We start from the raw sequence: 72,089 nt of genomic DNA on the forward strand, positions 1-72,089 counted from the left end.
TTCCAGAACAAGGGGCCACTCCTCCTTTCTTCTTGTACCTCATTTGATGTGTAGATTATGTTTTGGGTATTCCAGGTTTCTAGGTTAATATCTACTTATTAGTGAGTGCATACCATGATTCACCTTTTGAGTCTGGGTTACCTCACTTAGTATGATGTTCTCTAGCTCCATCCATTTGCCTAAGAATTTCATGAATTCATTGTTTCTAATGGCTGAATAGTACTCCATTGTGTAGATATACCACATTTTTTTGCATCCACTCTTCTGTTGAGGGATACCTGGGTTCGTTACAACATCTGGCAATTATAAATAAGGCTGATATGAACATAGTAGAGCATGTATCCTTATTACATGGTGGGGAATCCTCTGGGTATATGCCCAGGAGTGGTATAGCAGGATCTTCTGGAACTGAGGTGCCCAGTTTTCGGAGGAACCGCCAGACTGATTTCCAGAGTGGTTGTACCAATATGCAACCCCACCAGCAGTGGAGGAGTGTTCCTCTTTCTCCACACCCTCTCCAACACCTGCTGTCTCCTGAATTTTTAATCTTAGCCATTCTGACTGGTGTAAGGTGAAATCTCAGGGTTGTTTTGATTTGCATTTCCCTAATGACTAATGAAGTTGAGCATTTTTTAAGATGCTTCTCCGCCATTTGAAGTTCTTCAGGTGAGAATTGTTTGTTTAACTCTGTACCCCATTTTTAATAGGGTTGTTTGGTTTTCTGGAGTCTAACTTCTTGAGTTCTTTATATATATTGGATATTAGCCCTCTATCTGATGTAGGATTGGTGAAGATCTTTTCCCAATTTGTTGGTTGCCGATTTGTCCTCTTGATGGTGTCCTTTGCCTTACAGAAACTTTGTAATTTTATGAGGTCCCATTTGTCAATTCTTGATCTTAGAGCATATGCTATTGGAGTTCTGTTCAGAAACTTTCTCCCTGTACCGATGTCAAGGGTCTTCCCCAGTTTCTTTTCTATTAGCTTCAGAGTGTCTGACTTTATGTGGAGGTTCTTGATCCATTTGGATTTGAGCTTAGTACAAGGAGACAAGGATGGGTCAATTCGCATTCTTCTGCATGCTGACCTCCAGTTGAACCAGCACCATTTGTTGAAAAGGCTATCTTTTTTCCATTGGATGTTTTCAGATTCTTTGTTGAGGATCAAGTGGCCATAGGTGTGTGGGTTCATTTCTGGATCTTCAATCCTGTTCCACTGATCCTCCTGCCTGTCACTGTACCAATACCATGCAGTTTTTAACGCTATTACTCTGTAGTATTGCTTGAGGTCAGGGATACTGAGTCCCCCAGAATTTCTTTTGTTGCTGAGAATAGTTTTAGCTATCCTGGGTTTTTTGTTATTCCAGATGAATTTGATAATTGCTCTTTCTAACTCTGTGAAGAATTGAGTTGGGATTCTGATGGGTATTGCATTGAATCTGTATATTGCTTTTGGCAAAATGGCCATTTTAACTATATTGATTCTACCGATCCGTGAGCATGAGAGGTTTTCCCATTTTTTGAGGTCTTCTTTCATTTCCTTCTTCAGAGTCTTGAAGTTCTTGTCATACAGATCTTTCACATGTTTGGTAAGAGTCACCCCAAGATACTTTATACTGTTTGTGGCTATTGTAAAGGGGGTCATTTCCCTAATTTCTTTCTCAGCCTGCTTATCCTTTGAGTATAGGAAGGCCACTGATTTGCTTGAGTTGATTTTATAACCTGCCACTTTGCTGAAGTTGTTTATCAGCTGTAGGAGTTCTCTAGTGGAGTTTTTTGGGTCACTTAGCTAGACTATCATGTCATCTGCAAATAATGATAGTTTGACTTCTTCCTTTCCAATTTGTATCCCTTTGATCTCCTTATGTTGTCAAATTGCCCGAGCTAGTACCTCAAGTACAATATTGAAAAGATAAGGAGAAAGGGGGCAGTCCTGTCTAGTCCCTGATTTTAGAGGGATTGCTTCAAGTTTCTCTCCATTTAGTTTGATGCTACAGGCTTGCTGTATATTGCTTTAACGATGTTTAGGTATGGGCCTTGAATTCCTGTTCTTTCCAAGACTTTAAGCATGAAAGGATGCTGAATTTTGTCAAATGCTTTTTCAGCATCCAATGAAATGAACATGTGTTTTTTTTTTCTTTGAGTTTGTTTATGTAGTGGATTGCATTGATGGATTTCCGTATATTGAACCAACCCTGCATTCCCGGGATAAAGCCTACTTGATCGTGGTGGATGATCGTTTTGATGTGTTCTTGGATTCGGTTGGCAAGAATTTTATTGAGTATTTTTGCATCGATGTTCATGAGGGAAATTGGTCTGAAGTTCTCTTTCTTTGTTGGATCTTTGTGTGGTTTTGGTATCAGTGTAATTGTGGCTTCATAGAAGGAATTAGGTAGTGTTCCTTTTGTTTCTATTTTGTGGAATAGTTTGAAGAGTATTGGTGTTAACTCTTCTTTGAAGGTCTGATAGAATTCTGCACTGAAACCATCTGGTCCTGTGCTTTTTTTGGTTGGAAGATTTTCTATGACTCCTTCTATTTCTTTAGGCATTATGGGACTGTTTAGATGATCTATTTGGTCCTGATTTATTTTTGGTATTAGGTATCTGTCAAGGAAATTGTCCATTTCCTCCAGATTCTCCAGTTGTGTTGTGTACGGGCTCTTGTAGTAGGATCTGATGATTTTTTGGATTTCCTCAGTTTCCGTTGTTATATCTCCCTTTTCATTTCTAAGTTTGTTAATTTGGATACTTTCTCTGTGCCCTTTGGTCAGTCTGGCTAAGGGTTTATCTATCTTGTTGATTTTCTCAAAGAACCAGCTCCTGGTTTTGTTGATTCTTTTTATGGTTCTCTTTGTTTCTACTTGATTGATTTTGGCCCTGAGTTTGATGATTTCCTGCCTTCTACTCCTCCTGGGTGAAATAGCTTCTTTTTGTTCCAGGGTTTTCAGGTGTGTCATTAAGCTGGTAATGTATGCTCTCTCCATTTTCTTTTTGGAGGCACTCAGGGCTGTGAGTTTTCCTCTTAGCACTGCTTTCATCGTGTCCCATAGATTTGGGTATGTTTTGTCTTCATTTTCATTGTGTTCTAAAAAGTCTTTAATTTCTTTCTTTATTTCTTCCTTGACCAAGGTATCATTGAGTAGAATATTGTTCAGTTTCCATGTGTATGTGGGTTTTCTGTTGTTTTTGTTGCCATTGAAGACCATTTTTACTCCATAGTGACCTGATAAGAGGGTTGGGATTAGTTCGATCTTCTTATATTTGTTGAGGTCTGTCTTGTGACCAATTATATGGTCGATGGTAACATGAGGTGCTGAGAAAAAGGTATATTCTTTTGCTTTAGGACAGAATGTTCTATATATATATCTGTTAAATCTAATTGGTCCAAAGCTTCAATTAGTTTCATTGTGTCCCTGTTTAGTTTCTGTTTTCCTGATCGGTCCATTGAGGAAAGTGCAGTGTTGAAGTTGCCCACAATTATTGTGTTAGGTGCAATGTGTGCTTTGAGCTTTAATAAATTTTCTTTTACGAAAGAAGGTGCCCTTGCATTTGGAGCATAGATGTTCAGGATTGAGAGTTCTTCTTGTTGTATTTTTCCTTTGACCAGCAAGAAGTTTCCCTCAGAGTCTCTTTTGATGACTTTGGGTTGAAAGTCAATTTTATCTGACATTAAAATGGCTACTCCAGCTTGTTTCCTGAGACCATTTGCGTTTAAATTGTCTTCCAGCCTTTTACTCTAAGGTAGTGTTTGTCTTTGACCCTGAGGTGTGTTTCCTGTAAGCAGCAAAATGTAGGGTCCTGTTTACGTATCCAGTCAGTTAGTCTATGTCTTTTTATTGGGGCATTGAGTCCACTGATGTTAACAGATATTAAGGAATAATGATTGTTACTTCCTGTCATTTTTGACGTTATTTTTTAAATTTGATTGGTTAACTTCTTTTGGGTTTGATGAAAGGTTACTATCTTGCTTTTTCTAGAGTGAAGTTTCCCTCCTTGTATTGGTGTTTTCCTCCTATTATCCTTTGTAGGGCTGGGTTTCTGGATAGATATTGGGTAAACTTGTTTTTGTCATGGAATATCTTAGTTTCTCCAACTACGGTGGTTGAGAGTTTTGCTGGATATAGTAGTTTTGGCTGGCATTTGTGTTCTCTTAGAGTCTGCATGAGATCTGCCCAGGATCTTCTAGCCTTCATAGTCTCAGGTGAAAAGTCTGCTGTGATTCTGATAGGTCTTCCTTTATATGTTACTTGGCCTTTTTCTCTTACTGCCTTTAATATTCTTTCTTTGTTTAGTATATTTGGTGTTTTGATTATTATGTGACGGGAAGTATTTCTATTCAGGTCCAGTCTGTTTGGAGTTCTGTAGGCTTCTTGTATATTCATGGACATCTCTCTCTTTAGGTTAGGGAAGTTTTCTTCCATAATTTTATTGAAGATATTTGTTGGCCCTTTTAGTTGTAAATCTTCACTCTCATCTATGCCTATAATCCTTAGGTTTGGTCTTCTCATTGTGTCCTGGATTTCCTGGATATTTTGGGTTATAAACTTTTTGCATTTTGCATTTTCTTTAACTGTTGAGTCCATGGTTTCTATGGAATCTTCAGCATCTGAGATTCTTTCTTCTATCTCTTGTATTCTGTTGTTGATATTTGCATCTATGTCCCCTATTTTCTTCCCAAGGCTTTCTATCTCCAAAGTTGTCTCCCTTTGAGTTTTCTTAGTTGTCTCTACTTCTGATTTTAGATCCTGGATGGTTTTTGCTTAGCTCCTTCACTTGCTCGTTTGTGCTTTCCTGTAATTCTTTTTTTTTTTTTTAATATTTTTATTTTCTATATTTTTTGTTTACATTCCAAATGATTTCCCCTTTCCTGGATCCCCCCTCCCCATATGTCCCATAAACCTTCTTCTCTCCATCCCTTCTCCAATCACCTCCCTCCTTTTTCTCTGTCCTTATATTCCCTTCCCATTCTTTGTTAAGATCTGTACCCCATTTTTAATAGAGTTATTTGGTTCCCTGGGGTCTAACTTCTTGAGTTCTTTGTAGATATTGGATATTAGCCCTCTATCAGATATGGGGGTGGTGAATATCCTTTCCCAATTTGATGGTTGCCGTTTTGTCCTTTTAACAGATCAATATTTTCCAGGATCAGGACCCTCTCCATACTTCTTCATGGGAGTCATTTGTTATGCAATTTGTGCCTTGGGTATTCAGAGCTTCTGGGCTAATTGATATCCACTTATCAGAGATTGCATTCCATGTGTATTCTTTTGTGATTGGGTTACCTCACTTAGGATGATATTTTCCAGATCAAACCATTTGTCTAAAATTTTGTGAATTCATTGTTTCTAATTGCTGAGTAGTATTCCATTGTGTAAATATACCACATTTTCTGTATCCATTCCTCCTTTGAGGGGCATCTGGGTTCTTTCCAACTTCTGGCTATTATAAATAAGGCTGCTATGAACATAATGGAGCATGTGTCTTTATTGCATGCCGGGGAATCCTTTGGGTATATGCCCAGGAGAGGTATAGCAGGGTCCTCTGGAAGTCTCATGTCCAGTTTTTTGAGGAACCTCCAGACTGATTTCCACAGTGGTTGTACCATCTTACAGCCCCACCAGCAGTGGAGGAGTGTTCCTCTTTCTCCACATCCCTGCCAACACCTGCTGTCTCCTGAGTTTTTGACCTTAGCCATTCTGACTGGTGTAAGGTAAAATCTCAGGGTTGTTTTGATCTGCATTTCCCTAATGACTAATGATGTTGAGCACCTCTTAAGGTGCCTCTCCGCCATCCGAATTTCTTCAGGTGAAAATTCTTTGTTAAGATCTGTACCCCATTTTTAATAGAGTTATTTGGTTCCCTGGGGTCTAACTTCTTGAGTTCTTTGTAGATATTGGATATTAGCCCTCTATCAGATGTGGGGTTGGTGAATATCCTTTCCCAATTTGATGGTTGCCGTTTTGTCCTTTTAACAGTGTCCTTTGCCTTACAGAAACTTTGTAATTTTATGAGGTCCCATTTGTCAATTCTTGATCTTAAAGCGTAAGCTATTGGTGATCTGCTCAGGAACTTTTCCCCTGTGCCCATGTCCTCAAGGGTCTTCCCCTGTTTCTTTTCTATTAGTTTCAGTGTGTCTGGTTTTACATGGAGGTCCTTGATCCACTTGGAGTGAAGTTTAGTACATGGAGATAAGAATGGATCAATTCGCATTCTTCTGCATGCTGACCTCCAATTGAACCAGCACCATTTGTTGAAAAGGCCATCTTTTTTCCACTGGATGTTAATTTTTATTCTCCTCTATATCTTCATCTCATTTTGCTGTTGCTTATCCCACATTATCCAGAAGGCAGGAAATCATCAAATTCAGGGCCGAAATCAATCAAGTAGAAACAAAGAGAACCATACAAAAAATCAACAAAACCAGGAGCTGGTTCTTTGAGAAAATCAACAAGATAGATAAACCCTTAGCCAGACTGACCAAAGGGCACAGAGAAAGTATCCAAATTAACAAACTTAGAAATGAAAAGGGAGATATAACAATGGAAACTGAGGAAATCCAAAAAATCATCAGATCCTACTACAAGAGCCTGTACTCAACACAACTGGAGAATCTGGAGGAAATGGACAATTTCCTTGACAGATACCAGGTACCAAAATTAAATCAGGACCAACTAGACCATCTAAACAGTCCCATAATGCCTAAAGAAATAGAAGGAGTCATAGAAAGTCTTCCAACCAAAAAAAGCACAGGACCAGATGGTTTCAGTGCAGAATTCTACCAGACCTTCAAAGAAGAGTTAACACCAATACTCTTCAAACTATTCCACAAAATAGAAACAGAAGGAACACTACCCAATTCCTTCTATGAAGCCACAATTACGCTGATACCAAAGCCACAAAAAGATCCAACAAAGAAAGAGAACTTCAGACCAATTTCCCTTATGAACATCGATGCAAAAATACTCAATAAAATTCTTGCCAACCGAATCCAAGAACACATCAAAACGATCTTTCCTGTAATTCTTTAAGAGATTTTTGTGTTTCCTCTTTCATGACCTCAGCCTGTTGACCAAAGTTCTCCTGTATTTCTTTAAGTGTTTTTTTGTGTTTCCTCATTATTGGCTTTTGTATTCTCCTCGATTTCTTTCAATGATTTTTGTGTTTCCCTTGCAAGGGCTTCTAACTTTTGATCCATTTTCTCCTGAATTTCTTTAAGTATGGCCTTCATGTGTTCCTGTACCAGCATCATGACCAGTGATTTTAAATCCAAATCTTGTTTTACTGGTGTGATGGGGTATCCAGGACATGCTGGTAAAGGAGAATTAGGTTCAGATGTTGCCATATTGATTTGATTTCTGTTAGTGACGTTCCTGCGTTTGCCTTTTGCCATCTAGTTCTCACTGGTGTTAGTTGGTCTTGTCAATGCTGGACTCACCAATGCAAGCTGCCCCTTCCAAGGCAGCCTCTGGTTCACAGCTTACCTCCTGCACTGCCTGGAGACAGGGTGCTGTTGTCCAGGCTGTTCAGATCCTGAAGCAGACACCTGAAGGCTCTCACTGGGGCCCGCTGGATTCACTGGAGCACACCGACTTCTCCCTGCTGGTTGCCCGGAAGCCCCTCTTGCCTCTTGCAGGACCTGGAGATGTGGTGTTGCCGCCCAGGCTGATCTGGATCCGGAAGCAGAGAGATCTGAGTGCTCCTGCCAGAGGCCTTAGGACTAGAACCTAAGTTCTGTGCCACAGGAGCAAGCTGTGCTGTGAGCTCCCAGACTGCCTCTGGGTGCACACCAGGTCTCCTGCACTTCCTGGAGACCAAGTGCTGTGGCCCAGGCTGTTCAGATCCCAAAGCAGGCACCTGAAGGCTCCTGCTGGGGCCTGCTGGATTCACAGGAGCACACTGACTTCTTCCTGCTGGCCGCCTGGAAGCCCCTCTTGCCTCTTGCAGGACCTTGAGATGTGGTGTTGCTGCCCAGGCTGATCTGGATCTGGAAGCCGAGATATCTGAGTGCTCCCACCAGAGGCCTCAGGACTGGAACCTAAGCTCCATGCCACAGGAGCGAGCTGTGCTGTGAGCTCCCAGACTGCCTCTTGGTGCACACCCGGTCTCCCGCACTTCCTGGAGACCTAGTGCTGTGGCCCAGGCTGTTCAGATCCCAAAGCAGGCACCTGAAGGTTCCTGCTGGGGCCTGCTGTATTCACAGGAGCACACCGACCCCATTTGTCAATTCTTGATCTTAGAGCATAAACTCTTGGTGTTCTATTCAGGAAATTTTCCCCTATGCCCGTGTCCTCCAGGTTTTTCCCCACTTTCTCTTCTATAAGATTCAGTGTATCTGGTTTTATGTGGCAGTTCTTTATCCACTTGGATTCAAACTTTGTCCAGGCAGATAAGAATCGATCAATTTACATCCTTCTACATGTTGACTGCCAGTTCACCCAGCACCATTTGTTGAAAAGGCTATTTTTCCCCACTGGATGGATTTAGCTCCCTTGTAAAAGATCAAGTGACCATAGGCATGTTGGTTCATTTCTGGGTCTTCAATTCTATTCCATTTATCTGCCTGCCTGTCTCTGTACCAATACCATACAGTTTTTATTAGTATTGCTCTGTAGTAGAGCTTGAGGTTAGGGATGGTGATTCTACCAGAAGTTCTTTTATTGTTGAGAATAGTTTTTGCTATCATGGGTTTTATGTTATTCCAGATAAATTTGGAGATTGTTCTTTTTGACTTTATGAAGAATTGAGTTGGAATTTTGATGGGGATTGCATTGAATCTGTAGATTGATTTTGGCAAGATGGCTATTTTTACTATATTAACCTTACCAATCCATGAGCATGGGAGATCTTTCCATCTTCTGAGATCTTTTCAACTTCTTTCTTCAGAGACTTGAAGTTCTTGTCATACAGATCTTTCACTTGCTTGGTTAGGGTCACACCAAGGCATTTTATATTACTTGTGGCTATTGTGAAGGGTGTCATTTCCCTAATTTCTTTCTCAGCCTCCTTATCCTTAAGGAAGCAAGATGGAGTTTCCTTATGGCTCAAGAATCATTACTGGAAGAGTCCCATGATGTTCCACAATGCAATGCTCAGGTTCTTTGTGTCATGAACAAGGAGATAAGATTGACACATCAATCAAGGGGAAAAGTGGAGTTCCTTTTGTTGATACACAAAAAACAAAACAAAAAACAAAACAAAACAAAAAACCCAAAACCAGTTCTGATATCTATCTATCTATCTATCTATCTATCTATCTATCTATCTATCTATCTATCTATTCTATGAGGCTACAGTCATGCCTATACCCAGACCACACAGCAATGACTCAGCAAATAAATGAGATAGAATTTCTGACCAATTTTTCATATGACTATTGATACAAAATATTACAGAAAATACTGGGAATCAAAATCTAAGAACACATCAAAAACATCATCTATGATGATCCAGTAGGCTTCATCCCAGGGATGCAGGGATGGTTCAACATAGGAAAATAATAGCAGTATAATCAATCAAAGAAACCAAAAGAAAGAAAAAGTCCACATGGTCATCTCATCAGATGCTTAAAAAGTCTTTGACAAAATCCAGCACCCCTTCACTATAAAAGTGCTATAGATAGCATGTATAAAACACACATATATATGTACATGTAAATATATGTATATATACACACACACACACATATATATATATATATATATTTACCATATGTATACCATATATACAATATACAGCAAGCTGATAAAATCAAATTAAATGAAGAGAAATGTAAAGCAATTCCACTAAAATCAGGGACAAGTCAGTACATTATCTCCCTATATATTCAACATAGTATTTGATGTTCTTTTTTTAATTTATTTTATGTATATGAGCACGCCATTACTCTGTTTAGACACACCAGAAGAGGGCATCAGATCCCATTACAGATAGTTGTGAGCCACCATGTGGTTGCTGGGAATTGAACTCAGGACCTCTGGAAGAGTGGTTGGTGCTCTTAATCACTGAGTCATCTCTCTAGCCCAAATTCGATGTTCTATAGAGAAAACTAATTCCCAGTATCCCAGACCTCAAGCAGTACTACAGAGCAATAGTGTTAAAAACTGCATGGTATTGTACAGTGACAGCAGGTAGATCAGTGGAATAGAGTTGAAGACCCAGAAATGAACACATACACCTATGGTAACTTGATCTTTGACAAAGGAGCAAAAAAAAAGATTCAGTGGAAAAAAGATAGCCATTGCAACAAATGGTGCTGGTTCAACTGTCGACTAGCATGCAGAAGAATACAAATTGGTCCATTCTTGTATTAAGCTCAAGTCCAAGTGGATCAAGAACCTCCACAAAAAAAACCAGACACACTAAAAGTAATAGAAAAGAAACTGGGGAAGAATTTCCCCTTCAGCACATGGGTACCGGGGAAAATTTCCTGAATAGAACACTAATAGCTTAAGGTCTAAGATCAAGAATTGACAAATGGGACCTCATAAAATTACAGTTTCTGTAAGGCAAAGGACACTATGAAAAGGACAAAACAGCAACCAACAAATTGGAAAAAGATTAACCCTACATCCGACAGAGGGCTAATATCCATTATATACAAAGAACTCAAGAAGTTAGACTCCAAAGAACCAAATAACCCTTTTGAAAAATGGGGTACAGAGTTAAACAAATTATTTTCATCTGAGGAATAGTGAATGACTGAGAAGTACCTAAAGAAATGTTCAGTATCCTTAGTCATCAGGGACATGCAAATCAAAACAACCCTGAGATTTCACCTCAGACCAGTCAGAATGGCTAAGATCAAAAACTCAGGAGACAGCAGGTGCTGGCGAGAATGTGGAGAAAGAGGAACACTCCTCCACTGCTGGTGGGATTACAAGCTGGTACAACCATTCTGGAAATCAGTCTGGTGGTTACTCAGAAAACTGGGCATGATATTATAGGAGGACCCTGTTAGACCATTCCTGGGCATATACTCAGAGGATTCCCCAGCATGTAATAAGGACACATGATCCACTATGTTCATAGCAGCCATATTTATAATAGCCAGAAGCTGGAAAGAGCCCAGATGTCCCTCAACAAATGAATGGATACAGAAAATGTGGTGTATTTACACAATGGAATACTACTCATCCTATTAAAAACAATGAATGCATGAAGTTCTTAGGCAAATGGGTGGAACTGAAAAATATCATCCTGAGTGAGGTAATCAAATCACAAAAGAACACACATGGTATGCACTCACTGATAAGTGGATATTAGCCCAGAAGCTTGGAATACCCAAGACACAATTCACATATCAAATGATGCCCAAGAAGAACGAAGAACGAAGAACGAAGTATGGATACTCTGGTCCTTCTTAGAAGGGGGAACAAAATACCCATAGGAGGAGATACAGAGACAAAGTGTGGAGCAGAGTCTGAGGGAAACACCATCCAGAGACTACCTCACCTAGTGATCCATCCCATATACAGTTCAAAATCTCAGACACTATTATTGATGCCCACAAGTACTTGCTGACTTGAGCTGGATATAGCTGTCACCTGGAAGGCTCTGCTAATGCATGACACATACAGAGGGGGGCACTCTCAGCCAGCCATTTAACTGAACACAGGGTCCCCAATGGAGGAGTTAGAGAAAGAACCCAAGGAGCTGAAGGGGTTTGCAGCACCATAGGAGGAACAAGGATATGAGCCACCCAGTACTCCCAGAGCTCCCAGGGACAAAACCATCAACCAGATAGTACACATGGAGTTACCCATGGCTCCAGATGCATAGGCAGCAGAGGATGGCCTAATTGGACATCAAGGGGAGGAGAGGCCTCTGATCCTGGAAATGCTTGATGCAGCAGTGTAGGGGAATACCGGGACAGGCAAGCGGGAGGGGATTGATTGGGGAACAGGGGGAGGGGAGATGGCTTATGGGACTTTGGGGGGGGGGAGGAAAGGGGAAATCATTTGAAATGTAAATAAATAAAATATCTAATTAAAAATATAAATATTTCATAAAAATTAAAATAATTCTAAAAATAAAAAGAAGAAAACTAATTCCAATTGATGGGAGAAAGAAGTTGGAAAAGAAGTCACAGTATATTTATTCACAGACAGATTGATAGTATAAATAAAAGACCCTCCATATTTTTCCAGAGCACTGCAATAGCTGATAAACACCCTCGTCAAAGTGCCTGGAAAGAAAGTTAACTCAAATAATTCAAAAGCTCCCCTTTACACAAATGATAAATGGGATAAGAAAGAAATTAGGGGACTAGAGAGATGGCTCAGCGTTTAAGAGCACTGACTGCTCTTCCAAAGGTCCTGAGTTCAAATCCCAGCAACCACATGGTGGCTCTCAACCATCAGTAATGAGATCTGACTCCCTCTTCTGGTGTGTCTGAAGTCAGCTACTGTACTTACATATAACAATAAATAAATCTTTAAAAAAACTTAAAAAAAAGAAAGAAATTAGGGAAACAACACCCTACAAAAGAGCAAAAATAATATGAAATTTATTGGTTTAAATATACCGGAACATTATCATTCAAGTATTTTGTATGAAAAGGACTTCAAGTTTCTGAGGAAATAAATAGATGAAACCATTAGAAGATGCAAAGTTACTGGGCAGTGGTGGTGCACACCTTTAATCCCAGCACTTGGGAGACAGAGGCAGGCAGATTTCTGAATTCGAGGCCAGCCTGGTCTACAGAGTGAGTTCCTGGACAGCCAGGACTACACAGAGAAACCCTGTTTCAAAAAACAAACAAACAAAAAACCAAAACCAAAAACAACACACAAACACACACACACACACACACACACACACACGGAAGAAGATGCAAATTTCTCTCATGCTCCTGCATCCAGAGGATTCATTTAGTACAAAATGTCATCTTACCAAAAGCAATCTACTGATTCAAAGCAATTCCCATTAATTAATTAATTCCAACATAATTCTTCCAGACCTTGAAGGAGCTATTCTCCCCGCCATCTGGAAAAAACAAAACAAAACAAAACAAAACAAAGAACAGGATAGCTAAAAAAATCCTCTACGATAAACGAAATTTTAGAAGTATCACCATCCCTGATCTCAAATTGTATTATGTAGCAATAATATAATAGAAACTGCATGGTGTTGGCCAGAAAACAGATAGGTTGATCAATGGAATACCCCTGAAGACCCAGAAATAAACCCGCACAACTATCAATCATTGACACTTTGTTTTTAAAAGAGAAAACAAAAGTGACATTGGAAATAAGAGAGCATCTTCACTGAATGCTGCCTGTCTAACTGGATGTCTCATGTAGAAGAAAGCAAGTTGCTCTATATTTATCACCCTCCAATACTCTCAAGTCCAATTGGTCCAAGACCTCAACATAAAACTGTATACATAACATCTAAAACAAGAGAAAGTGGGAGATTAGCCTGGAACACATTGGCCCAGGAGATAACTCCCTGAAGAGAAATTGTTTATCTTATTGCTCAGGCAATAAGATAAATAATTAACAATGGGAATAGATGAAATTGAAAAGCTTTTATAGGGCAAATGAGTACATCAACAGGCCAAAATGGCAGTCAAAAGATTGGAAGAAGATACTTACCAACCCTATATCAGACAGAGTAATGATATCCAAATACTAAAAATATAACAAAATATTAGATATTACCAAACCAAATACTCCAATTTAAAAATGGGAGACTGAATTACACAGAACATTTCGACAGAGGAATCTCTACATGCTGAGAAGCACCTAAACAAGTGTTCAGCATTCCAAATAATCAGAGAAATGCAAATCACAATGACTCTGAATCACATCTCACACACGTCAGAAAGGCTAAGATCACCTCAAGTGACAGCTCATGATGGGGAGGTTATGGAACATGGGGAACACTTCTCCATTACTGGCGAGAATGCAAACTTGGATAACCACTTGTGAAATCCATCTGGTAATTGCTCAGAAACTTAAGAATCGGTCCACTTTCTAGACCCATCTTTACCACTCCTGGATATATACCCTTGATACCAAAAGGACATTTGCCCAACTATGTTCACAGCAGCTGTCAGATTGAAGACATCAGGCCTTCTAAGACACAGCAGAACTGATGCACATATGAACTCAGAGAGACGGAAGCAGCATGAACAGGGCATGCAGGAGTTTGCCCCACATGACATGACAGTTTTGAGAGAAGAAGTAGGCACAAGTTCCCATTCCCGGAAACTATCTTCAATCCATTAAGTCTTGCAAATGAAACACTACTCCAGTGAAATGGAGTATCCATGTGGAACTAAATCCCACTGTTAAGGGAAGGCTGAATGACCAGCCGTAGGTGCCAACATAACAAACTCAAAGGCATTTTGGCATCTGTGTGTCTAAGAAGCATGTGTCAGGACCTTTTGTTTATTTATGTTGTTTTGCTTTTAGATTACAGGTCCTTTGCTTGTATATTACAGCTGCAAATTTCCAGTTTTTATTGAATTCAGGTGTCTTTGAATGTGCTCTGTGTCTCTAAGGGGTTTTTTGTTGTTTTGTTTATTTGGTCCTGGTCCATCTTGTGTGTTTTTCTTTTCTATTGGTTTTCTTTTGTTTTCTTTTTTGATTATTTGCTGATTTCTTTGTTTTTCAAGACAGGGTCTCTGTAACTCGGGCTGTTCTTAGTCAACTAGGCTGGATGTCTTCCTGCCTCTTCCTTCCAAGTGCTGGGATTACACTTGTGCACCACCACACCTGGTTCTGCCTCAGGATTCTTTTTTTTTTTTAATTTTCTATATTCTTTGTTTACATTCCAAATGATTTCCCCTTTCCCCGTTCCCTCCTCCTCATAAGTCCCATAAGCCCTCTTCCCTCTGCCTATTCCCCAATCACCCCCTCCCACTTCTCTGTCGCGGTACTCCCCTACAAGGCTGGATCAAGCCTTTCCAGGACCAGGGTCTTCTCCTTCCTTCTTCTTGGGAATCATTTGATATGTTAATTGTGTCTTGAGTATTCAGAGCTTCTGGGCTAATATCCACTTATCAGTGACTGCATTCCATGTGTATTCTTTTGTGATTGGGTTACCTTACTTAGGATGATATTTTCCAGTGGCTATTTCTTTTCTTAAGAGAGACACAAGTGTTGTATATTGAGATGGAAGAGAAGGTGGGTATGATCTCAGAGGAGTTGGTGGAGGAGAAGGCAAAATCACAGCACAGTGTATGAAAAAAATATTTTCAGTAAAGGAAAAGCAAATAAAAGGGGCTGGAGATATGACTGAGCAGTTTAGAGCACTGGCTGCTCTATCAGACAACTCAGGTTCATTTCCCCACATTCTCATGCCAGCTCCTGTGTGCTGTATCCCCAGTGCTCTTAACTCCTGAACCATGCCTTCAGTCTGTATGAGGTAAACATGAAGAAGGGTCAGCCTGGCACATTGTCTACAGATGATGCCACCAAGATAGGAGTGAGACAGGCTGAAGGCTCTTACTGCACAAAGAGGCAAAGACAGGGTCTTCTTTATTTTGCATGTAGTCTAGATTATACATGCAAACTATTTCACATAGGCTGCCGTAGAGAAGTTGTACCAGGGAAATGTTAGTGATCCTGGAAAATCAGAGAGAAGCTGATCTGATGCAAGTCACAGCAGGGTCTTTATTCTAGTGGAGCTATCTCGGACTCCACCACCACCAAAACTGTTCTGAGCATTGGTGGTGCACTGGGGGGGCCCAGCTGGCTCGATTAGAATAAAAACTTTGCTGTGAGTTGCATCAGATCAGCTCTGTCTGGTATTGGGGGTTCACTAACTTCCCTCGAACAAGATTTTTGGCTTTGGCTGGGAACTTCCCCAGGAAGCACAGAACAACCTATCTTGGGGGAGGTCTTGAAGCAGGCAAAACTAGTTTAGGTATTTGTGTCTTTATGTTTGAAACAATGTGTTATAGTTCCTTCTTTTTTCCTTTCTGAGTGCTGAATTTGCCTGAGCTCTCTGTGTGAGATCTGAAGAGTGGAATGGAAGCAAGCTTGTGAAGAGGTAAATGTATAACTCTTACAGCCCTATCAAGATGATTTATTTGTATGGAACCTGGTGGCTTCTGTTGCCTTTGTAATTCTCTTAGATTTGAGCCACTTTGAGGAATCTGAGTGTCAGAAGTTTTCCATGTGGACTGAACAGGTGAGTACTCACACATTGGTGTATAGGATTTGTGTGGCGCCTAATTTATCTGAATGTTAAAAACCTTCTGTGAAGTACAGAGTGTAATGAAAACTTGGGTAAAGATAAATGACTTATGTTGCCATGGTGATTTTTCCAGGTCGGAGTAAACATTTGTGCAGTACTGAGGGTTTTCATGTGTGTGTGATCACCATCTCCTGGTTGGTTCGTGTTACTGCGGGCTGTATCCTTTTCTTGCAGGTCTGAGTAGTACCATATTCTTCTTCTGGAGCACCACCTGCTGGTTGTTTCATGATACTACATGCTGTATATATATTTTTTTTTTCCTTCTGGTTTTTGTTTTTGTTGCTGGCTGTCTCTCTGTTCAGATTCTGAATGGCATACATCTGTCTTGTGTGAGCACCACCTTCTGGTTGCTTCTTGTTACTACAGACTTTATTTTTTTCTGGTTTTGGTTGATTTTTGTTTCAGTTTGTGCCCTTTTCTGTTCATTGATTCTAAAACATGTCACATCCTTCTGGGTACAAGGTCTTGAATTTGTTTCCATCGCCACTGGCGGTTAGGACAAACATGTCTGGGAGCCTTGGCTTCTGACTTCCCAGGAGATATCCTTAGCCTCAATTTGGGGGAGCCAAGAGACATACACCAATCTTGTTCCTGTCTTGTGGTTGTGTACTATTTTCTGGTTATTTCTCATTTTTCTCTTTAGAGAGAAAAAGTTGGACTTGGGTTTTGGGTCTCCTAGAGTGGACTTTTTCATGAGTGTCACTTTCCGGTATTTTTTTCTTTCTGCTCCAAAGACAGACAAGGTTTTATTTGTTATTTTGTATGTTGTCTTTGTGTTTCTTGTTACAAAATGAGTTTGATTAGATGACTTTGACAGGTCACTTTGAAGGACATATTAACATGAGACAAGCTTTGCCTAAGACATTCTACAGGTTCACTTCACAACTGAAAAGGCCATTAAGATGTTTCCTGGCCACACAGGGAAATACTCCATACCCCAATATGCTTGCTTTCCCCTGGCTTGCCCAGACTTGGATTTTAACACCATTGAAAGTAAGAAGAGGCTATTAGTCTACCTTCAGGCTCTGCTGGCAGGTCTCAAGATGGCTGCACGATGGCGCACAAATTTGGTCAGAGTGTATCATATTAGGCAGGGAGACAAAGAAAAAAATTTTTAGAGGGGGTCATGGAGGCATTTTGACAATACACACCCATGAACCCTAAAGCACCAGAATTAAAGGCAGTTGTCACTCTAGCTTTATTAATCAGGTAGCACCAGATATTAAGGAAAAGCTCCAGAGGATTGAGAGGTTAGGAGACAAGAGCCTGGGAGACCAAGTGATAGTGGCAGAGAGAGTACTTAGTGGAAGAGAGACTGCAGAGAAGCAGATTAGAGGACAGAAGCAACAGATGCGAGACCTGGCAAATATTGGCAGCTAAGGCCAAACCAGAAGACTGTAAGAGAGTCCCAAAACAGCTTCAGAAAAAGGAGATAAGGGGTCCCTAAAGATCAAAAGTGCCCCCCTTTCAAGCTCAGGGTAATCCTCAAAGTAAAAGGGAAACCCACCAGCTTTTTTGTTGATAATTAATAAAGTCCAATATTCTCTCTTGCTAAAACCTAAAGATAAAGTCTCTTCATCAGTTTAGAAATGATTTCCCAATGGCAACAGAAACAAAACAAAATCGTAAGAACTCTTAGGTACCCTAAGAAATTCAGACTATTTGAGTTTCCACTAAGAAGGCCTTACTCTGTCAAATACAAGTGACCTCCCTAGACCTGGGGGATGCATACTCAGACTTGGGGTCCTGGCATCAGCCAATAGCCAGTGTGTCGGCAATTGGCAGAAATTGGTTCCCACCCTTTTTACACATCAGTGCAGCAACAACCTCCTGGTTAAAGATGATGCTGGAACGACTCATTAGCAGCCTCTCTTCTTGAATGTCCCCAGGATAACTTTCAGCTGACCTGCTGCCTGACCCTGAGCTCAAGTAATGGGCCTCTGTAGGACTGTTCAGATGGATGTAGAAGTAATGTGGTTCACCAATGGCAGCAGCCTCATTCAGGATGGACAGAGGTATGCTGGGCAGCAGATGTCTCAAATTCCAAGATCACATGGGCAGAGCCACTTCTGGCAGAAATGTCAGCACAGAAAGCTGAACTGGCAGCTCTAACCAAGGCCTTAGAGCTGAGAAAAGACAAGAGACACAGATAGGCAGTGTCCCTTTGCTACCACTCATGTCTGTGGGGCTGTTTATAGGGAGAGAGGCCTTCTGATGGCAGAAGGGAGGACGAAACTCCATTCCAGAGGGTAATAAGACAGCCCAGTATGTGGGCCTAGAGTTTGGGCCCCTCATGTCCTTGATTGCACTAGACCCAGAAGACCCCACACTCTGACCAGACAGAAGATGTGCTCTGTACCAAAAATCTGCCCATGTCTCAATTTCGTAAGAGATGATGAAGGATACTAATTTGTAAATAACTAAAATTGTTAAAAAACTGTAAGACTGGTCAGTCTGATAATGTGGTCGCTAATGACCCAGTCCTCAATACTGGAGCACCCAGCCAGGAGTCTGTCAGGAAATGAACTTCACAGAGATAAGAGGAAAATTTGGATATGAATATTACATGGTATTTACCGATACCTTTTTAGGATGGGCTGAAACTTTCCCAACTAAACATGAGACTGGGCAGATGGTAACAAAGAAACTACTAAAATTTTTTTTTAAGATTTTTTAAAAAAAGATTTATTTATTTATTTATTTATTTATGTGTTTATATTTATTTATTTATTTATATTATGTATATGAGTACACCATAGCTGTCTTCAGACATACCAGAATAGGGCATCAGATCTCATTACAGGTGGTTGTGAGCCACCATGTAGTGGATGGGAATTGGACTCAGGACCTCTGGAAGAGCAGTCAGTGCTCTTAACTCATGAGCCATCTCTCCAGCCCAAGGAATTCTTCAAAGGCATGTTTCTTTTAATTTTATACGGTTAGCCAGTGTACCTACTTTTGTGTCCCAGGTAAGTTAGAGATTAACTAGTATTCTAGGAATTGATTGGAAACTTCATTGTGCTTACAGATACCAGAGTTCAGGACAGGTAGAGATAAATAGATAAATATAACCCTAAAAGAGACCTTAACTAAATCTACCTTAGAGACTGACAGTGACTGGGTGAGCCTTCTCCCCTTCATTCTTTATAGAATATAGAATTTCCAATATCAGATGGGAATCACCCCTTTTGAAGATATGTTTGGTTCACCTACTGACAGAAGTTATTACTGAAACAGATGATTGCTAATTATTATACAACCTCGGGGGAATCCAATGGGTGAACAATGTGTTTGTCTTAAACCTTGTGCTTTCCATAAAACAGGCCCACTTCTGGAGCTGCAACAACTTTAGACGAGAGATTGGGCCCTAGTCAAGAGACACAGCCAGGGGTCACTAGAGTGTCACTGAAAGGGTCCCTATGCTACAGAGTTGCAATGTGGATCCACCAAAAATCTGTTTACCATTGAAGAAGACCCTGGCAAGCAGGAGGAGAATTCAGTCCCAAGGATCCCTCCTCTCTCCCACTGCTGAGCCCCTACACACGCTCCAGGGACATCACAAATACACCCTGTTACTGTTTTCATGAAGCTTCAGAAAGTTCCATGATTGGGACTTCTAGTCAAAAGAAAACTGGGGGATTGAGAAGGAAATGTTTTAAGTTTAGACTCCATTTCAGAGAATCTGACATAAGTTAGAACTCAGGTACCTAGCATTAATTTCCAAGTTGTTCCCCCAACAAAACCCGAGCCTAGCTCCAGTCTCTAGACTAATTCCCGAAATGACCAGAGTTTCCAGGTTACACCCTCAACAAGACCAGTGTCTCCAGGTTATTCACCCAACAAATCTGCACCCCCAGTTTACAAGCCCACTCCATGCCTAATAACCACCAATGCAGAGGGGAATAGAAATTAAGTTTATGATATAACTTCCAGCACCAGCTAATTTTGTTAAAGGCCATAGCAGCTTTCCAATTAGATACTTGCACATGTACTCCCTGATTGCTACTTACTAGAAAGTCTTGCCCTGACATAGTTCAAAGGTCCACCCTCAACCAAAACATTCCTGTGTGATGCTGGTGCATGGGGGTGAGGAGATAGCTAGTTGGAATAGAATAAAGACTCTGCTGTGAGTTGCATCAGATTGTTTCCTGTCTGTGTTTTTGTGGTTCACTAACATTTCCATGACACTATAAGAATGGTTACTGGGGTTCATTCCAGGAAAGGTTCTCAATATCCAGACTTGATAAGTGAGATAGTACAGTTCTAGAAGCTCTGAAGTTGGGAGAAGTAGTACTCTGGAACATGAGAGAGCCAGCAACATGGAGAAAGCTAGCAGCTCCTTAAAGTGAGCCACAGTCCTGAGGACAGGTTGTTAGCTGTGCCCTTGACTAGAAGACAACTGATCCATGTTCTACAGTGTCAAGGGGACCCAGCATGGTTGATGCTGAGCAAGGGAGAGTGTCTTCCATTTCTGGTGAGTGCAAACTCATACACCAAATTTGCCAGGAGCCAAACGTACCTTACTTTATGTTCAGAGTTCATTTTAAAGATAGGCTTAGGTTTTGACTTCTCCTCAGCTACAGACCTTGGAGAGATTGGGTGTTCAATAGTCACTGTGCCCTCCCAGAAGAAGAAAACATCTTGCAGCTGCCAGAGATTCACCTTGGCTGAATGCCTGGGCTACATGAAGAATTCCACTTGCCTCACTTCTTCCCCTGCCTGTATAAGTTCCCTGAGAAAATACAGTTTTGGAGGCCTTGAAGAGTTAAGTAGTCTTGGCCTCGTTCTTCGTGTTTCCTATCTCTGTTTCTCTGCCCTTCTCTTCTAGGGTCCCCTGTCAAAAACCCCTGCAGGCCAGGGCACAAATTTGGAAATCAATCTGGGTATTTCTCACAAATAATTCTACTTAAAGATTCAGTTCTACTATACCTGGGCATGTACTCAAAAAATGCTACCCCATAGTACAAGGACACTTGCTCAACTATGTTCATAGCACTTTTATTCATAATAACCAGAAGTTGGAAGCAACCTACATTTCCCTCAAAGTATGCCATGGAATACTAATCATCTATTAAAAATAAGGAATATTATGTAATTTTCAGAAAAATGGATAGAACTGGAAAATATCCATTCTGAGTGAGGTAATCCTGACCCAGAAGATATTGCATGGTATGCACTTACTTATAAGTTGATATTACCCATAGAGCACAGGATAACCAAACACCCATAGAATCTAAGTAACAATAGGGCCCTAGGTAATATGATTGAATCTCACTCAGAAGAGGAATTAAAATGTATATCAGTAGTGGATGATTAGCGGGAGCTGTAAGGGAGAGGGTATGGGGACAGGAACAGTTTTGGGGATCAGGTGTGGTAGGAGTGGTGGTTGGGGTGAGAGTTCTGGGAGAGAGAAAAGCAATCCATGTGGGGGCATCTCAGAGACAAGCCAGAGACCTGGGATGGGGCAGGCTCCTGGGAGGATATGGGAGTGACCCTGGCTTAGACCCAAGCTTCTGGGGATAAGGAGACTGAAGTAGCCACCTCTTGTACTCAGGCAGGATTTCCAGTGGAGGGAGCAGGAACACCAACTGTACTGGCTGGTTTTGTGGGTCAACTTGACACAATCTAGAGTTATCACAGAGAAAGGAGCCTCCCTTGTGGAAATGCCTCCATAAGATCCAACTGTAAACATTTTCTCAATTAGTGATCAAGGGCCAGAGGGCCCATTGTGGGTGGTGCAATCCCTGGGCTGGGAGTCCTAGGTTCTATAAAAAAGCAAGCTGAGCAAGTCAGGGGAAGAAAGCCTGTAACATCACTCCATGTCCCCTGAATCTGCTCCTGCTTCCTGACCTGCTTGAGTTCCAGTCCTCACTTCTTTTGGGAATGAACAACAATGGGGAAGTGTTAGCTGAATAAACCCTTTCCTCCCCAATTTGCTTTTTGGTCATGATATTTTGTGCAGGAATGACAAATCTAAGACACTAACTCACCCACAAAACTTTCTATCAAAATTTGCCACGCCTACAAGATATTCTGGGATAAAGATGGAGTAAAGATTGAAGCCAACCAATGAGTAGAGAAACTTGAGACCTATCCCACGGAAGACAGCCAAGTCTGACATTATTGATGGTACTTGATTATGCTTAAGGATAGAAGCCTAGCATAACTGTCATGTGAGAGGCCTCATCAAGCACCTGATGGCCACAGATGGATACCCAGAGTCAAAAAGTAGGCAGAATCCAGGGAGTCTTGTGGAAAAGACAGAGGAAGGATTGAGGGAACCAGATGGTGTCAAGTGTACCAGAAGGAGACCAACAGAGCCAAGTCATCTGGACCCATTGGGGATCCAAAGAGACTGAACCACCAACCAAAGAGCATGCATAGTCCAGACCTAGGCCTCCTACAGATATGGAGCAGATGTGAAGCTTGGTCTTAATGTGGGTTTCCGAAAACTCAGAATGGGGGATTATCTCTTATTGAACGTTGTTCCCTCCTTTTACTCTAGCTGGGCTGCCTTGTCAGGCTTCAGAGGGAAAGGATGCATTCAATCCTGATGCAACTTGGTGTGCCAGGGTGGTGTGGTAAATGGTGGGGTGGGGAGTAGAGAACTCTCTTCTCTGGGGAGAATGGAGACAGAAAATGAGGGCAAGGGGTGGGAGGGTAGGACTGGGAGGAAAGGAAAGGTAGGATGTGATCAGATGGCAAAGTGAATAAATAAATTAGTTGATGAAAACCAAAAGAAATGATAAATAGGGAGCAAGATATGTTTAACATTATTTAAACTTTGTCCACTGCAAACTGAATAGACAAGTGTTCTCCCTGAAATATTTTAGCAACATATGGTTTCATGGGCTACTCATAATTACATTAAAAAACCTTGATCTTAGAGCACAAGCTATTGGTGTTCTGTTCAGGAACTTTCCCCCTGTACTCTGGAATAGTCAAGACACAATTAACATATCATATGATTACCAAGAAGAAGGAAGGAGAGGGTCCTGGTCCTGGAAAGGTTTGATGCAGCAATGTAGGGGATTGCCAGGACAGAGAAGTGGGAGGGGGTTGATTGGGGAATGGGTGGAGGGAAGAGAGCTTATGGAACTTATGGGGAAGGGGGGAACTGGGAAAAGAGAAATCATTTGGAATGTAAACAAAGAATGTAGAAAAAACCCATGAAATAAGTACTTTTTTTTTTTTTGCTATAAGGTAAAGGTCTGAGGATTGTTCTGAAGCTTGGTGGAGTACATCTAGACCTTTCTTCTAATGATTCAAGACATTGGTATTGCTTTGGCGGATCAACATAGTGACTGTGTAAGAAATAAAGAATCAAACCATCAACACACACATGTACACAAAACATTTCAAATGTAATGAGTTAAAGATAATGCCAAACTGCTAAGTTTTTATGCAAAAGAGACACCTGATTCCTTGTGATTCTGTATCCATGAGTACTTTTTGCATCTTTAAACATGGGCCTGGAGAGATGATTCCTCAGTAATTAAGAGTCCTGGCTGCTCTTTCAGACAACCTGAGTTCAATTCTAGACAACCACCTGGTAGCTCACAACCATCTATAGAGGGTTCTGGTGTTGTTTTCTGTCATGCAAGCTTACATGCTAATAGAATACAAATATACGTAAAATGCATACATAAATAAGTGTTATACATTGACAAACTCCTAATTTCCTCTCACTCACCCATGGTGCAGGAGTTCAAACCCTGGAGCCCAGAGCACCCTACACTATTGCTCACCAACTGAGCTCAGTGGACTCACCTGAAACTCCACATGCTCTCTTCACAAAGCCTTACAACTGCTACTGATCAACATTCCCATGTGAATTAATTGGGCCAATTTTATTTCTTTGTAAAATTGAGTTCTTTATTTAAAGACTTCCTCAGCTAGGTGTATAGCTACATGTGTATTATGTGGATTTTTGCATGTGAAAGGCAGGATCCAGAGGCTGGAAAAAAGGGTCCTATCACCTGATGCCTGAGTTCCATTTGAAAGCCACCTGCGTATTAGCTCTGAAACCAAACTTTGCTCTCTGCAAAAACAGCATGTGCTTTTAACCTATGAGCAATCTCAATCTACAGGTTGTTTTAAGAATATGAGAGCATGTTAATTGTGGAAAAAATTCAGGTGAGTTCACTGGTCCTAAGGAACATGGCCTGGGAACTGGACATTTAGACAGGGAGACAGGTTATGGGGAAGACAGAAAGAAGGAGCCTGAAAGAGGTTTGTTTGTTTATTGTCTTCCTCTGTACCTTTGGCCAGCCTACATGTTCATATGTGTCCCACCATAACTGATAACTTTATCCACCATCCAAGATTGTGAATTGTGACATGCCTGGAACCAATATGTACATTTTGACTTCTCTCCAGAGGGCATTTGTTGCAAAGTCCTTAAATTTAGATACTTTATTCAATTCAGACAATAAAATGATATGTAAACAAAGAAGTCATGTTGTAAGTATTTAATAAATGCAATGTATCAGTAAATCATTTTATTGATAGGTTACTATACAGAAAGGGGTATAATGACTAGGCAGAATCAGATGTTTTTCTTTTTCTTTTTTTACAACTGAAAATGTAAAATACAATTCTATGTAATGTACAGCATTTATGTAACAGAGGTACCTGCATATTATTGGCCACCTTTATATCCTCTATGGGTACTTTGTAGTGATTGGGAGTCCATGGCAATAAGGCTCTGTAGACATGTGGCATAAAGGCTGGATAATGAGGTTCCTGCTAGTAATCTCATTGAGGCATGACAAAAAGATCAAGAGTTCAAAGCCAGACTGGAAAGCCAGTTTACTTCGCCCTGTGCTGTCCTCTTCCCTTTAGGCATCTCGGATGGGGCCAAGGTGACTTGTAGTCTGTACGTACTGGATGTTGATCGTCAGCTATCCATTTAATCCTTGGTCATAAGAGGTATGTCTATGTTGCTCACAGTAGTGTAAACAATTTGTGCCCTTAACTGATCAGCCACACAAGAGGGTTGTCCATCTAGCCCAGGAACAGGACAAGGGAAAGAAGTGTTAAGAAGACTTTCATTTTTTGAGATTGGCGGCGGCGGCGGCGGCAGCAGCAGCAGCGGCAGCAGTGGCTGCTCCAGCTGAAGGGCCATCAGCAGTGGAACCAAGGCATCACAGGGACCAGTTAGGCCCTGCGCCCACGACCACTGACCTTTGCTGACCAGTCAGGCAGCAAGCAGCTGCAGTTGTGCGGCGCCTTTCCTGCACGGAGGCCACTTCAGAACTCGGCCTCCCACCAGTCAGGAGAGGAGCATCCATCTTGGTTCCGTATTCCAGGAATCGGACAGACTGAGGTACACAAACATAATCCGAGGCCAACACCGTGGTGGTCTGAGCCCGACGGGCGTTGGCCTGCACCCAGGCCCTGGGCGGGTCGGGGGGCCATCGGGGTGCCAACCCAACCAGGAGGATTTTTGCCCAGGCCTGCGAGCGCGCCGCCGCCATTTTGCCTGCAGGACGACAGAGAGCTCAGGCGGGCAGACCTGTAACAGGCATAGCCTAAGGCTAACAAAGCGGGGGTCCAGGCCCCAAAAGGCACAGGACTGACCCCAAGAACTGGGCGGCTTGGTGGGCCATCTGTGAGTCAACCCGCCCAGGTGATTGTTAGCAAAGCAGACTCTCCCGGCGCTTTCAGGGAGCTCGGGCGCGCACGCCCGCCATCCTAGTCACCTGGCAAACCCAATTAACAGTCATAGCCCTAGGGGAACTTTGCTCGGACCTTGGCCTCCCAGGCTTTTGCCTGGACTCAGGGACTGGGCGGCCAGGCTAACCTTGTGTGCGACAGCCCGGTTGGCAGATCGGCTGCCCAGCGGAGTGAGCGGAACACAGGGGAGGTCACAGTAGCATACACCGTCGGCACTCCCTGGGAGTGCACACGGGCTCCATCTGCTCCACAGACACAATCTGGGGCAAGGCCTCAGGCAGAAGTCCTTAGCTCTACTCTCTCCGCTTCCAGATCCAGATCAGTCTGGGCGGCAGCATTACATCTCCAAGTCCTGCAAGTGGCTAGCTGGGCTTCCGGGCGGCCAGTTGGGAGAAGTCAGTGTGCTCCAGTGAATCCAGCGGGCCCCAGCGGGAGCCTTCGGGTGCCTGCTTTGGGATCGGAACAGCCTGGGCAGCAGCACACTGTCTACAAGCAGTGCAGGAGGTAAGCTGTGCACCAGAGGCCAACTGGGAAGGGGCAGCTTGCACTGGTGAGTCCAGCACTGACAAGATAAACTAACACCAGTGAGATCTAGATGGCAAAAGGCAAACGCAGGAACGTCACTAACAGAAATCAAGGCAATATGGCAACATCTGAACCCAACTCTCCTCTACCAACATGTCCTGGATACCCCATCACACCAGTAAAACAAGATTTGGATTTAAAATCACTGGTCATGATGCTGGTACAGGAACACATGAAGGTCATACATAAAGAAATTCAGGAGACAATGGATCAAAAGTTAGAAGCCCTTGCAAGGGAAACACAAAAATCATTGAAAGAAATCCAGGAGAATACAAGAGCCAACAAGGAGGAAATGCAAAAAACACTTAAAGAAATACAGGAGAACTTTGCTCAACAGGCTGAGGTCATGAAAGACGAAACACAAAAATCTCTTAAAGAAATACAGGAGAACTTTGGTCAACAGGCTGAGCTCATGAAAGAGGAAACACAAAAATCTCTTAAAGAATTACAGGAAAACACAAACATGCAAGTGAAGGAGCTAAGCAAAACCATCCAGGATCTAAAATCAGAAGTAGAAACAACTAAGAAAACTCAAAGGGAGACAACTTTGGAGATAGAAAGCCTTGGGAAGAAATCAGGGGACAGAGATACAAATATCAACAACAGAATACAAGAGATAGAAGAAAGAATCTCAGATGCTGAAGATTCCATAGAAACCATGGACTCAACAGTTAAAGAAAATGCAAAATGCAAAAAGCTTGTAACCCAAAATATCCAGGAAATCCAGGACACAATGAGAAGACCAAACCTAAGGATTATAGGCATAGAGGAGAGTGAAGATTTACAACTTAAAGGGCCAGCAAATATCTTCAATAAAATTATGGAAGAAAACTTCCCTAACCTAAAGAGAGAGATGCCCATGAATATACAAGAAGCCTACAGAACTCCAAACAGACTGGACCAGAACAGAAATACTTCCCGTCACATAATAATCAAAACACCAAATGTTCTAAACAAAGAAAGAATACTAAAGGCAGTAAGAGAAAAAGGCCAAGTAACATATAAAGGAAGACCTATCAGAATCACAGCAGACTTTTCTCCTGAGACTATGAAGGCTAGAAGGTCCTGGGCAGATCTCATGCAGACTCTAAGAGAACACAAATGCCAACCAAAACTACTATATCCAGCAAAACTCTCAATCACCATAGATGGAGAAACTAAGATATTTCATGACAAAACCAAGTTTACCCAATATCTATCCACAAACCCGGCCCTAAAAAGGATAATAGGAGGACAACACCAATACAAGGAGGGAAACTTCACCCTGGAAAAAGCAAGATAGTAACCTTTCATCAAACCCAAAAGAAGTTAAGCATTCAAATTTAAAAAATAACGTCAAAAATGATAGGAAGTAACAATCACTATTCCTTAATATCTCTTAACATCAATGGACTTAATGCCCCAATAAAAAGACACAGACTAACTGAATGGATACATAAACAGGACCCTACATTTTGCTGCTTACAGGAAACACACCTCAGGGTCAAAGACAAACACTACCTTAGAGTAAAAGGCTGGAAGACAATTTTACAAGCAAATGGTCTGAGGAAACAAGCTGGAGTAGCCATTTTAATATCAGATAAAATTGACTTTCAACCCAAAGTCATCAAAAGTGACCCTGAGGGACACTTCTTGCTGGTCAAAGGAAAAATACAAAAAGAAGAACTGTCAATCCTGAACATCTATGCCCCAAATGCAAGGGCACCCTCTTTTGTAAAAGAAACTTTATTAAAACTAAAAGCACACATTGCACCTAACACAATAATTGTGGGTGACTTCAACACTGCACTTTCCTCAATGGACCGATCAGGAAAACAGAAACTAAACAGGGACACAATGAAACTAATTGAAGCTTTGGACCAATTAGATTTAACAGATATATATAGAACATTCTATCCTAAAACAAAAGAATATACCTTTTTCTCAGCACCTCATGGTACCTTCTCCAAAATCGACCATATAATTGGTCACAAGACAGACCTCAACAAATATAAGAAGATCGAACTAATCCCATGCCTCCTATCTGATCACTATGGAGTAAAAGTGGTCTTCAATAGCAACAGAAACAACAGAAAGCCCACATACACGTGGAAACTGAACAATACTCTACTCAATGATACCTTGGTCAAGGAAGAAATAAAGAAAGAAATTAAAGACTTTTTAGAACACAATGAAAATGAAAACACAACATACCCAAATCTATGGGACACAATGAAAGCAGTGCTAAGAGGAAAACTCATAGCCCTGAGTGCCTCCAAAAAGAAAATGGAGAGAGCATACATTACCAGCTTAATGACACACCTGAAAGCCCTGGAACAAAAAGAAGCTATTTCGCCCAGGAGGAGTAGAAGGCAGGAAATCATCAAACTCAGGGCCGAAATCAATCAAGTAGAAACAAAGAGAACCATACAAAAAATCAACAATACCAGGAGCTGGTTCTTTGAGAAAATCAACAAGATAGATAAACCCTTAGCCAGACTGACCAAAGGGCACAGAGAAAGTATCCAAATTAACAAACTTAGAAATGAAAAGGGATATATAACAATGGAAACTGAGGAAATCCAAAAAATCATCAGATCCTACTACAAGAGCCTATACTCAACACAACTGGAGAATCTGGAGGAAATGGACAATTTCCTTGACAGATACCAAATACCAAAATTAAATCAGGACCAACTAGACCATCTAAACTTTCCCATAATGCCTAAAGAAATTGAAGGAGTCATAGAAAGTCTTCCAACCAAAAAAAGCACAGGACCAGATGGCTTCAGTGCAGAATTCTACCAGACCTTCAAAGAAGAGTTAACACCAATACTCTTCAAACTATTCCACAAAATAGAAACAGAAGGAACACTACCCAATTCCTTCTACGAAGCCACAATTACGCTGATACCAAAGCCACACAAAGATCCAACAAAGAAAGAGAACTTCAGACCAATTTCCCTTATGAACATCGATGCAAAAATACCCAATAAAATTCTTGCCAACCGAATCCAAGAACACATCAAAACGATCATCCACCATGATCAAGTAGGCTTTATCCCGGGAATGCAGGGTTGGTTCAATATACGGAAATCCATCAATACAATCCACTACATAAACAAACTCAAAGAACAAAACCACATGGTCATTTCATTGGATGCTGAAAAAGCATTTGACAAAATTCAGCATCCCTTCATGCTTAAAGTCTTGGAGAGAACAGGAATTCAAGGCCCATACCTAAACATAGTAAAAGCAATATACAGCAAACCGGTAGCCAGCATCAAACTAAATGGAGAGAAACTTGAAGCAATCCCACTGAAATCAGGGACCAGACAAGGCTGCCCCCTTTCTCCTTATCTTTTCAATATTGTACTTGAGGTACTAGCTCGGGCAATTCGACAACATAAGGAGGTCAAAGGGATACAAATTGGAAAGGAAGAAGTCAAACTATCATTATTTGCAGACGACATGATCGTCTACCTAAGTGACCCAAAGAACTCCACTAGAGAGCTCCTACAGCTGATAAACAACTTCAGCAAAGTGGCAGGTTATAAAGTCAACTCAAGCAAATCAGTGGCCTTCCTATACTCAAAGGATAAGCAGGCTGAGAAAGAAATTAGGGAAATGACCCCCTTCACAATAGCCACAAACAGTATAAAGTATCTTGGGGTGACTCTTACCAAACATGTGAAAGATCTGTATGACAAGAACTTCAAGACTCTGAAGAAGGAAATGGAAGAAGACCTCAAAAAATGGGAAAACCTCCCATGCTCATGGATCGGCAGAATCAATATAGTTAAAATGGCCATTTTGCCTAAAGCACTATACAGATTCAATGCAATACCCATCAAAATCCCAACTCAATTCCTCACAGAGTTAGAAAGAGCAATTATCAAATTCATCTGGAACAACAAAAAACCCAGGATAGCTAAAACTATTCTCAGCAACAAAAGGAAATCTGGGGGAATCAGTATCCCTGACCTCAAGCAATACTACAGAGCAATAGTGTTAAAAACTGCATGGTATTGGTACAGTGACAGGCAGGAGGATCAATGGAACAGGATTGAAGATCCAGAAATGAACCCACACACCTATGGCCACTTGATCCTCGACAAAGAGGCTGAAAACATCCAATGGAAAAAAGATAGCCTTTTCAACAAATGGTGCTGGTTCAACTGGAGGTCAGCATGCAGAAGAATGCGAATTGATCCATCCTTGTCTCCTTGTACTAAGCTCAAATCCAAATGGATCAAGGACCTCCACATAAAGCCAGACACTCTGAAGCTAATAGAAAAAAAAACTGGGGAAGACCCTTGAGGACATCGGTACAGGGAGAAAATTTCTGAACAGAACACCAATAGCGTATGCTCTAAGAGCAAGAATTGACAAGTGGGACCTCATAAAATTACAAAGTTTCTGTAAGGCAAAGGACACCATCAAGAGGACAAATCGGCAACCAACAAATTGGGAAAAGATCTTCACCAATCCTACATCAGATAGAGGGCTAATATCCAATATATATAAAGAACTCAAGAAGTTAGACTCCAGAAAACCAAACAACCCTATTAAAAAATGGGGTACAGAGTTAAACAAAGAATTCTCACCTGAAGAACTTCGGGTGGCAGAGAAGCATCTTAAAAAATGCTCAACTTCATTAGTCATTAGGGAAATGCAAATCAAAACAACCCTAAGATTTCATCTTACACCAGTCAGAATGGCTAAGATTAAAAATTCAGGAGACAGCAGGTGTTGGAGAGGGTGTGGAGAAAGAGGAACACTCCTCCACTGCTGGTGGGGTTGCAAATTGGTACAACCACTCTGGAAATCAGTCTGGCGGTTCCTCCGAAAACTTGGCACCTTACTTCCAGAAGATCCTGCTATACCACTCCTGGGCATATACCCAGAAGACTCCCCACCATGTAATAAGGATACATGTTCTACTATGTTCATAGCAGCCCTATTTGTAATTGCCAGATGCTGGAAAGAACCCAGGTATCCCTCAACAGAAGAGTGGATGCAAAAAATGTGGTATATCTACACAATGGAGTACTATTCAGCCATTAGAAACAATGAATTCATGAAATTCTTAGGCAAATGGATGGAGCTAGAGAATATCATACTAAGTGAGGTAACCCAGACTCAAAAGGTGAATCATGGTATGCACTCACTAATAAGTGGATATTAACCTAGAAAACTGGAATACCCAAAACACAATCCACACATCAAATGAGGTACAAGAAGAAAGGAGGAGTGGCCCCTGGTTCTGGAAAGACTCAGTGAAACAGTATTCAGCAAAACCAGAACGGGGAAGTGGGAAGGGGTGGGTGGGAGGACAGGGGAAGAGAAGGGGGCTTGCGGGACTTTCGGGGAGTGGGGGGGCTAGAAAAGGGGAAATCATTTGAAATGTAAATAAATTATATCGAATAATAAAAAAAAAAAGAAAATAGGAAATAGGAAAAGACCAAAATATTAAAAAAAAAAAAAAGAAGACTTTCATTTTATACATGCCAATTTCACCCAGATCTTTGCTTCACTCAACAGTGTCTTTCCATTCCTGGACCCATTAAACTTTCCTGATACTGAACCATGTAGTGATGTTTGTAAGAGCCCAAGACCCTAGAGAAAGAAAACATCCAGGTTTATAAGTATACAACAAAGCATCTAGTAGGTCTATCTGGGCAGAAGCCACATATCAACGCCAAATTGTGTTTTGACTCCATTAGGCCCCTGTTCCCACAGTCCATCCAACATTTCCCCATGTCAGGTTAAGACTCCAAGGTACCAGTCACTGTACATCCTTTTATTTCTAACCATCGGAGCAGTGTCAGAAGCCACAGGCTTCTCAGATGATAGATGTGTCCCAAGTCTGTTTATTCAAATCCAGAAGTCATATTTCCCAATTTACTGCCAGCAATGGCAAAGTCTGGACACCTTGTCATAGACACAGCACTCAGCACATAATCTGCAGATATCTGTAGCAAAGGAGATGTCCTTGGGCTGCCTTATTGTCCTGAGTGTATCCATGAGCTCCCGACAATGTAGGGCAAATCTTTCTGCAGAGACATGAGCCAACTCATCATAGCACTCCAGAGGGGCAGGGTATTGTTCTACATTCATCTTGCTCCAATTGACTGTGTGCTGCAAAAAGTCCTTAAGGATGGGCATGGAGAAATCATTGTTGTAGAAGTTGATCTTGGTGAGCTGAGAGCATTGTGTGAGGGCATGTAGGAGGGCACTGAGCTGGGAGTCCTTCATCCTACACTCCTGAAAATACAGAATCTCAAGAGTGTCTGCCACTTTCATGAGGAGACCACTAAGAGGCAAAAGGTCCAAGTCTAGTAAGACTACACTTCTCATCTTCATATGTTTTAGCTGAAATAGGCTCTGACTGCAGGAGAAGGAATCCAAGTCTCTCTGTGAAATTTGGTAGTGAGTTATGGAAAGGCTCTCCAAGGGCATTATCAGGCACCTTAGGATAGAGAAAACCAGAGGGTTAGTTCTGGCAAATGGTCTTGTAGAGGTTCGGCTGGGGTGTACACAGTGATAGAAGGAACCAGTTGCCCCAGATCAGTTTGATTAAATGACCAAGTTCATCTATGATGCTTCCTGTTGGAAACTGCTCAGTCATGCCAATTCTACAGTTCATCTACTGACCTCACTCTTAAGCTGAACAGCAAGCAGTTCAGACCATAAGCCCAGAAAACACACAGAAGAACTTTCATCCCAAGAAAGTGCTGACAGTATCTCCATATTTGCTGTGGGCTCACTGAATCTGCATTGTATCATCCCCCCTGCAGTCATGTTTGCTCTCTATTATAGCCTGAACCATACCCCATGTCCCTTGCACTCAGCACTACTTGGACTCAAAACATTTCATCCATGGGAACTGGAGAAAGATAGAAGACTTCTCACAAATCTGAACATAAAACCTATATTCACATTGTGTGCTAATAAATACCCTGACTCCTCAATACACACTCCCCCTCCTCTTCCCTTTCCATTTGATTGGGTGGACAGGATTCTAGGAAGAATTGCAACCTATTCTTACTAGATTTGACCTACTCTTTACACTAAATCACTTTTCTACATCATGAATGCTCATTTGAGACACTGATTTAATTTGTAAAATTTTCCTTTTATTACTCAATATACATGGTAACAAGATATAACTTCCAGAGTCTTATGAGTCTCTACATGTTTGTTCCTAATGACTGGCTGGCATCATGTACCACTAATCCTTAAGATAAGAAAGATTTGCTTTGGTAGCTGACCCAGCTCTCCATTATTGCTTACCCTAGGACCTGAATCATCTGGTCTCTGAGAATATGTACTCGATTCATGAAGAGATGCTGAAGACAGTTGAATTGGGAGAACTGAGAAATAAACTTGTTGATACACTTGACTTCTTGAGCTCTTGTTCTATTGAAAGTATGTATGGAATGTGATCTTGTGAGGGGTGCCAGGAAGACTGCGAAGATTTCTCATCGCTCAAAGTAGGGAGCAAAATGTGTCAGTTGTAACAGAGTCCACTTGATATTCAGTTCTAATTCTGTGATGCTCTCAGGATCAAAAACATTCAAGATATCTCTGATAAATTTGACTGACAGACCCCAGATCTTCATCTTTGTACAGCAGAAATGTAGGGAGCCCTTTCTCTGCTGGGCCCACTTCAAGAAGTTTGCTTGTATTTCATTGAGGCAGGACCTGATGCACAGGTCAACTATGACCTTCAGACGCTGCCTCAGTGCATATCTGGGTTGGACTGGGTTCACTTCTTGCTTTTTGTCCAAGATCTCTGCTGAACAGCTGCTGTCCTCTGCACCAGCCCATATGTTCCAGAAGGCATGGTGCACATTTCTCAGGTAGAGAACCTGCAGGTTTGTCCTTCTGCAGATGAATTATATGCATGCCAGCAGACCCTGAATTAGTTTATACTCCATATATCTAAACTCAGCTCTCCCTCCTGCTAAGATGTATGTTTTAAAGCAGTTGGTATACAAGGTGGACTCAGGCATCCTACAGCAACTTTCCCAGGATTATGTATACTCAATTACGTTTTTTTCACTAAGATACATTTTATTGCTGGGCGGTGGTGGTGCACATCTTTAATCCCAGCACTTGGGAGGCAGAGGCAGGCAGATTTATGAGTTTGAGGCCAGCCTGGTCTACAAAGTGAATTCAGGGACAGCCAGGGCTACACAGAGATACCCTGTTTTGAAAAAACAAAAAAAAAAGAGATACATTTTATTTCTCCTTAGATACAGTATTAGTGGTTATGAGCTCATTCTACTTAAAGGTTATAGCCACTGTAATCCATATTTAACTCTAATCCATATCCAACTGTCCTCAGTGCAAGTCAACAATAGATTTCACAAGCCACATATCCCTGTATGATGATGCCATCAGAAGCATATGATCCACTTATAACCAAGTTAATCTCCCTGACAATATCCCCTGTATACTCCAAGTGCTCCATTCTACAGTACTTGGTTACTCCTTACCTGGGGTGGACCTCTCTTTTCAGTTGCATGTCTACTCCATCTAGAACAGCCTGAAATGTTTCTAGGTTAGGGATCTTCATCAATGCCCCCACACAAAGACAGGGAAAAGGCCAGGCTGCCACCATTGCCGCCATGAGCTTGATGTGTCTGCCAGAGAAGGCCTCCTTGAACAGTTCTGGGAAGAGCCCAGGGGGCAGCTCCTGTAGAGAGGACATGGCCAAAGCCTCATCTTTCATCAAACTCTGAATTGCCAGCTTCTGTAGTGTGGGTGGGGTCTGAACACTCATCATTTAAGTTTTCCGGTCAGAAGGATCCTGGGGAAGGAGTCAGAAAAGAATACACTTTCAAGACAAAGTTTATAAAATTTCTTCACCATCACATCAACCTCTAAGCTTCTGAGGTACTGCTCTGGCAATGCAGAGACATCAATTTATCTCTTCATCCTAAAATGGTGGTGTAAAGACAGGCTTCAACACTGACATCATGGGTGCCTCTCTATTACTCAAATGGGTACATAATTTTCAGGTCAAAATATTTTAGTGTGTGAACCTTTCTTAGAAAAAAATAGAATGAATGAAAGATGGAAAAATGAAATTGGACATTGTGCTCTGGAAATCAGTATGGTGGTTCCTCAGACAATTTCACATAGAACTACCTGAGAGAAAAATGGGGGAGGAGTTAATGGGGACGAAAGGTGTAAGAGAAAGAGCTCCAGTTAGTTTTATCAGTCCTTCTGTTCTTAAATTCCAAGAACTATATTTATTCCATGTGCTTATTGTCACACAGCTAGAGAGCCATCCAATGTCACAATCCCGTCATTAGACTGAGGAAGGCACATCCCTGGTTTGAGTTGGGTCTTGGTTTGAGTTCCCTAGAAACAGAGTGAAGATGAAGATTCCTATGTGCTTAATGATATAAATCCTCTTAGAAAGGAAATAAAAAACAAGTAAGAGTGAGTGTGGAAGATAGGCAAGATGTCACCTAGGACAGGTTCTTATTGCTCTGGTGCTGCAGAAGTTGTGAGACAAAACTTGTACTATTAAAGTAGTTGCATTGCTCAATGGAAGTGGACTGGTCTTCTGTACTCATAGACCATCACTAGTCAACGTCTAGTCTCATTGGAAAGTGAAGGGAATAGGCAAGTAATATAAGGACCCCTAGATTTCTACTTGTCCAGAATCAATTGTCCAGAGAAAGGGGCAGCTGTAAACTGAAGTGAGAACTTAAGGGTTCTTTGGAAAGTCACTTGTGTTGGGTAATGTTTTCCTGGGCAGACTTGTGAAGCTGTGCTTGTTGAAGCAGGCACCGGTGAAAGGATGTTCTGCTAAAGCAAGCACATGAAAAGACATGTGACAAAAGATTCTTCGTTAACAACACACATGCATTGGTCCACCTTACATTTTGTAGTTGAGTTGCACTTGTCGGGACTCCATAGAGTGAAATGCACCAGAAAACTTCTGGTGGTGAGCCATGGTTTCTTGCCACTCTCAAGGACTTGAGCTGATTGGCAGAGTGATGTCAGCTAAAGAACATGTATGTGGTGAGGTAAGACATGTAGTGAGGCAAGACCCCTGAAAGACACATGATGTTTGAAGGGAGTATAAATAAGACTGAACAGATAAGGACAGATGCTGGGCTAGGCTTGCTTATAGAGCTGATTGTGCAATGCTTGTTGGTCTTGTGTCTTTGCTGTGAGGCTCCATCTAGCAGCTTACTGAAACAGATGCAGAGACCCACAGTCGAACATTGGATGGAGCTCAGACACTTTTATAGAGGAGCTTGGGGATTGATCAAGGGCCCCAGAGGGGGATAGAAACTCCTCAGGAAGACCAACAGAGTCAACTAACTTTGACCTTTTGGGGTTCTCAGAGACTGAATCACCAACCAAAGAGCATACACAGCTGGAACTAGGTCCCTTGTACATATGTAGCAGATGTGTAGCTTGGCCTTCATGTGGGTTCCCCCAAAACTGGAATGGGGGCTGTACCTAAAGCTGTTGTATGTCTGTGGTCCCAGTTCCCCTAACTGGGCTGCTTTGTTTGGCTTCAATGAGAGAGGATGCACCTAGTCCTGCAGAGACTTGATGTGTCAAGGTCAGGGAATACCTGGGGGTGTGGATCCATCCTCTCAGAGGAGAAGGGGATGAGAGATGGGGGCCTCCACTCTCAAAGAGGAGAAGATGAGGTATGGGGGAAGCGACTGTGTGAAATGGGGATCAGGAGGAGGTAGAGACAGTGATCAGGACATAATGTGAATAAATAAATGGGAAAAAACCTTGGCCTTTCTTTCTGAACTCATCTGTTCCTATCTGGATGAACAGTGGGGCTTGTGAGTCCCAGTTTGTTCCTGTCTTTTTCAGGGAGAGGCTGTATTCTGAGATATGTGTGCTTCCCCATGTCCACATGCTGTCAATTTCCCAGAGACAACTGGTGATTTTGTGTTCTGTGGTCGCCATTGTGACTGTATTGCTAAGTATCTGAATCTATACTTGCTTTGAGAATTCCATTGCCTGCAATTTATGATATGTTCCAGTGCCAGCTGTAAGTATATGCAACCTACTGACATTTGTTCTGTCTACATTATTTAAGGACTCAGAAAGAAAGTAATCACACATTGCACCCCAAAACCCTTCACTCACCTTGGGAGCATATTCCAGCTGTGCTGTGAGATCACTGTGGATATATTCAGTCAAGGATGTTTCTTGCTCAAATTTGTCACCTAGACATCAGCCTACAGGGAACACAGGTATTATGATCAGTATCCTAAATGTCCCTTATAGACTCATGTTTTGGAATCTTTATCTTCAGTTGATGATGTTAATTTTGAGAATTTCTGGAAAGTTTTTGGGATAGGGCCAGGGTAAAGAAAACAGGTTACTGGAGGTAAGTACATAGGGGGTATATTACTGCTCACTACTTCCCATCTACCCTAATGTGCATAACTCCTGTCTGTCACATGCCTGCCACCCTGATGTTCTGCTCGAGTATAGGGCCACAATCTATGGATTAAATCTTCTGAAACTGTGAGCCAAAAGTAATGTTTCTATGTCTCTGTTAGGTATTTTGACCATAGACATGAAAAAATTAACCTGATGTAATAAGTAACCAGGGGCCTCAGTGTTCTTCCTTGGCCTGTGCCCTGGGCATCCAATAACCACTTTCTGCTCAGAGCTTCTACCAACTCCATCCTAGTTTTTTTTTTGTTTTTTTTTTTTTTTATGGTTGCACTGCACCTTTCAGAGTGCCCAGACATTCTTTCCTTGTCTCCATTACAGATTAACATGCTGGTCTGAAGGCTTTCTCTACTGGCCTACAACTGATCTTTTCTCCATCACACTGTAAGTAACCTCTGCACACTTCTCCTTCATCTTATGTCACCGACAAACAATTAAAAGAGCTAGTTACCTCAATCTAGAGATGAAACAAAGGATTTGTTCATTCATGTAGCAACCACCCTAAACCTCATCAGCTGTTTCTTCTTCTCCCTCACTCTTCCGTGTCTTGTAGCACACATTTCCCTAACTTTCTGGAAGCCATTCCTTCCTTGAATGCAACCTGGCATGTAAACCAGCTTGACAATGTTGATGTAATCAAAAGACTAATACTAATTTCTCTAATACTGCTTTCTTGACTACTCATCCACCTTCATGAACTTTGTCACCCCATTGAGAGAAATTATCCCAGATCAGTAACTACTCATACTGTTTGTAACTAGCCTGCAAAAGGTAGAAACTATTTAAGTTTGTACTGATGATGAGATCTCTCTTACCACTATGTCCTTAATGGTCTTGATGGATGGGTATTTTTGATTTTACAGACAAATCTTGATACCAATTTTGTCAGTTCAATACTCTGGTAACCAGAAACTGAAATGTAAATTATAAGTAATTAAAAATATAAGAGGCTTGTTAACAGATAAAATATTTCTTAAAGTACAGACAACCATAGACACAGAATAACATACCATTCTTGTAAGAGAGTCCATGATACAGGTGAAGGTCTTTTTGGTTAGTAAGTATGCCTGTTCTCCTCATTGCCACCTTTACTTCATTAGGCTATACTGTCTTCTTGACTATTCTAAATATGCTTCAACTATGCTTTACACACATAATATATAATATCCCATAGTAGGGGGTACAAACAAGGAAAATCTCAGACCTCAATTCATGATGCCTATGAATATTAATGGCATCAAGAGATTTTTTTCTGTAGTGACTTTAACAATAATTCAATTAGATTGAATTATTTAACAATTCAATCTCTCTGCTACATACTATATTCTTGACTGCTCATATTCTTGTTTATCACTCCTAGGATGAGTCTTCCTACTATCTAGCATTATGGGGTATAAAACATTTGGCTTCCACATGTATAAAATGTGAGGTGTGCCCAATTGGTGAAACTATTAACTCAAGTTCACTGAAAAAAACCCCACACATCTGTGTTGAAAATTCTGCAGACCTACTGATGGATTAGAACCCTGGTGACTGCAGAAAGATGGAATGCTACAGATCAAGAGCCAATGTTATCTTGGGCTATCCTTAGTTCCTTTAATGGCCATTGATCATCTGCTTCTGGATCTGATCTAACATCCTGTTGACTCTCAGGTAAAACCTTTGAAATGGAGCGGTCTATTAGCTTCCACCAATCTCAAAGCTGAGAATGCCAAGAATGTCATTACATAGCATCTGAAACCTACAGCAGAGATTTCTTACTTCCTCTAACATGCCTAGTTCCACACTAATGTATTCTGCGCATTTCATTGATTTATTGAATTCTTTTGCTCTGTGATTATAAAAGTTTCACATCAGTGGTGGAGCATGTCATGAAGGATAACAAGAAACTATGGTCCCAGAACATGGTCACCCAAATTTGGCTCAGAATAAATTATCTCCTATTTTCCCTTCTTTAAAAAAAAGGATTTAGAGGTTTGTTGAGGAACATAAAAAATAAAGGGCTTGGGTTTGAAAAGACATTTGGCCACCTTACATAGTAGATAATATCTTGTTCAGCTCTTAGGACTGCTGGAGCAAATATTATACAGTAAAGTTCCTGATTGTCCAGAAATGGCCGGGTAGACCTTAGTAATCCAACTATGTAGATGGTGCCTGAATATCCAGTTGATATTCTAATAGCAGAGACAACCTATTAGCTAATTGCTTTCTCTGTTCATTCTTCAAAGGGGATCTGAACAGAGTTTCTCTGTGGCTGACACAGAGTGATAATTTCCTAAGGAAATCCACCACAGCTTCTGAACCAGAGCTTATATCTCCTGAGCTCTTCATAAGCTTAGTTATAAAGGTTGCCTTTTAAAAATGAGGAAAGAACAGTTATAGGAAGAACAAAGAAACAACACCAAGCTGTATAGTTATTAAAAAACAAAAAACCTTAGTAAACTATACAGGGCTGGGGAATGTCTCTGGGGTTCATGTGCTCAGTGTTTAAGTAGAAGGACAGAAATTTGGATCCCCAGAACCCATGTAAAAGTCAGGGTGAATGGTGACCCACCTGTGAGTCTAGGGATCAGAAAGTGAGAGGGAGAATCCAGGGAATGTGCTAGCCAGCTAGCCAGACTAGCTTGTGCTGCCCAGCTTCAGGATAAAATGCTGTCTCTCAATAAATAAGGAATAAAGTGTTGAGGAAGCGTCTCAGCATAACCCTCAGGCCTGCAGATGCACAGCCATATATGCACCCAACACACACACATGCACACACACACACACACACACACACACACACACACACACACGAGAAAAAACAGAAAAATCATGACCATAAACTGATGGTTTGTGACAGTGCTTAAATATGTTCTGGGCACTTTTTTTGTGTGTGTTCTTTCACTAGGGGAGGAATCGTAACACAGTGAACAGACAGCCTCAATATCAGCAATTGTCTTTGTCTCTGGCCCTGTATGCAAAGATCAGTTTTGTTCTGGTATACTTTTTCCCTTTGTGTTTTTTCCCCCTTACATGACCTGAACTCTTAGTCCTAAGATCTTTTCATAGCTTATATCCCTATAACAGTTTATGTAGGGTTCCATTGTACAGTGACACAGTGTCGCAAATTGCGTGGCTTTTAGACAGCCAGTGTCACTATGCTGAAGACTGAGACGCTGGTGATCTTACTGGTGAGTCCCTTGTCCCTAAGTCATAGATGGCTGTCTTTCTGCTCTATCTTCACATTCACTCCCTCTGATCTCTTTCCTAAGGAGTCAGCTCTCATGACTTAATCACCCTGTTCCAAGACCCCTGATTTCTCACTCTATGGTCTTGGGGATTTAGGATATACCATATTAACTTGGGGGCTCGAAGAGAGATAGACATTCAGACTGTAACAGTTCCCTAAAAGTAATTGTGACATGAGAATCTGAAACTTCTTTGGAAGGAGAGTGTACACAGGAGTGAAAGAGAGAGGAGTCGGGGAGAGAGGGAGACAAACAAGGAGGAAGAGCCAGCAGGAGATGCCAACTGGAAAGATTACAAGTTTCTCAGAGTTGCCAGGAACGGAATCCTCTAAGTGCTGCCAGGATGCATACGGTGGATAGTAATGCCAGATAGGAGAAGGAATTCTTATTCCATGGCCAGAAATGGAAACAGGACACGCTGGAACCTCATAATGTCCTTGAAAGCACAAGACCTAGGAACAGCCCTCAATGCTCCACCCCATATGGAGTCAGAGGACTTTCAGTAGCACCATCCTGGGACAAGAGTCTTAACACATAGGTATTTGAGGGACATTGGATATCCAAACTATAACATTTGCATATAAAGAGAGATGCATTGATCTAGATGTGAGCTGCTTCCTTAGCTTAAGGAACTCAGAAGTCACACAGTCTGGGGACCAAAGGATGGACACCTGAGACTGAGGTGACATGAAGTCCAACACTAGTGTGGGGATCACTGAGAACCTTTTATTTTGTTCTGGTCCCATTATGGGACTTTCCGTGGTTACCTCTAGGACATCCCTGAAATCTTTCTAGTTCCTAATACTCTGACAACTGAGACGTTCTTTATGATCTTGGATTCTGGCTTGTCCCATTGTTTGATTTCCTGCGTATTTTAGGCTTCTCTCTGGGCTTTTCACTTAATCTATCTTATTCTGAAATGTGGATATCCTTCATATTTAGGGAGGACAATGCCGACCTTGCTTCTTGATATGAAAAATAAAGTCCACAATGAATACTGTACATTTAGGACAGACTTCAAGAGCAATTCATGTTCTGCAGTTGGTTATACTGAGAGAGCAGCTATCATAGGCACATCATTTCCTTGTTTCTTCAGTTAGAGCTTGTCAGTGATATACAGAATCTTGGGTACCTATTATCAATTAGAAATATATAAAATTATATAAAACCTGCTTTAATAAGTACAAAAACACATTTATGGTGTGCTAATAGATATTTTGAACACCAAACAATCACCAAAGTTCACAGGATTTGTGTCCTAGAACCATCATTGTCATGGGGATAATCCTGACTTGTGATGCACGTGACCTCTTACATCTTATAGTCATAGGAGTGCTTACAGAGTTTGCTGATAGAAGTGGCCTGGACTGTCTTTCTGCAGCATATACTGTGCTTTTTATTATGATAGGCTCTTCCCCATTTACATCTAGCAGATCCGGAAGTAGCTCATTTAAGCCAAGTAATATGCTGTAGGCAAGACAAGCATCTCCAAAGAAGATGCTGGAAGTCTTACCTGTCCTCCATCCCAGAACACAGCCTCTCACCCACTGTAGGGTTAAGAGGTCAGATACCTTAACGAGAAAACACAGATTCACAGGAGCATGCTCCATCTAGATTTGCTCACATGCTGTCAAATATGATGGTTCAGCATATTCTGGAACACTGTCTTTGTTTAGAGGAAGGGGAAGCCAACATACTTATAGGCACTATTGCTTTGAAATGAGGTTCTACAAATCCCCACTGACAGAATCTGTCTTATTCTCCTGAACTGATTTTCCTGTGAGACCTTCACTTGTTGTTCTCATTTGTCTTTTAGCTTGGCTTCACTATGATTTAGCCTCTCTCCATCTCCTTCCTTCTCTGGGTCCTTTCTGTTTATCATCTTTGATGTCTGCTAAACCTGGCTAACATCTCCCTAAATATTCCCTGCCCTCAGCATCTGGAGAATGCCGCTGTGCCTCTGACTCTTTGAGTCCATCTCTGTTCAGTTGCATTTCTTAAAAACTCTCTCTGAAGCATTCTTGTCAAGGCTCTCTCCAAGCCAAAGTGGCTCAAAACCGGGGAGCTCTGCTATATGATCAGATACTGCCATCTCATGGCCAAAGCACTGAACTTGGTCCCATCAGATCTGCTGGTGCAATTCATCTCTGGCTTGAACTATGTGCTTTTCCCACCTATATCACCAGCCAGTGCTGGAGTGATTCCTGTGGCCTCTCTTATCTTACAAGGCTAGCAGCAACACCCTGTAGACTAATCTAAACCTTGCACTCTCTCAAAGCTCAGCCAACCAACTCTATAGAGGGACACTTCTTGCTCTGGATCCTGGATTGTAGTATATGCTTTTAACTTTTATGGTCAAATGAATCATCTGAAATATGTGTGTGTGTGTGTGTGTGTGTGTGTGTGTATTCATTATATATGAATGTTAAAATTCATTATATATGAAGTATGTAAAACTTCATTATGGTCACATATATTCAGAGGGTTTCCAAATTGTAGTCTTTCTCACCAGCCAGGTCGACTGGGTTTCTGTACAATAGTTTTAGAGTTAGTTTTTGTGTGAGTACTTGATCCACATTGTTTTTCATTGCTGAGGCACTGAACCGACGTTTTCATACTTTTTAGATAAACATGATACCCTCACTTATACCTCTAGCCATGAAGTTTTAAGTATCTAATGAATAACTCCATATTAATATGAACAACTCCTACTGAGGTATTAAGCCATTTAGTGGATGGAAATACAATAAGTATAGTATCTTCTTTGCCAAGTGACATATCTGTCAAAGATAGGAAACATAAACCAAAGTTCTCATCATAGCCTTAAGCCAGTGAACCCCATAAAACCCATTTTCTCCCAATTCTCATTCCTGGGCCCAAAAGGCAGATGAGGTTCTGGAAAAGAGGATTTGTCTCTCACCTGTAATATTGTCTGGGAGCTATGGACTCACCAACTATGCTTAGAAATTCTCTTGGGAACATTATAGAAAATATCTCTATTCCTCTGGCAGAAATACTTGGATATCAAAGGAGAGACACAGTCTGTAGAACAAAGTTGTATCCTCTAGAAGTACAGCAAAACTGCTAAGGAATGTTTCTAGATGTGGGAAGAACAAAGTGTTGCGGAATGAAAGTGTGTTCCACACACAACAACAAATAATATATGAAAGCCAATCTCTACATGGAAACAGGGACTTTGGGGAGATAATTAAGATCAAGTGATATAAGTGTGGAACCCTAATCAGATAGGGTTGATGGTCCCATTAAGAAAAAGGAATAGAATACCTCACTCTGCTTATGAAGAGAGGAAAGCGTATGAGTACAGGTCAAGAAGGTGACAAAGGACAAACTGCGAGTTACCAGAATCCTGTACATCAGGAACCTGAGCGTCAGGCTTCTAGTCTCCTAAGCCATGAGAAATTAGACTGTTCAAACATCAAACCATTCAGTCTTACTAGTATTTTACAAGCAGTAACAATGCATCTCTCTCTATTTATCTCTCTCTCTCATACACACACACACACACACACAGAGAGAGAGAGAGAGAGAGAGAGAGAGAGAGAGAGAGAGAGAGAGAGAGAGAGAAAGAGAAAGAGAGAGAGAGAGAGGAGATCTGGCTTTAGCTTAAATTGCATTTGACCTTGCCCACTTGGACCAAATTTACCCCAGGCAAAAGAGATGAAGATTGTCCACCAGGTAGAAAGCTGTTTAATGACCACAATGTTGGTATTAATCCATTCTATTCTCTTAGAAAAAAGCACTAGCTGTATTTTGAACAAACTTTATTTTCCTGTTCAGTCTTCTTAGAGATGGAATTGGAATCATCTGCTGCCCCTTTCCAAAGGAGTAATTAAGAGTGATGCTGTGAAGACTTGACAAAGCCCATATAGTATATCTAGTTCTTCCTGTCCCACACTCCATTGTCAAATTGGAGAGGGCCCCCATGGCCTGGATAATCTTCTCTTAGCCTCACACATGATCACATTTGCTGGGCTGTTTTGCTGTTTTGCCTTCAGCTTTCATTAAAAGATGCTATGAGGAGAACAATCTCATGACATCCATTATTCTTCCTGTTCCATGAGCATGGATGACATTGCCCATTGTACCGCTAAGTGTCTGTTCTAGAAAGCCTCTCACAAAAGGCTTCTTTGGATGGTTCCTGCTAGAAAGGTCTTTGTGTCCCCTAAGAAATCATCATAATTCTTCCTCCACTGATAAGAGCAGAGTAATGGTGTCTTCTGGAACTTTGCCTAAGAGAAACTCAGAGCCCTTAAACGTTGAAGACATAAAACATCCATCCAGTACCAAAAGATGAGTCTTTCTATAGGAAGAGGCTGAAGCAACACTCTGGAAGGCTAGCATGAGATCTCAGTCAATACATCTTCTAAATTAAATGTCAGTGTGGAAATAGTCAACATGTGTTATTTAATGTGTATGGGCATTTTTGTCTACATATACGTCTGTTATACCACGTGTATACCTGGTACTCATAAAGCCTGAAGGGGGCATCAGATGCTCTGATTGTGGGTGGTGGGAATCAAACCCAGCTCCTCTGGAAGAAGAGCCATATCTTCAGCTCTAGCAGGAAATAATCTGGATAAGCTTTCTCTGATAATTTGTAAAGTTGTTGAAGTTAGGGTTGCTAACAGCTATGAAGTTGCTTTCTTCTCACAGTGTTTGTTTGTTTTGTCAAACAATAGAGAAGGGGACAATGACTTCCAGCTATAACCACATGTTCCACATTACTTGCACTCTGAATTGATCAGTCCACATTTTTGTACCTCACCAATTGAAGGCAGCCTTTGCTGGCTCTTGCTCTTCATTTCTTGTTTCCCTGTTGATGTGTCCTCCCTAGTGTTGATCTCCATTAACATCCCCTTCTTGAAAGCCAGGAAGCAAAACTGAAACCTACATGTCCCAAATGGTGGTCTTGCTCTGCAGCCATGTCTGAACAGCTCCTGTACCACCCTGCATTTCTTCTGCCATTTGTGAATGCAGCCACTGCTATAGGGAACATTTATACTTGTTTATTTCATGCTGGCATGATTTTTAGTGGTGATCAATCTCTTTGTTGGCAATTTAACATTTCATACCACCCCCTTGTCTCAATTGTGATGCGTAATATATGTCTACAATTTTTCTTGTTCTAGATTTCCCAGGTCATTGATGTATAATGTTCTTTAGTATGTCCTAGAGATTCCAGGCATTTCAGAGATATTTTTGTAATATTTCTGTTAGAGGCTCTAATGTTATTAATTTGTGATCCCTACCCCTCTCTCATTTGTTTAGCTAAGGGTTTGCAATCCTGTTTTTTTAAACAACAACTTTATTTGTTGATCTTTAATTTATTTATGTATTAAGTTAAAAAATTGAGAACATCATATATGAGTACTATATTTATATCATGTCTACCCCTCTGGCTTCTCCCATGTCTGCCACTCTTTCTCTTTTTTTTAATTTTTAAAAAATTTTTAAAATTTTCTATATTCTTTGTTTACATTCCAGATGATTTCCCCTTTCCCAGTTCTCCCCTCCCCATAAGTCCCATAAGCCTTCTTCCCTTTGCCTCCTCCCACTTCTCTGTCCTGATAATCCCCTACATTGCTGCATCAAGCCTTTCCAGGACCAAAGCCCTCTCCTTCCTTCTTCTTGGGAATGATTTGATATGAGAATTGTGTCTTGGGTATTCAGAGCTTCTGGGCTAATATCCACTTATCAGTGACTGCATTCCATCTGTGTTCCTTTGTGAAGTTTCACTCCTTCTCAAACCCATGGCTTAATTATTATTGTTGTAACACACACACACACACACACACACACACACACACACAATTTGTTGAATCCAATGATCATTTCTTACATGTATATGTATATGTGTTTAGTGATAGGTGCTAGTACTGAATAACCTATTAGAGGGCTGGTCCCTGGAGGAGATGGAAGCCCCCTTTCTCAGCAACTACTAATTGCCTAAACTGTTTTACCTAGGGATGGAGCCTTGTGAGATTTTCCTCTATCTATGTTAACTTGCCAGCTGGTGTCATTGAGCAGGTCTTATCTAAGCAACCAGGTTGTTGAGGCTTTCGTGAGTACATCCTCCCTATCATATGTAAATGATCTATCTCACACCAGACATCCTGGTACCCTGGCTTTTATCAGCCTCCTCTTCTTCCATGTTGGATTAGGTATAGGGATTGTATTATAGATGTATCAGTCATGGGTTGGGCACCCCATGGTTAGTGGTCCTCTGCATCTTTAGTAATTGTGGACTCCTGTAATGCTTTGTGCTGTGAAAAGAAGCCTCTTTGATGAGGTATGATAGCTGGAGCAGGAGTTGCATGACAGAGCTAGGTCTTTGAACTGTTCTTTTGGTTTCTATTTCTGCTCTGAGTTTTGTTCTTTCTTTCTGTGAATTTTGAGTTCTTTCCCAGAGATTTCACCTCACCCCAGTCAGAATGGGTATGATTAAAAACTCAGGAGACAGCAGGTGTTGGTGAGGATGTGGAGAAAGAGGAACACTCCTCCACTGCTGGTGGGAACGCAAGTTGGTACAACCACTCTGGAAATCAGTCTGGCGGTTCCTCAGAAAACTGGACATGACACTTCCAGAGGACCCTGTTATATCACTCCTGGGCATATACCCAGAGGCTTCCCTGGCATGCAATAAGGACACATGCTCTACTATGTTCATAGAAGCCTTATTTATAATAGCCAGAAGCTGGAAAGAACCCAGATGTCCCTCAATGGAGGAATGGATACAGAAAATGTGGCATATTTACACAATGGAATACTACTCAGCAAGTAAAAACAATGAATTCATAAAATTCTTAGGCAAATGGTTGGAACTGGAAAATACCATCCTAAGTGAGGTAACTCATTCACAAAAGAACACACATAGAATGCAGTCACTGATAAATGGATATTAGCCCAGAATCTCTGACTATCCAAGACACAACTCACATATCAACTCATTTCCAAGAAGGAAGGAAGGAGAGGGCCCTGGTCCTGGAAAGACTTGATGCAGCACTGTAGTTGATTACCAGGACAGAGAAGTGGGAGGGGGTTGATTGGGGAATGGGCAGAGGGCAGAGTGCTTATGGGACTTATGGGGAGGGGGGAGCTAGGAAAGGGAAAATCATTTGGAATGTAAACAAAGAATATAGGAAAAAAAGAGGACTAGGTGCCATAAATAGGCAGGTAGGCCAGGGCCATAAAAGAAAGCTAGCTGAACAAGCCAGGAAGAGAAAGCCACTAAGCAAGACTCTTCCATGGTTTCTACATTAGTCTCTGCCTCCAGGCTCCTGCCTTGATTTCTTGCCCTGGGTTCTGTCAATGATGCTATGTGATTCATAGTTATAAGCTAAATAAATCCTATCTCCCCTGGATTAAAAAAATAAAATCCTGTTATTATAAAACCTGTATATGCTCCATTAAATTGAGAGTTATTTCTTTAAAAACAATAATGTAGGTCCTGTCTTAGTTTTCTATTGCTGTAATGAAATGGGAGCAGGAGCAAATTGAGGAGGAAAGGGTTTATTGCACTTTTCATCTTTTAAGTCCACCATCCATGGAAGCTAGAGCAGGAATCCTGGGCAGGGACCTGGAGACAGGAGCTGATGCAGAGATCACAGGGGCCGGGGGTTGCACTTACTGAGTAGTTCTTGCTTTGCTCAACCTGCTTCCTTATCCATCCCAGGACCACACACCCAGGGATGGCACAGCGACCTGTGCCTTCCATGTCAATTATCAATCAAGAAAATACACCATAGGCTGCCCACAGGCCAATCTGGAAGGGTCATTTTCTCAACTCAAGTTGACTCTTCCAAAATGAGTTTAGCTCGTGTCAAGTTGGTGTAAAATTATCTAGCACAGCACCTAGAGCTATAAGCTTCCTTTCTAAAACTGACTTCAATGATTTCTATAGAATGTTAGTTGAACTTCCATTTTCACTTAATTCTAGAAAGTCTCCATAACCTTGTGATTTATCTGATAACCCTTTGTTAAAATGAAGTATATCATCCAATCTCCATGTGTTTGTATACGTTCTGTTGTTGATTTCTAGTTTTGTACTGTTACAATCTGATAATACACAAAAGGGGAAATAACTTCATGCATGTTAAGACTTATTTCTAAAATGTGATCTATGTTGAATAAAGTTCCATGTGTTGATGACAGGAATGTGTATTCTGTTGCCCTTGGATGGAATATTCTGATGATATCAATTAGTTCTTTTTTATATATAGTGCAATTTAACTCTTACAGCTTTGACTTCACGAAGCTTGATTATTTGTTTGACTCTGGATGATTTGCAAGAAAGAGAGGAAAGCTGAAGTTACCCATAATCACTCTGTGACTTATTTTTTTCCTTTGTTTCATAAAATTGAGTTCTGTGAACACCCAGTGTCCATATTCTCAATCATATATTTTCATCAACATGTGGTATCCTTATCTCTTCTGGGTAGTTTTTTTTTCAACTCTGCTTTCTTGGGTAAAGGCAGAGCGATGTCAGATTTCATTTGCTTAAAATTCCATTATTTTTATCTCTTCACTTTCTGTGAAGATATGTTGTAAGAACATCACTCTCCTAATAATTTTCTGACTCTTGATTTTTTTATAAATCCAATCTGCCAATCATTGTCTCTTGATTGGAGAAATTTAATCATCTATATTATCCAGGGTGGTTATTAAAAGGTATACACAAGTTCCATTTTAATGTCTTTCTTTTGTAGTTTTGAAAAAAATCTGTTTGCATCTTTCTCCTTATTCATCTTAGAAATCTGGTGGTTTATTGTGTAATTCTTTTCTGCTCTCATTTGCTTTTATATGCTCTTCTAAAGAGATTGACTACTTCCTGTGTTCCCATGAATGTTTGTCTTGAATCATCTAGTGCATCCAGAACTTCTTCCAGTATCTTCTGTCATGCTGTAATGCTGTAATGGTCATGAGTTCCTTTCATTTATCAGGGTTCAGAGGTCTTTATTTTTCCTCTGATTCAGAAGGATAGCTTAGCTGGATATGGTAGTCTAGGTTGGCAGTTATTTTCTTTGAGGTCTTGAAATACATCATTCCATGACTTTTTGTGCTTAAGAGTTTCTCCTGAGAAATCCTATGTTCCTCTGATAAATTTGCTTTTATATATGTTTGGTAACTCTTGCTTTCTGCTTCCAATAGTATTTGTTCTGGACTTTAGTAGTTTATCTCTAATATGACATTGAGAGCTTTTCTATTTGTTCCTGCCTATGGTTCTAAGTGTCTCTTGTTCTTGAGCATCTATAATTTGAGACCCTTTCTATTTCAGTGGCTAGACTATACATACTCATCTTCTTATTTATGCTGATTATTCCTATGTAGAATAAAGAAAGATATTAGCAACTTGAAGCACAGTGGGCTAAACCACTACAGAGATGGGTGCACTGTATTGATGTGGTGTATAGATGGAGCTGTGATCTGTTGTTCTTGCAGTTTCAGGTAAGAGTCTGTTGTTCATGACAGGGATGAATTTACTCTACAAGCAACTGTCCTATAAATCTGGAGACATTATTAACCCTAAAGAGTTTTGTGACTTGGTGATATATGTACAAGACAAACACCAGCTTCTTCCAGAGTCCTTCCAGTCAGTGTATCCAGAGACAAGGCAAATGATGAACCCGATGCATGTTGGGGCATTGCCCTGAGCCTGAAGGAAACAAACTACTGGAGTCTATGCCAGAGGTTGAAGCATCATGAGAAGTAGCCAACTCCCAATGGTCTTAGGCTCAGCTCCTCACAGCAACTACATTGAGGGCTGCCACCACTACATCCCCACAAACCAAACCCTTCACTGCTTATAGTTTTTAGTGGACATATAACAGACTGACTTTCCACATGGATGGCCCATGGCCATCTTCCACCCAGCCACTGTGGTAGAGTATTCCTGAGGAAACTAGATTGTAATTCTATGTTTTTTTGTTTTTTATTTGTTTGCTTGTTTTTGTCTTCAACATGGTTCTTAATAGGCTCCTTCTCAAATGACATGTGTTTATAGAATGTATAGTGTGAACAATGCAACAGAAACATCTGGAGCTAGCTTATTATATAGGACAGACACATAGCAAATCCCTCTATATGACTGAGAGCTTATAATGACAATCAATTTCTTCCTGCTGGGAAGCTGGGTTTGGAGTTATGGATGTCATCATACCTGTCTCTGAGACATTTTTCTACTTCTTCATGTTTTTTAGATTTTTCCATCTACTCTTTCTTGGTTCCCAGAGCCCTTCTTTCTGTACCCCCTTGGAGAAGAGCTTCTCCTTGGTTGGTTTAACTTGGAAAGTCATGAGAAAGATGCTTCTATTTTGCTATCACTCTAGAAGTCTAAGATGGTACCAATGCTATTGTAGCACCTAATGGAAGATTGGGTATTAACTCATGATCCCATTTCTTCCTTCCAATGGATTTATTCAAACAGCTCTTCCTAGATTGTGTCATATCCTGCAGATAATGTAGACATGTCTTTGCAGAGTTACCTGGACTCATTTGTGGCATCACAGATGATTGTAATAGGATTTTTATGGGTTAGCAGAATTTGGACATATCTCCAAACCTGGGTCATTGGTGATGGCAATGGTTATTCTTGGAAAGGTCTCCCAGAGATGTGTCTAAGATATAACCAAACAGAAACCTTAGTAATCAAATAAGTTGAAATGTAAATTCAAATACTTCCTTCCTATGTGTAATGGTATGAAATGTGAATTATAATTTTATCTGTAGCAGTAACCACTTCACTCCCCAAATTATATTCATTTAAAATTTTCATGTCTATACAACTTGATTACTGAGGTTGTGTTAAAATCCTGTGAATTATGATCAAGCTTATGGATTTTTCTGCAGTATAAAGTTTAATATCTTGGAAAGAGACATTTTCTGAGCAGAAGTAACATATATTTTTTGACAGTCAGCCAAGAGAAAACTGGCCTGTAAAGTTACATGAAGGTCATTTACAAACTGTCCAGTTATAGTAGCACTGTCATTTTGATACCATGTGCCTTTGACAGCAATATTACTGATTTCATGCTCTGGCATATATTTCTCAGAAAAAATACTAAAATGCTCTTTAACTAACCTTTAAGACTTGATGAGCAAATAAACAATAATTACAAAATACAATTGATTTAGAGTTCATCCAAAGAAGAATTCTTTTCAACTGAAATTAGCTCATGTGCTCTAACTCAAATAGCTCTAATTATTTAATATAAGTAACATGGAATGTGATTTATAACAATCATTTGTTATTGTCTTATTAAGTGCAAAACAAGCCACAAATTCTAAAGAGATACCAGGAGGTGATTAAAAGCAAACCGACTGTGTAATTAATTCCATAAATAACTTAGTTTGCCTTCAATATATATATATATATATATATAGATAGATAGATAGATAGATAGATAGATAGATAGATAGATAGATAGATAGATAGATAGATATACACGTAGGGTAGGGGGGGTGAGATTCTCTCCAAGCCAACAGTGTTTGAGCTGTCACACGGTACCTACTATCTAAAACAAATATCCTTTGATCTGTTTTCACTCTGAGCAGGGAAGTAAAGTTATCCAAGACTTCAGCAATGTCCTTGCCTGAACTACAGCCATCTTAAGAAGTTCCTATTCAACATTTCTTTCCAAAGGAATCTAGTCACATGTTACATGTGACTCATAGCTGTACCTTTGTCTTTCCTGATACAATTAAACATGTAAGGAAAGTTAATCTAAGAACATTAAAGAAAAGCATCTGCCCTGAAATTTGCTTTTGTGGTGTGAGAAGTGGTCTGAGGGAAACAACAACAGCAACAACAACAACAACAACAACAACAACATAATAACACAGGGATTTGGACTTGGCTTATACACTATCCAGTGAGCAAAGAGAACACTATTCTTGTTAGAGATACAACAGAATATGTTATAAGGTACTGATTTAGTTAACAATTTTCCCAAAGGGACCCTGACAATGCTTTCTGAGGAGGAAAAGAAGGGATATTTCAAGTGCAATAATGTAGTCTTTGATAGCTAGGGTGCAGTGGAACAAGGTGGAGGGAGCAAAGCTAACAGAGATAGCAGAATTGATCACTGAGATCTGGTATTGATGCCTACAGTGGGGTGCAAAGGAACTATGGCTGTTAACAAGTAGTTAAGGAACAACTAAGTCATCAAGCTTTCGTGGTTGCTCATCAGAAGTCTCATACTTCTGTAGTACAAAGGCAGACATAACTAAGCACCTAGGTACACACTTAGACTAAATCATGGGGCTGGGGAGACTTTGAAGTGCTGTGCCATTTTTTTTTAAAATATGAAAGTCAAGACACTAGGGAAAATGTAACAACTTAAAACAAGGAAGATAGACATGAATGGGTACCCTGAAGATATTGATACCTCTAGACCTTTCAGGTTTGCAGAGGTGGCTTGACATCTTTAGAAGTGTTAGTTTCCCCCTTGTGCTAAAACATGCTGAAGAAGTCTCTCGTCTACAAAATAGAATTTCCTCTTTTTTTTAGAGGACTCACTCCTCTTTCTCAGACTTCTAGGCTGACTACTAGATAAAGAGCAGCATCATGCATCTGTGTGTGTGTGTGTGTGTGTGTGTGTGTGTGTGTGTCCCATAAAGATATTAACCAGCAGGAACTTGAAGAATTAGGAAATTACACTTGAGTTTAGATTTTTGAGGATGTTGAATTACTGAGAGGGGATGGGACTCCAAAATTAGATTTTGAGGACATCTAATTCTGGAGTGGGCCTTGGGAAGAAAAAGCACTTACTTAAGGGTACTCTTAAAGACATTGGATCAAATGCACTGTTAGGAATCCAAGGAATGAGGCAAAATCCCTGTTTAGAAGCCAACTAGGAGTCTAGAAAAGTGACTACAAAATTCAGTGTAGTGGAAACATATGTTACCTATACTGAAGAGAAAAGGAGCTAGGAAAACAAGTGTATTAGGACTTCCAGTTCCTCTGTAAACTTTTACTGATATGATGGGCATCTGGATTTGCAATTTAATCTCATCCTTTCTTTTATGTCAAGAAGACCTTTAAGTATCAGTAATTAGGTGAGATAAACACAAAGTGGCTATGATATTATCTACAGAATAGATTCAGGTTCCATTCCACAGGATGTCCTCAGAATTCAGGCCTCTTCGAGCAGCTATGACTCTGATCAGCTATCACTCTGACTCTAGTGTTGTGTCTACTGGTCTCTATTGTTAGGTGTTATCACATGGTCTTTGCTGTTCTAGAATCCATTCAGCCCTTTGTCGTACAGGTATCCCCCAGATTTCACGGTTAGTTCTAGACTGCAGAGGACAGCTACCACAGAACTGTGAGGGCAATATGATCCTGTACCAGCACACTACTTATTGTTCTAATAAAATGTGTCTACTCCAGGCTAACCTGTGGGGCAGTGTAGGCTAGCTCTTTTTTTATTTTTATTCGATATATTCTTTATTAACATTTCAAATGATTTCCCTTTTCCTGGATCCCTACTTCCAGAATGACCCATAAGCCTACTTCTCTCTCCCTGTTCTCAAATCCACCCCTTCCCACTTCCCTGTCCTGGTATTCCTATACACTGCTGCACTGAGCCTTTCCAGGACTAGGGGCCACTCCTTCCTTCTTCTTGGGCATCATTTGATATGTGAATTGTGTCTTGGGTATTCCATAGCTGGAACTCTTAAGTAAGGACATATGTTTGATCTTATTCCTCCAGGCCAGAAAGATGTGAGTGTGACAGGAAGGAATAACTTAGAAGTTGGAGATGGCTCCTTTGCTGCTTACTCAATGCTCTACTCAAGCTTGATTCCGAATTGACTTTCCATCTAACAATAGATAACTAGTGGCCCCATCCAATCTAATGACTTGTGATCTCTGATTTAACTTAAGTATGGGGGAGTTCCTGGCTGCATAGCCATGTGATATATCATATTCACACTCACATTGACCTTACTCCAAAACTTTAGCATTCTGAGATTCTCCAACTGTTGTTTATACAAACTTCATGTAGCATCTTGATCACTGGAGAAATGTCTGTAGCGTCTTTGGAGAACTTTCTTTCCTTCCTAATCATGACTAGCACACCCCTAAGCCTGTTATGTTGTGCTGGAATATGGGAGGGAATGTGGGGGAAGTGGAAGATAAAAGGTATGAGCAAGGAGTCTGAGCTCTCCTGGGTAAAGGGACGCTGCAACCCAACGGGGGCACTGGACATGCTCTGCCCAGAGTTCTGTCCATTGGTTGGGTGCAAATATTTTCATCTGACTCTTTTCAGCTGCTTGTTGGGTCCTCCAGAGTGTGGTCATTCTAGGTCCCTTTTTGTGAATGCTCCATAGTCTCAGTAACAGTGTCAGGCATTGGGACCTCCCCTTGATCTGGATCCCACTTTGGGCCTGTTGATGGACCTTCCTTCCTTCAGGCTCCTCTCCCTGTAATTCTTTCAGACAGGAATAATTATGGGTTAGAGTTGTGACTGTGGGATGGACCCCCTCTCACCATTTGATGTCCTGTCTTCCTGCTGGAGGTGGACTCTATAAGTTCCCTCCCTCTACTGTCAGGCATTTAATCTATGGTCCCTCCCTTTGAGTCCTGAGATTCTCTCACCTCCCAGGTCTCTGATGCATTCTGGAGGGTCCTCTAATCTCCTATCACCCAGAGGTTGCCCATTTCCATTCTTTCTTCTGGCTCTCAGAGAGGGCTTCAGCCCTTTATCCTCACTCAATATCAAATCGAATTCCCCAATCTCCCCCATCCCCATCTAACCCCCATCTACTTTCTCTCCCAGGTCCTTCCTTCCCTCCACACTTATGATTGCTTTCTTCTCCCTCCCAAGTGTAACAGAGGCATCCACACTTGGGCACTTCAGGTTGTTGTTCTTTTATTTCTGTGGCTAATATCTACTTATTAGTGAGTATATACCATGCATGTCCTTTTGGGTCTAAGTTACCTCACTCAGGATGACATTTTATATTTCCATCTATTTGCCTGCAAAACTCAGGATGTCCTTGTTCTTAATAGCTGAGTAGTATTCCATTGTGTAAATGAATCACATTTTCTGTATCCATTCTTCTGTTATGGAACACCTAGGTTGTTTTCAGTTTCCAGCTATCACAAATAAAGCCACTCTGAACATAGTGGAACAAGTGCTCCTGTGGCATGGTGGGGCATCTTTCTTTTAAATATTCCTAAGGGTGGTATAGCTGGGTCTTCAGGTAGATCTATTTCCAATTTTCTGAGGAACCTCCAGATTGATTTTCAGAGTGGTTGTACCAGTTTGCAATCCCACCAGAATGGAGGAGTGTTCCTCTTTCTTCACATCCTCTCCAACATGTGTTCTCACCTGAGGTTTTGATCTTAGCTATTCTGATTGGTGAAAGGTGGAATCTCAGAGTCGTTTTGATTTGCATTTCTCTGATCACTAAGGACTTTGAACATTTCTTTAGGTGCTTCTCACCCATTTGAGATTCCTCTGTTGTGAAATCTCAGTTTATTTCTACAACCTATTTTTCAATTAGATATAGCCAGCTGTGCGATTTGGTGGGCAGGAGCATGCTTTCATGTTCGCCAAGCTTGCACTGTATCCCTATGCCAACCTGCTGGCCTTTGCTGCCACCTGCCTACTGAGTCGGTTCAGCACAGCTCTCTTCCACCTCATGCAGATTTCAGTGCCCTTTGCATTCCTGTTGCTACGTCTCATTGTACGCCTTGCCCTGGCAGGCCCTCAAGTCCTATGGGACCTGTGGCATCCCCAACAAGCCCAGGGTAAACCCGAGACACAGTCCCAGCTCTTGCCTGCCCCCTGCTAATTCCAAGAAAGCCACTCCTGCCTATCCTAGGCATACTGGAACAGGTCCTATGGAGATGTCTTAGTACAAGCTTATCGTGACACTGGGGCTGTGGATATATTGGCCTGGGTATTGTTTATATTGTGAAATATCAATATCCATTTCAAGAGTATGAATATTGTTCACACTTCGCAGTGAGGGGTTTCATGGGAACTGAATTTATTATTATTTTTTACCCATTTACTTTCCTCCCTTGTCCATAACAGTGCCAGGGGAATTAATCTGTCTGACTAACCCGAACAAGCCACTTTGGGCTGTCACTGAGATCTTGTTTGAGGCAGCAGCACCCAGGCAGGATCAGAGGTCTATCACTATGTCTTGCTCTGATCTGCATGTGACCACAAAGGCTATCCTTCTTGGAACTTCCAAGCAGTTGAGTCTAGGCTAACACAGGTTGAGAAGCTCCTGTCTGGCTCACATCCTCAAAAGTATAGAGCTTCCCTGTCTCTGGACTTATATAGAGCTTGGATTGCCAGTCTGTCTACCTATTCCTATACCAGTTGTTAGACAAAGACAAGAGGCAGCTTTGGGACAGCAAAGCCCACACTGTATTTGGCCCAGATATAAATTAGATCACATCCATGCAGTGATAAATTACACACAAAGACAGGACCAGTGCACAGGACACACCCCACATAAGGACAGTCTCACTTAAATACAGAGGACATCCTACACTGACCGTAATTTACAAACAATTCCTACAGATTGAAATAAAAATGAGAATAAAGTATAAAAAACAAGCTTTTTTGGAGATTAGTTTCTTGAGTTCTTTATAAACTTTGGATATTATCCCTCTATTGGATATGGGGATATTGGATATTGGATATTGGGGAAGATATTTTCCCCAATCTGTAGGTTACCGATTTGTCTTATTGACCATGTCCTTTGCCTAACAGAAGCTTTCCAGTTTCATGTGGTCCCATTTATCAATTGTTGATCTTAAGGTCCTGAGCCATTGGAGTTCTGTTTAGGAAATTTCTCCCTGTTCTAATTAGTTCAAAGCTCTTTCCCACCTCTTCTATTAGATTTAATGTATCTGGTTTTATGTTAAGGTCCTTGATCCACTTGGACTTGTGTGCAAAGGAGACAAATATGGGTCTATTTTCATTTTTTCTACATTCAGACAGCCAGTTAGACCAACACCATTTATTGAAGATGCTTTCCTTTCTTCCATTGTATATTTTCATGTTCTTTGTCAAAGATCAAGTGTCCATTAGTGTGTGGTTTTATTTCTGGGTCTTCAGTTCTATTCCATTAATCAACACATCTGTCTCTGTACAAAAACCACACTATTTTTATCACTATTGCTCGGTAGTAAAACTTGCGGTCAGGGATGATGATTCCCTTAGCCATTCTTTTATTGTTAAGAATTGTTTTCACTGTTCTGGGCTTTTTGCCTTTCCAGATGAATTTGAGAATTGCACTTTCCATGTCTTTGAAGAATTATGTTGGAATTGTGATGGGGATTGCATTGAATCTACAGATTACCTTTGGTAGGATGGCCATTTTTACTGTGTTAATTCTGCCAATCCATGGGAGATTTCTCCATTTTCTTTCTTGAGATACTTGAAATTATTGTCATATAGGTGTTTCACTTGCTTGGTTAGACTTACCTCAATATATTTTATATTATTTGTGGCTATTGTGAATGGAGTTGTTTCCCTAATTTCTTTCTCGGTCCATTTATCATTTGTATAAAGGAAGGATAGTGCGTTTATCATTTGTATAATGGAAGGATACTGATTGATTAATTTTATATCCAGCCACTTTGATGAAGTTGCTTATCAGCTGGAGAAGTTCTCTGGTAGAATTTTTGGGGTTGCTTATGTATACTATTATATCATCTGAAAATAGTGATACGTTTATTTCTTCTCTACCAATTTGTATCTCCTTGATCTCTCTTTGTTGTCTTCTTGCTCTAACTAGCAGTTCAAGTACTATATTGAATAGATATGGGGAGAGTGGGCATCCTTGTCTTGTCCCTGATTTTAGTGGGATTATTCAAGTATGTCTCCATTTAATTTGATATTTGCTGTTGGTTTGCAATAAATTGTTTTTATTGTATTTAGGTATGGGCCTTGAATTCCTGATCTCTCCAATACTTTTAATGTGAAGAGGTGTATTTTGTCAGATGCTTTTTCTTCATCTAAGGAGATGATCATGTGATTTTTTTGAGTTTGTTTATATAGTGGATTACGTTAATGAATTATTGTATATTAAACCAACCTTGCATCCCTGGGATGAAGCCTACTTGATCATGGTGAATGATGGTTTTGATGTATTCTTGGATTTGGTTTGCAAGAATGTTATTGAGTATTTTTGCATCAATATTCACAAGCAAGATCGGTCTGAAGTACCCTTTTATGGTTGGGTCCTTGTGTGATTTAGTTATCAGAGTAATTGTGGCTTCATGGAACAAGTTAGGTAGTGTTCCTTCTCTTTCTATTTTATGGAACACTTTAAGGAAAATTGGTATCAGGTTTCCTTTGAAGGTCTGGTAGAATTCTGCACTAAATCCATCTGGCCCTCAGCATTTTTTTTTTTTTTTTTTTGGTTTGGAGGTTTTTAATGACTTCTATTTCATTGTGTGATATGGACCTGTTTAGTTTACCTGCTCTTAATTTAATTTTGGTATGTGGTGTCTGTCTAGAAAACTATCCATTTCATCTAGATTTTCCAGTTTTGTTGAGTATAGGCTTTTATAGTAGGATCTAATGACTTTTTGAATTTCCTCGTTTTCTGTTGTTATGTCTCCCTTTTCATTTCTGATTATGTTAATTTGGATACTGCTCTTGGCCATTTAGTTAGTTGGGCTAGGAGGGTTATCTATCTTATAGATTCTCTCAAAGAACCAGTTTCTGGTTTTGTTGATTCTTTTTGTATTATTTTCTTTGTTTCTATTTGGTTGATTTCAGCCCTGAGTTTGACTATTTTCTGCCTTTTACTCATTTTGGGTGAGTTTGCTTCTTTTTGTTCTAGAGCTCTCAGGTGTGCTGTTGTTAGTGTAAGATCTTTCCAGTTTCTTTTTTTTTTTTTCATTCTTTTTTTTTATTCGATATAATTTATTTACATTTCAAATGATTTCCCCTTTTCTAGCCCCCCCCCCACTCCCCGAAAGTCCCGTAAGCCCCCTTCTCTTCCCCTGTCCCCCCTCCCACCCCTTCCCAGTTCCCCGTTCTGGTTTTGCCAAATACTGTTTCACTGAGTCTTTCCAGAACCAGGGACCACTCCTGCTTTCTTCTTGTATCTCATTTGATGTGTGGATTATGTTTTGGGTATTCCAGTTTTCTAGGTTAATAACCACTTATTAGTGAGTGCATACCATGATTCACCTTTTGAGTCTGGGTTACCTCACTTAGTATGATGTTCTCTAGCTCCATCCATTTGCCTAAGAATTTCATGAATTCATTGTTTCTAATGGCTGAATAGTACTCCATTGTGTAGATATACCACATTTTTTGTATCCACTCTTCTGTTGAGGGATACCTGGGTTCTTTCCAGCATCTGGCAATTATAAATAGGGCTGCTATGAACATAGTAGAGCATGTATCCTTATTACATGGTGGGGAATCCTCTGGGTATATGCCCAGGAGTGGTATAGCAGGATCTTCTGGAAGTGAGGTGCCCAGTTTTCGGAGGAACCGCCAGACTGCTTTCCAGAGTGGTTGTACCAATTTGCAACCCCACCAGCAGTGGAGGAGTGTTCCTCTTTCTCCGCACCCTCTCCAACACCTGCTGTCTCCTGAATTTTTAATCTTAGCCATTCTGACTGGTGTAAGATGAAATCTTAGGGTTGTTTTGATTTGCATTTCCCTAATGACTAATGAAGTTGAGCATTTTTTAAGATGCTTCTCCGCCATCCGAAGTTCTTCAGGTGAGAATTCTTTGTTTAACTCTGTACCCCATTTTTTAATAGGGTTGTTCGGTTTTCTGGAGTCTAACTTCTTGAGTTCTTTATATATATTGGATATTAGCCCTCTATCTGATGTAGGATTGGTGAAGATCTTTTCCCAATTTGTTGGTTGCCGATCTGTCCTCTTGATGGTGTCCTTTGCCTTACAGAAACTCTGTAACCTTATGAGGTCCCATTTGTCAATTCTTGCTCTTAGAGCATACGCTATTGGTGTTCTGTTCAGAAACTTTCTCCCTGTACCGATGTCCTCAAGGTTCTTCGCCAGTTTCTTTTCTATTAGCTTCAGAGTGTCTGGCTTTATCCAAGTTATAATTGAGTAAAGAGTTGTTCAGTTTCCATGTATAGATAGGTTTTCTGTAGTTTTTTCTGTTATTGAAGAACCTTAGGCCATGGTGATCTGATAGGATCCTTGGAATTATTTCAATCTTCTTGTTTTAGTTGAGGGTTGTTTTTATGACCAATTATTTGATCAGTTTTGGAGAAGGTACCATGAAGTGCTGAGAAGGTGTATTCTTTTCTTTTAGGGTGAAATTTTCCATAGATATCTGTTAAATCCATTTGGTTCATAGCCTTTCTTAGTTTCATTGTGTCTTTGTTTAGTTTGTGATCTGTCCATTGATGAGAGTGGGATTTTGAAGTTTCTCACTGTTATTGTGAGGGGGTTCAATGTGTGTTTTGAGCTTTAGTAAAATTTCTTTTATGAATGTGGGTGCTTTTGCATTTGGGGCATAGATGTTCAGAATTGCGACTTTCTCTTGGTGGATTTTCCCCTTGATGAATATGAAGTATCCTTCTTCATCATGCTTGATAACTTTTGGGTGAAAGTCTATTTTATTGGATATTAGGATGGAAACTTCTCTTTGTTTCCTGGGACCATTTGCTTTTTCTATCCTTTTACTCTGAGAGAGTGACTGTGTTTGTTATTGAGGTGTGTTTATTGTATGTAGCAAAATATTGGATCTTGTTTGTGTATCCAATCTGTTAGCTTATGTCTTTTTAGGTGATTTGAGTCCATTACTATTGAAAGATTTTAAAGAGAGATGACTATTGGTTCCTGGTATGTTTGTTTTGTAGGTGGCTTTATGTGCTTGTAGTTTTTCTTTTGGCTTTGTTGTGGGATGCTTAATATCTCGTCCTTTCTTTGCAGGTACCTTCCTTGTAGTGGAGTTTTCCTTCTAGGATCCTTTGTAGGGCTGGATTGGTAGATAGATACTGTATGAATTTGGTCTTGTCCTGGAATATTTTGGTTTCTTCAACTATATTGATTGAGAGTTTTGCTGGGTATAGTAACCTGGGCTGGCATTTGTGATCTGTTAGAGTCTGCATGATGTCTGATCAGGCTCTTCTGGCTTTAACAGTCTCTGTTGAGAAGTTTGGTGTAATTCTCATAGGTCTACCTTTGTATGTTACTTGGCCCTTTTCTCTTGCAGCTTTTAATATTCTTTCTTTGTTCTGAGAATTCAGTGTTTTGATTATTATGTGACAAGAGGATTTTTCTTTTTTTGTCTCATTTATTTGGTGTTCTATAGGTGTTTTGTACCTTTATGGCCATCTCTTTCTTTAGGTTGGGGAAGTTTTCTTCTATGATTTTGTGGGAGACATTTTCAGGTTCTTTGAGCTGGAAATCTTCATTCTCCTCTATTTCAATTTTTCTTAGATTTCGTCTTTTTATTGTGTCCTGAATTTCCTGGATGCTTTGGGTTAGGAGTTTCTTATGTTTTGAATTTTTTGGCAGTTGTGTCAATCTCTTTTATGGAATCTTCTACACCTGAGATTCTCTCTTCTATCTCTTGTATTCTGTTGGTGATACTTACATCTGTAATTCCTGACCTCTTTCCTAAGTTTTCCACTTCTAGGTTTGCTTCCATTTGTATTTTCCTTATTGTTTCTACTTCCACTTTTAGGTCTTGTATGGCTTTACTCAATTCCTTTACCTGTTTACCTGTGTTTTCCTGTATTTCTTTCTTAAGTTACTGATATCCTCCTTAAAGGACTCTATTGTCTTCATGAGATAGGATTTTAGGACAGATTCATGATTTTCAGGTTTGTTTTTCTATTCAGGGCTTGCTGTGTGGGAGAATTGGGTTCTGATGATGCCCATGTATTTTGGCTTCTGTTGCTTATGGTCTTGAGTTTGCTTTTTGCCATCTGGATATCCCTGGTGTTTGTTGGTCTGGGTAACTGTCTGGAGTCTGCCTCTTTTGTCCCTGGGTTGCTTCAGGTCTCCTGGTAGGCCTGTAGCATTGTCTGTAGCAGACCATCTGTGGGACCTTCCAACTGGGGGCTCTTCACCAGGACAGAGAAGCTGCAGATCTGTTTCCCTGGCTTCAGTAATCTCCTATGAGGCCTTCAGACTATTGGGTCTTCATTAGAGCAGCCAAGCTGTTGTCCAACTGCTCTGAGTCAGCTGATTCTCTACTGCTCTGAGTGCAGTGAATCCTCTACTGCTGTGAGTGCAGCAGTTCCTCTAGGATGGGTCAGGATATGGTGTCTTCAAGGGAGAAGACCAGCTAGGAGTCTGCCCCAGCAGAACGGACTGGGCAGAAGGAGAGTTGTATCCAAGCTATTTTTTATGGTCATCACCAACAAAACTGGCTTTCATGGCATTGAGAATATACAAGTCTCCCAACTTGTTTTCACTTACACCTGCTAATAGGGAAAAAATTATCATGTGCTTAAAGCTTAGTTGCATCAGAATGCACTGGCAAAGGGCTAGCTTCCCCCATATAAGAGTGGCTTGCAACATAAATATTTTTTCAACTTCTCCAGCCTTTTCTGCTAATCACTACCACATCAGAGTTATATTGTGAGGTGAATGCTAATTAGGAATCTACATCTTCATAATTAATAAACTGAGAGATGATTTCAGAAAATTAATAATTAAATGTAATATTCAACAAGTTTTATATATGTTATATATCCATCCATCCAAACTTCTCCATAGGAAAATATGAAGTGCTTCTAGTAAGTAATAATAAAATGCTCAATGACCCAATGAAAAAAATCAGCAAAATGAATGGACTGATAATTGGGCCAAAAATTAACACAGAGTCAAGCTTATTGATGAGACATAAAAACAGCATATCCCATAAATAGTGAGTACACGGATTGCTTAGATCCTGGCTTCTAAAGACCTTCTCTCACTGAAAAGAGGCCTACTAAGCTATAGCTTATGGAACAAATTTAGCAATAGATATCCATGAACCATTTAGTTCAGTATTACTCATAGCTATATTGCACCACAGCAGCACAGAGTAGCTGTGGCAGTTATATGACATATTTACTAACTGACCTTTAGCAGAAAACATTTGCTGGTCTCTGGTTAAAAGAAACTACAGAACCTTCTAGTAATGAGTGATCCTAGGGATGAGTCAGGAGGAAAATGCAAGATAAATTTGGAACTACTCATGCCAAAAAGACTGAAAATGCTCAGAAGATATAGAACCCACTCTAAAGGTGTTCCAATTGGTTAAAGTTGAGACAATCTAACCTTTTGGCAAAAGCAGTGGGTTCTAATCTATTTGATTAAAATGTATGTGTATATAATGAAATACACATGGGATACAAGAAAGGGCTTTTCCTTTTTATTGAATATATGTATATGTAGAATATATATGTTAATATATGTAGAAATAATAGCAAATATCAAACAGCAGCTGCTATAGTTATAAGAACCTTAAGTGGTAGTCACATGTGGATATTACAGTGAGTGAGTGAAACCAACCTGATATCCTACTTAGCAAAAATCTTCCCACAATCTGTTAGTTACAAAAGGTAAAATTGTAATTGCAAAGATATGAAGTCAGCATAACAGGAAGATCAAGCAATCAACAGCAATCATGGTGAGGCTGCTAAGAAGAACACAGGTTTCTGGATGATAGAATTCTATGAGGGTTAACATTCTAACTTGAATGTTTTTATTACAGCTTTTGTTGATGTTTGTTTGTTTATAATGGGGTTCTAATTTTCCAGAAATATTCCTGAAATGTCCAAGGGCAGAAGGGCATCATGTCAGCAACTTGATTTTGAGTGTCTCATCAAATATATGATGATTCCTTGTAAAGAGAATGGTGGAACAATTACATTATAGTAACTAGTGAGTCTAAGTAAAGGAAATATGATAGTTTTCAATGTTCTTATAATGTTTCTGTAACTTTGAATTTTCATGTTAAATTATTATTAATTTTCTTCTTTTTAAAATCATCTTTATAATAAAAATATCTTGATCACGGCCACTTTGGCAAGGGTATGGAATCAAATAATTGCATTTATTTCCTAATGGCAAGAAAGTCTACTTTCAGGAATCAATTCTCCCTCCAACCACCCAAAATACACACATATCTCTCTCACACACACACACACACACATATATATATATGTATATATATATATATATATATATATATATATATATATATAAACATAAACATATTCATAAACACAAATATATATATGTGTGTGTGTTAAGGGGGGAGGTAGGGTGGGATATAACTTCCATGTACTAAGAAATAAAAACAACTTAGGTATAGAACTTTGTGAAATCTGCAATCATTTTTATAAAAAATGAGTCATGCATACATACTTACAAATGCTGTTTATCTTTCCACCACTATGACAAAAATGCTTGAGATAATAAATTTATGAGTAGGAAAGATTGATTTTGGCTCAGGACTCTCATCTATAGTTACTTGATACTATAGTTTGGGGCTTACAGGTTCAGAGGTTCAGTCCATTATCATCAAGGTGGGAACATGGCAGCATCAAGGTAAGCAAGGTGCAGGAGAAACTGAGAGTTCTATAGACTTCATCTGAAGGCTGCTAGCAGAATACCAGGCAGCTAGGATGAAGGTCTTAAAGTCCACACGCACAGTGACACACCTACCCCAACAGGGTCCCATGTTCTAATAGTGCCACTCCTGGGCTAAGCATAAACAAACCATCACAGTGCCTTTGCACTGAACACAAATTACACACAAAATCTTCCTAGCATTTTCATCAAGAATGACAAGAATTTAAACTTTAATTTTATTTTATTAATATTTCTCTCTCTACTCTGTCTCTCTGTTTATGTGTGTGTGTGTGTGTGTGGGCAGGTGTTTTTTTCGATTTTTAGAGCTAAAATTACAAGTGATTGTGAGCTACTATGGTGCTGGCAATGGCGCTTGTACCCTCTGAAAGAGCAGCAAGCACCCTTAACCACTGACCTATCTCTACAGCCCCTTACATTTTATTTTGATCTTTTTAGATTTGTGTTGTGTAATATTTTTCAACATAATTTATTGACTCTGAGAATTTCACATCATGTACCCTAACCCACTTATTTCCCAGTCCTTCCAAGTTTTCCAAGTGTGTTTCCAACCCCCTCCCCAAGTGGGCTTTAAGTTTTGATTGCTCTTATACTATCCTATATTGAAACCTAAATCCACAATCATTAGCGGGGCACTTAAAAATCTTGCATTGCCTCTGGGTCACTTGAATTTTAATCTCAGGAAATCTTGAGTCAGAGAAGAAATTGACTAACTACCAACTTCCCCATCTTTTAGTTGTCAGTTGTTTCCCAATTAGTTTGAAACGCAACAGACCGAAGACCCTGGATAAGGTTCAGCTGGCATTGTTCTAATCTTTGCATGTCTCACATACATCATGGCTCAGTACCAAGATGGAGGCCCTCACCTCTCATCTAGATTACAGGAACTTAAGAGGCATAGGGGACTATCCTATATGACAGGAAGTAGGCCTTCTGTAACATGGTCCTCATTTCCCATTGCAGCTTCTGTCAATCTCAGGATAAAGATTTCTGACCACATCAATCATCTTCAGAACAATAAATCCTCTACACAAAGCTCGTTGACAATAAAGCCTTACACACTAGCTGAATATCTACATACCCATCAAGTCTAATTCAATAACACATGCTATGACCTCCAAATGGACTTGACACTCATTTCTGGTAGCCCTGTTACACATTCAGTCTTGTTTCTATAACATGATATCTATTTCCCCACTTCACTGTTGTTCAGTGTTGTTACATTCCCATGTTGCAAGCTAGATTGATAGAACACTCAAATGATGTCTTTGGAGAGTATGCAGGGATGGATTAAAATGAAAAGGGGGAAGAAACAAAGACCCTGAAGTCCCAGGAGCTCAATTCTATACTGCAAAAAATATTTAAAGTGCTCATTCTGCCAAGAAAAGGTCCCTGACATTTAAGAACCATATTTATGAAGAGTGACAGAATGAAATTATGTAATAATTATTGCCTTGGTGGAAACATTATTCTGAAACAATGTATCCATCATACTAACAATGAAGACTCCTTCTTCCTTGTTAGCTAACAGAACTAGAAGAACAGCAGCTGATATGGGATCATGAACATTTTATGACTGTTGGCAAGAGTTATGGTTTGAATCTGGCCTCAGATAAGTTTCTTGCCCTTTGGATCTGAGTTCCTTGATTTGACAGGATTCTATTGCTTTGCTAGACATCCTATCAATAAAAATACTTGCAAAATTGTGTCAAGTTATAACTCCTTTCATGGAAGTGTTTACAAGAGCTAAAACTGAGCAGCAAGTAATTTTTAATTATGTGATGTTTATAGCATTCAGTTTTAAGTATTTAACTTTATTTACTGACTTAGAAATTGTTCGTGTGACAGTTTGTTGGGAAAACATATGGAATGTGTATGATCATGACTCTAGAGACTATTTTGGATTATTACATATTTGTACAAAAAAGTTGAAGGAAGAGTCACCAAAGATAATGATTTTAATGTAGCAAAACATAGCAAATAAATAATTTTTTAAGTGGAATTGACATGGCACTGTCTTTCTTCATTCATCTTTTTGATACATCCATAGACAAAAGCAACTCTCTGCCTTAATGAGAGAATCTCACTTTGCAGCATATGGTGGTCAGTACAGAGCATCCTGGCACCCAGGATGCTCTTTCCATTTGTTTTGTTTTGATTTATTTTCGCTTTTACATTTATTGTTAGGTTTTGCAGAATTTACTTATATAGGGAGTGTGGTAGTTTCCATAGGTATAGCCACCATAAACTCATGTGTTTGAATGCTTGGCCCACAGGGAATAACACTATTAGGAGGTGTGGCCTGTTGGAGTAGGTGTGGCCTTGCTGGAAAAAGTGTGTCACTGGTGTCACTGTGGGCTTTGAGGTCTCCTATGCTCCAACCATGTCCAGTGTAGCCCAGTCTCCTGCTGATGCCTTCTGATCAAGATGTAGAACTCTTTGCTCATTGTATAGCACCATGCTTGCCTGCACTTTGTCACATTTCTAACTATAATGATAATGGATTAAACCTCTGAAACTTTAAATGAACCCCATTTAATGTTTGTCTTTATAAGAGTTTCTGTGGCCTTGGTATCTCTTCATAGCAACAAAACCCAAACTGAGACAGGGAATCTACATGTGGAAGTAAGAGAAAAATTTGCAGGAGGGGATTATTTTCTTCCACCATATAGATCTTCTAAGGCTCTAATTCAAGGCATCAGATTTACAACCTAACCCCCTTAACACACTGTGCCAAGCACAGTGGTAAAGCAACCACCATTTATTTTAATGATAGGGCCACTGAGGTTTGCAATGAGAAGGGGGATATATCCCTGGAAATGTGAAGGTTCAACATTATGTGTCTGGAAAGTGGCCATATTAAGTCCATATGGAGCCCTCAGATGGCAACAAAGCATCTCAGGTCATTAAGAGCACCTGGGAACAGGAAGTAGCAGTAACAACAACAAAAACCGAACCAAAACATTATAACATGCTGGGCTTAACTCCAAGGTAGGGCACTTGCCTTGCTTGCAAAAATGTTATTTACTGCTTTTCAGTTACTTGGTCTCTAAATCAGTTTCACAAGTTGTCTGGCTATATACTTAGGATAACCAGAATTACTGAGTGACTGGATTATAGGGATGCACTGTGAAGACCAGAAGTGTGTCATCTTTAGATGACCTAATTAGACCAGATCATTAAACATGTTAGAAAAGAAAGCAATTACGTAAAATTACTCAGCCCTTTTTAAAAGTTGAGGTATTGCTTAAATAGTTCTATATAGAAACTATAAAAAGGAACTGACACACACACACACACACACACACACACACACCAAATGAAAGCCAAAAAATCTTGAGAATGAAAAGTTAAAGGTGAGTCTAAATATTTTGATTATATGAAATAAACACCTGATTTGATTCTATACATACAAGTATTTAACGTATACAAATTCCTCATACCCTTAGTTTGCCCATGGTGTAAAGAGAAAGATAAGGAACCCACATGTCACTGAGCTGAACCATCAAATTTGAAAATTTTATATTCCTTTCACAGCATGTGAAGCTGGAGACATAGCCCCAGGGCATCATGCATGCCAAGCAAGCATCCAACCACTGAGATACATCTCCAGTCCACTTTTATCAACTCATTCATTTGTTCATTTCTGTAAGCTGCTGTATTTCCAGAGGGTCTTACTTTGTAGTCGACACTGCCTGATAGTTAATTCTATTCACCTACTTCAGATGTGAGGATTTTGGGGCAAGAGATGTATAAGGACGCTCAGATTTTTCTTTTTTTGAGGTGGCCACTTATTCTTCAGACCAAGTTTGGTCAAATTTGCAAATCTCCTGCCACCTTATCTTCTCATACCAGCAAACATGGTTCAAAACCAATGTCTCAAATATTTTTATGTGAGGAAACAAGAATATTCTGTGTCACAGTGGGTTGCATACCAGCCTTGGAGACAGCCTGATGGTCTGTGATGCTTGCTCATTTGGTCACTATGTGGACACAAAGAACCAACTTGGCAGAGCACTCAGTGTCCAAGAGGTCTGACAATGACCTCAACCAGGGAATCAGTCTCTATACTGGCTCCTTTGGGATTCTTTGTTGCTATTGACATAGGCTGTCCTGTATGAGTTGCTTCTGTAGTAAGACTATGTACTTCTGATCCTCCTGCCTCTTCTTTCCATGTGAAAGACAGAGGGCAATATATCAAGCCCAGCCAAAGCCAATATATCAAATCGTCCATCAAGGATTTGAATTACCTTTGAAATCATTCTTCCCATTTCAATCAGTAGCTTCCATCAGTAGCTTCCAGTACCAATTTCTCTTTAACAGAGAACAAAAGAATGCAGTTCTAGGCTGTGGTGGTCCACACCTCCACTCTCAGGATTCAGGGGTGGTAGCATCAGGATAAGGATTCAGGCTAGCCTCAGTTACATAGTTGGCTTCAAACTAGGTTAGTTTACATCAGACTGACTCAAAAATAAATGTGTATGGAAGGGAGATCAGGGCATATCATCTGTAAGTTAGTGACTCAGAGCCCCCATGCCTCATCTAAATCTGCCAACTAGAGAAAATGAACCAGAGATTCAGGAGGATGTGGCTCCTCCATGCAGAATGAACTCTTTGTCACTCCTTTCCCTTACACTGGGAGTCGCACATTGCAGCCTGACATGAAGAACCTTCTTCAGTGTCCTCTCCGTTCTATAGAATAGCTCAGAAAAGCAGGAGAGGCTCATCGAATGGATCTAATATGTGTTCTTCCTGAGAGAATGTTGGTCTGTGAGGACGACTGTAGGTAAAGTATGAAACAATGGAGGCAGAGGATTTCTTGGAGTCATTGTACATCTCTGCCTGAGACAATCATCTTGAAAATAGCTGAATATCAAATAATCTCAAATTCTGTTTTCTGGAAAATCACTTCTGTTCATGTTTCTAATTCTTTCTAGGATGAGAACTTTCATTTGCTTTACATATGTTAGAAAAATAACAATGGTAAACCCAAAAATTATCAGCCTTTATTTTAATAAACAGTAAAGAAGTAAAAGTATGGGCAAAATCTTTTATTATCACTATATTGGGTCCATAGAATGGGGTATAATTAAATACTTGACAATTAAAGAGACAAAATATAGATTACATTCAAAGTGTTAAAATACAATTATTTGATTAATTCATTTGGGATACTTGAAAGACTGTTTTGTGTCAGAGATCTTTATATATGGTTAGTCACTCAGGATGTAGGAACCCAGAAGAATGTGGCCCCATAGCCATGTGGCATACAGGGTGGACTTGGTGGTCCATATTAGTACTCATCAGTAAGGAGGCAGAGGCACAATCAGTAAGAGAAGTAAGACTTCAAGACCAGCAGGTGGTGGGGGCTCAGCACTGAAGAACACTTGCTTCTTCAGAGGAGACAAGTTTTTTTCTTGCTCCATTCCAGACAGTTCACAACTGTCTAACTCCAGCCCTGAAGATCTGATGCCTTTAGCCTCTTATGCTTCTGGAACTTACACTACTATGAATACACATTCACATAATTAAATGATGGCAAGAAAATTTTATAACAGAGCTCAAGACTAACAGGTTACCTGGCAACTTAAAAAAGACACAAAGCAGAGTGAATCTGGTGGCTTCACTCCCATTCCCTTTTACTCTGTGCTACTTTCCTTTGGTCAGGTTTGATGCACACAGTCTGCACAGCCTGGTCTATTTCAACATTTTGTAATTTCTAAAATCTCCTTCATAGGAGGGTGTGTCTCCATTGCTCACTTCAGTGTAATAATTCTGTACAAATAAACCACTGAACAATTCTGTACTCAAATCCCTGAACAGACATACTAGGAGATTATAACTAAAGGACAAAAGGCAAAGGGCATTTTTCAATTTTCTGCAAACAGAAGAAAAGTATGGTCTTCTTGTCATACACACAACCTGTACCCTCCCCCCATCCTTGAGCAGGCTAATCAGACCTTGTTTGCCTCAGTTGCCTAGCCCATCTGGGATGGAGTCTTCTGACCATTTGGAAGTCTCCTGTTTACCACATCCACAGTATTCCTCAGAAATAAGAGTGCCTGCTGAGCTTGTTTTGAAACAAGAACTCAGCTGAAACTAAGGATGGGTCTTTACCTATAAAAATGCAGAATTGAAAATTAAAGTTTGAGCCTTGATCAGAACTTTTGTCTTGGCTTCATTCTTCTCTTGCTCCCCTACCTTAATTCCAGCCTCTCTTTCAGGTAAACCCATTTTTGCCTATGGGTGTTAGATGGCTACAGGTGGTACCCAAAGGAAGGGACCTGAAGACAGGGGGAAGTACTAAGAAACACTTAGGTGGAGCTAAACAGAAAACAGAACAGTGAAAGTATCCAAGAAGCATAGTAAGCAACATATAG

The 72,089-nt window shown here is 40.4% G+C and overlaps 1 protein-coding gene across 1 annotated transcript; it reads right to left on the reverse strand.

Moving 5' to 3' along the window:
• Nucleotides 1–32,348: 32,348 nt before the first annotated feature.
• Nucleotides 32,349–35,258, reverse strand: LOC127696528 (PRAME family member 12-like). The gene is given in 3 exon segments (XM_052199335.1): nt 32,349–32,916; nt 33,741–34,334; nt 34,949–35,258. Coding segments are annotated over 3 exon segments (1,452 nt in total). The 5' UTR covers nt 35,239–35,258.
• Nucleotides 35,259–72,089: the final 36,831 nt, after the last annotated feature.

This window comes from Apodemus sylvaticus, chromosome 11 (genome assembly GCF_947179515.1).
Source record: "Apodemus sylvaticus chromosome 11, mApoSyl1.1, whole genome shotgun sequence".
Classification (NCBI taxonomy): Eukaryota; Metazoa; Chordata; class Mammalia; order Rodentia; family Muridae; genus Apodemus; species Apodemus sylvaticus.